The sequence below is a fragment of the Nelumbo nucifera genome, chromosome 1 (genome assembly GCF_055504915.1).
Source record: "Nelumbo nucifera cultivar China Antique chromosome 1, China Antique-T2T, whole genome shotgun sequence".
NCBI classification, from domain to species: Eukaryota; Viridiplantae; Streptophyta; class Magnoliopsida; order Proteales; family Nelumbonaceae; genus Nelumbo; species Nelumbo nucifera.
Genome location: NC_142649.1, coordinates 132,906,252 through 132,978,340, shown reverse-complemented (window position 1 = coordinate 132,978,340; position 72,089 = coordinate 132,906,252). Strand labels below are relative to the sequence as shown.

The following is a 72,089-nucleotide window of genomic DNA, read 5'->3' as shown; positions in this document are numbered from 1 at the left end:
CATCGATCATAGATGACATTGGCGGTTTAATAAAAAAGAGCCTTGTTTTGACATTTGTTTTCACATTCTACAGGTCCATATCCTAGATAAATTTGTTTAACTGGGCCTCTACTTTTTTATTCATTAGTCAAAAAATGGGAAAATGTTATCATTTGAAATGTTTTTTTTTTTTTGCCTCAGACAATAAATTTATATTAGATAGGATGTTAGTTGATAAAAGTTCTTCTTAATGTTCCAGAAAATAGGTCAGTGCCACATGGTTATTTGTGCTTTTCCATTCTTCATTTACTCTTAAGTGGTTTGGAGTAATAGCTGTCTAATTTCTCGCTCAGAAGTAGAAAACATGAATCTATCCCAATATGGCACTGAATAGAATGGAATTGTGTAACAGAATTCATGTACCAACCCAATATAGTTGGGATGAGGCATAGAGGATGATGATGATGATGATGCATCTAGTTCTTGCTATCTGCTACTTCTGTGGCAATAGATATGGTTGACAAAGCATTTTCATTTATTCTTTTTCTTTTTAATCAGTGTTTTTTTAACTTATTCTGCCTTGGCATTTTTATCCCGAATTTAGATGGACCACTTTGGGTAGGTTTTCATTCTTGTCATAGTGGCTTCTTATTATTTATTTATTTACGTTGCAGATTGGCCAAGGAACTTACAGTAATGTTTACAGAGCCCGGGATCTTGATCAAGGGAAAATTGTTGCATTAAAGAAAGTACGGTTTGATAACCTGGAACCTGAAAGTGTTCGCTTTATGGCTAGGGAAATCCACATTTTGCGTAGGCTTGATCACCCAAACATAATAAAATTGGAAGGCTTGGTAACTTCACGGATGTCTTGCAGCTTATACCTTGTCTTTGAGTATATGGAGCATGATCTTGCTGGCCTTGCTTCATTTCCTGGTCTCAAGTTCACAGAACCACAGGTATTTAGTTGTTAGAAGTTTCATGTTTATCAGTGGTGCTGCAGCTAAGCATTCCTCCCCCCCTCTCCCTCCCCTTCCTCTATGAAAATAGCTTTTTAAAGTTTATTGGATCAATACAAGATCAATTAGTACATTAATTATCTCTATCTCAATAGCTTTTTAAGGTTGTTATTAGTTTGTCTTTTTTGTCCTCTTTATCTTCAACTACCCTTACACTCCTACAGACTAAAGTCCTAAACCTATACATCATGGAGCACAATTTCTGAGGTTTTTATTTCTCCACGGCAGGTTAAGTGTTACATGCAACAACTCCTACTTGGACTTGATCATTGTCATAGTCGTAGCATTTTGCATCGGGACATAAAGGGTTCAAATCTTCTGATTGACAATAATGGCACCCTGAAGATTGCAGACTTTGGCTTGGCAAGTTTTTTTGATCCTCATCAAAATCATCCATTGACCAGCCGAGTTGTCACTCTTTGGTATCGACCACCAGAGCTTTTGCTTGGAGCTACTCATTATGGAATTGCAGTGGACTTGTGGAGTACTGGATGCATACTTGCAGAATTATATGCAGGCAAGCCTATCATGCCCGGAAGAACAGAGGTACCTTCTTTCCAAATACCTAGAATTTGATGTGTCTTAATACATGTTATTCTATATGGAACTTCTCCCTCTAGATTTCTGGTGTACTGGACACTTAACGCAAAATTGTGTCAAGACAACTTTTGGTTGGGCACATGTGGGCTCGTGTAACGTGTATCTTTGTTTATTCTAAAATAAAATGTTGATAAGGGTGTGGCATTTGCAGTTTAATCACAACCTTCTAAATTTATTTTCTTAAAATTGATCAAATATGGTGTGCAAAATATACTCCTATTTGAGCTGTTTATTCACTTAGGTTTCTTGGTTTGCCAGTAGCAGTGCGGATTCTCTTGCTAGGGCATGAGTACACAGGTGATTTAGTTTGGGGAATGCCAGATCCTGGTTGGAAGATAATGAATGCAATATCTGTTCATTGTATTTGAATTTAGCTTACTCGATCAGCTTCTGCTGTTGTATTAGCCTTCATTCTAGCTTATGGATGGAATATTTTTTCTCTCTTCATTTAATGAAAGTTCTTGATTGCTGATAGAAAATAACAGAAATAAGATAAAATTGGAGGTATAGGAATTATGCCAACAGCTGAGTCTAGCATACATAAATCACGAAGCAAAAACAGAATAAGAGGCTTAAACCCAACCCTGGCATCTCTCGCACCTACTCATTCCTACCTACCCTAGTTGGCCAGACCATTGATTGGTCTAGGATTTCTTCTGAATGAACAGTTAAGGCCGGATGTAAATGTATTTGATTTCCTTTGTCAAGTATCATAGTATTCATTCATTCATTGGTATTCTGTTTCAGCAAGTAACCAGGTGACTGCTGCTTGACAGACTCTTTCAACTCTGAGACCAGACTAACATGCTAATTTTACCAATAAGTAGTGCAAGGAGTTCAGCCTTCAATTAGGTCCCTACTCCAGCTGGACCTGAGTCTCTTTCTTGCTCTCTCTCTCTCTCTCTCTCACACACACACACACACACACCCCTCTCCTTTTCTTTTCATTTTATATTTTACATTGTGATCGGCCCTTTGTTTGAAAGCATTGTACTTATGATTGCAGATATATAATCCCAGTTAGCTATAATTGAAAGTGCTATATTATCTATAAAAAAAATTGAAAGAGATATAATTTTTAGCAACATATGGGCAAACATAGAAGTTGAAAAAATACTTCCATTGAGTGAGTTAACTAATGCTATGGAAAATATAGAATCACATTTAAATTCATGAAAAAAAAAGAATTGCATTTAACTCTTATGTGGTGTCTTTATTGTGAAGAAATACTACTTGTGGTAACTTCCATCCTTTTACTAACTTATAGAGTGACTTGGTTTTGGAGCCTTCTAATAATTATACGGCATTTTGAATCATGGCTTGGGTACTTGCAGTCATTGAAAGACAAATCTGTGCCATTATTGTTCAGAAACATTTTTTTTCTTTTCACTCTCGACAGGTCCTATTTAGATATTATCTCACAAATTGAATACATTGCACCTCTTCCCCTTGTTTTTTTTTTATCATCACTCCTTTGCTTGTATTTGTGTACTGGTTATCTTTTTTCCACTTCTATTAGCTGTTGACTTAACAAAACAAGAAAATAGTGTTGTAATGATTTTTTTCCTATTTCTTCAATTTTAGATTTCATGATACTGGTGTGTTATAACTTTGTTATTTAATTTTTGTTTGAAAAAATTGTGTGATTTAAAGTTTGTTGTTTTCCATTATAGGTCGAGCAGTTGCACAAAATTTTCAAGCTTTGTGGTTCACCATCTGAGGAATATTGGAGGAAGTCAAAATTGCCACATGCAACCATTTTCAAACCACAACAACCTTATAGACGATGTGTCGCAGAAGTATTTAAAGACTTCCCTCCTGCAGCTTTAGAGCTTATGGAAATGTTACTTTCTATAGATCCTGCAGATCGTGGAACTGCAGCTTCTGCTCTTAAGAGTGAGGTATGAAGTTCTATAAAATCTGGACCTATGAAATGGAAGTCTGTAAATGTGAATAATAAGTTATGTTTCTTCATTTTTTTTTCTGTTTTTGATTGGAATGCTTTGTTTTATCCACCATGTTTATGCATAACATTCTTTTTTAACTTATGCAACTATCAGATCATTTTTTTATCAATACCAAATTACCAACTAGTATTATCATTCAATTTATTGAGATGATCATGACAACAGTTAGAAGTCCCGTGCCATTTGTTTACATTTTACTGTTGTTCTTTTGAGTATCTGACTTTTCATATTTTTTTTTTCTTTCTTTCCTCTTTGCTTATTTTATTTTCTTGTATGATGATATGGAGGACATGAAATTGTAACATATTAATTTATTGATCCGTTCTGCATGTCTGTGACTTTGTGGGTTTTCCATTCACTTCATATTTTTCCCTTGATCTATTCTTTTCTTTGTTTAGAACAAGACTGTAACTGGGGTAACTGTTAACCTTCAAGGAGTAGGGTAGTTTTTGTTTGTTAATATTAAAGGTTTTTGTTTTTTTTTTTTTTTGGGAGGGTGGGGGGACGTAATTGTACTCTTAATAAAAGGAAGGAGAGGGGATTTAATTTTTTGGGAATGGATAGTGTGGTGAGTAATTCTTACACCCTTTAGTGGTTATAAGCATCATTTTGAGTGGTTCTGGTTTTTTTTATGATAAACGAAAATTTATTAAAACTAATAAAGGAGAGTACAAATCAAGGTGATAAGGAACCACCATAGGAAGAAGGTAGCAAAAGCAAACTCCCAACCTTCTTTCTCTCTCTCTCTCTGTAAAAGAAAAATTTTATTAAAGAAAAAAACTGACCTGATTACATCCACTTAAAACTTAAAAGGTGCCAAGGTAACATTTTCCATCCAATCTGGCAACAAGATTCAAACAAAACAAAGCCAAAACACTACATTCACTTCTAGGGATACAAACCACACTCCTAATGCGCCCAGGCTCAAACAGAGCTAATCAAACTAACAAGAGACCCCTCCTTCAAAACACCAAACGCCAAACCCCAACAAACTCCATCAAAAGTCCAAATTTAGTCCTCCTGATAAAAAAATTCTTCTTGTCCACCACCTTCTTTTTTCCATGACTCTCCCCCCTTCTTTTGATAAATATCTATGACTCTCCCCCTTCCTCTATTATATTCTTCTTCAGATTCTCTTCCTTCTTTGAAATTCTTCAAAGTCTCTCCTAATGAAAGCTTCTCTGCCCAAGAACAACAAACCCAAAGCCTTGCCAACCTCCACTTCCCTATCAACGATTTCCTTAAATCCAAACTTCCTTTCTTCACTTCCACCCTTCCTTTCCTTCTCTTCTGGCAAAACTTGATTGCCAAGCATGAACATCAAGAGTTGGCACTCTAAATTTAACCCCCTTTTCTTGAACAACCTCTTGCATTTGTTTGTAGGACCTACCTCAACCAAATCCTCCTTCAACCACGAAAAAACCTTTGTAAGATGCACAATATGGATTCTGTTTGAACCTCTGTCTTTCTTTAAGGGTGCTGCAATATTAGTAGAATCAACCTTGTCAATCTCCTTCCTCCTTTGGCCCAAGTCAACACCCAACTACCACTTCGGTCATCTAATGGTGGTTACAGGTTTCAAAGCACGTAACACTTTCCTTCTTAGAATCAACATAATCAAAAACTCGGTTGCAATTAATTATAGGCTTTACATCAACACCCCCTTCTGTAACACCTCCCAACTTCTAACGTCCTCTCAGAAACACACCTCCAACAACACCCAATACAAAAGCAAAACAACATGGGTTCTCTACTATCAAGGCCATTCTATTTCTTTTGAAAGGGAAAAAAACCCTTGCCACCTCACTTTCTGAAAAAACCCACCCATCATGTGATTCTGGCCTCTCTCTCTCTAGCTATATAGCCATTTATAGCCATTGTAGCTGTTTACCATTAACAGCCATAAGTTCTTTATTAAATCTATTCATTCAATATTTCCAATTTTCTTTATTGATTTATCAAAGTCCAAAAACTATCTATTTCAGTTGTTTTCATCCTTTTGTATGAAACCACCTCTGATTTTTGGTTCTTTTGGTGCAAGATGTACTCTAAACCCCTACCAAAGTTGATTGCTTTCTACGTCCATTCAAGCCCTACATAAAATTTGACTGAAGCATTCCAATCTTAGACTTGTTTTCTTTATTTTGAAGATTTTCATCATTTTTAGACAAATATGCAATTCTTGCAGTTAAGCTCTGTCACCTTTCCTAACTCAATTGATCTCCTTTTTAGTCCTAACATTCTTAAATCCTTTATAGCCTATCCTTATCGTCCATACTCATGCTTCAATCATATTGGACCAGGAGGGTTTGTTTGAACTTTGAAGCACTTTAAAACTCCATTTTGATTGGGAGTTCTCAAGTCAGCTCTCATGATGCTACTGGAGCAGCTGTTGTGTATTTTTTTTTTTTTGATCCTAGAGGCAACTCATAGGTGTATAGTTGATCCATTAGAGATGCTGAATTATAAAAGGCAGAGGTTATGACATTACTTGGGGGATTTAGGGTATCCACGTAGCAGTGGTTCTACTTCATTGCAATAGAAGATCATGCATCAAGCAGAATCAAATAGAGCACGGTAGATGGCATCTGACCTTAGAGACTTGCTCATTTTCTTATCAGTTGCAATATTTTATGGACTTGCTAAACTAGAGATTCAGTGGGCTTTTTTATATGCTGACAGCCCACTCCTTACTCCCTACTTAAAAGTTGAGGATTTCATAGTTTCAAGGTGCCAAGGTGAGGCTAGGCGACAGGGGGGCACCTTGTTGCTTGCCTAGTCACCTAGGTGATGGATTTTTTTTTTTTTAAGTAAAAATCACATATCCTAGGGTAGTTCCCTAGGTTCCATAACCAACTTTCTTTAATACCTATCCATAGTTTTCTTATAACTTCATGTTTAAGTCTAGAAAATCAACATATTTATGAAAAGAAAAAGAAGAAAGGAAAGAAAATTCAAAAAATATAGGGGATGAACCCCTATTTTTGTTATAGGAAAAGAATAAAAGAAAAGGTGGGAGAAGAAGAAGAAGAAGATGTGGAAGAAGAAATATGTTGATACTTATCAAACAAAAGAAGAAAAATGTTGATTAGACAAAATTTTAAGTTCTTCCCTTACTTGCTGGTTCAGATTTTGAAGTCATTGAGGGTTCAATACAGCAGTTAGCAATGTTTGTGTTGATTAAACCCTAACAAATAAGAAAATGATAAAAAGAAATTAGTTTATAAACACAAAAAATGAATATTTTTCTTTAATAATGTCTATTTTATAATTATTATATAAAAAAATAACAATATAAAAGTATTTTATTACACAGTATGAAAAACTGCTTGGTGACTGGGCAAGGCGAGCCTCCAAGGGTGCCTTGTTGTCTAGGCATCATCTTGACAGCTATGGAGGATTGCTGTCTTCCGTAGGCAAGGCTTCTACTGGCTGCAATGTAAATTGATGTTGGGTTGAGAAATGGGTTCAGTCATGATCATGTAAAAAATTTAGTTAGCACTAACATTTGATGGTCTTCTACTTTATGTTCTCATTCTTAGCTTTTAATGTCTAAAAAAGTGTTTTTTCCCACTAACAATCATAAAAAATGTAAATTGATGTGACTAGTGGTTAATTTTATTTTCTCATTCTTAGCCTTTTTGGTAATAAATAAAGAAGAAAAATTTTATTAATGCTAAAAAGAATGTACAAGAAGAAATACAGAGAAGAGGTGATGAGGAATCACACAAGAAAGGAAAAAAAAACAAAAAAAACACTATTACATCATTACTCCCCCCTTCTTCCAATGTGAAAAACAGACCAAAACCCAGTACCGAAGGATTCCTTGCTGTCATCTAAAAAGTCTGGAAGAATTAGGTGGCGTTTGATAAATCTGAAAATCTGAAAAGTTGAAAAGATATTATTCGGGTCTGAAATCTGAAAAGAAGTAGAAATGATTTTCTACTTTTTATAGGTTCTGAAAAGATAAGATCATTTGAGTTGAAGCAATTATCCAACATCTGAAATTGTGAAGTTTACTATTTCACCCTTAGAAATAGACTGTTTGAGAATATTATAAATAATAAAAAGAATATTAAATATAAATAGTATTCTATTAATAAACAAATATTATATTTTTGAAATAAATGATTATTTATTATTTAATTAAAGATAATATTTATTTATTATTATTAACTAATAATAAGTAAAAATATTTTAATTTTTACTAGTAAATATATTACAAAATATTCTTATTACTATAAATAATATTATTAAATAAATATTATTACTATTATTATTATTTATTAATAGAGAAATAATATTTATTAATAATAAATATTTATAACAATATTGATTTATTATTATTAGTAAATAATATTAAATAAATTATTATATTCATTATTAATAAACATGTTATTATTTATTAATATTATTTAAATAATAATTATAATAATTATATTTTAATAATTATTAATATTTATTAAGTAATAATAAATTATTGATAAATATATTATTATTTAATAGTATTATTTAAATAAATAATATTAATTATTGTTGTTGTAGTAATAGTTATTATTAAATAGATGACAATAATGGGGGCATTAATGTCATTTTATCACGTCTGAAATGTGGCTGATTTGTAAGACATGAAATCAGGTCTTACCAATTCAGATCTGAATTTGTGTTTCAGATCCTCTAATCAGATCTAAACCCAAACGCCAGTGGCATCTGAAAAGCAAAGTTTTCAGACATTAGATGTCTGAAAAGTATTATATCAAACGCCACCTTAGAAGGAATGGGATCTGGTCCTCACATGGGGGCGCCTCACATGCACATCCACTGTGCATTGGGAACATCTCCCATGAATAATAACTTATAAATACGGGAGATATTCCCAATGCATGGTACGATGTGCATGTGAGGCGCGAGTGAGGCGCCCTGTGTGAGGAGCAGATCCGGTCTCACCTTAGAACCCATTCTATGATCCTTTTACCAATAGCTGAGGTCAGATGATCATAACCTCTGAATGTATCTTCAAATATTCTTTTGTTTCTTTTTTTTGATAGGTAAAAACAAAAATTTCATTAAAATAAAAGACAAATTACAAGATGGTGGTGATAAGACATCATCCAATACAACCAATAATAAAAGGATCCAGACTTGGAAAAAAGTTTCGCATATTACATATCTTAATTCCCAACACTTACCCTGAAAATTCCCCCACCTTCTCTTATCAAGATGTCTGAAATCTGGATGAACCATAACCCAAACAGCAACCGGCCTGCCTACTATCCTGTCCATGTTGTAGTATTTGGCACCAAAACTCTTCTGTTCCTCTCCTTCCAGAAGATCATGTCAACGACTTGCAGTTTAGATTCTTGTAACAGCACTGCATCACGACTTTTGAATTCTCAAAAGGTTTTACGACCTTCTTTCTCTCAGCCCTCTCACATTCCACGTGATCAGCTTCATTTTCTAACACAGCCTCCATCCCTTCACACTCTGTCGTCTGTTATTCTTCATCAACCATGCCCCCCTCCTTTCCTTCCTCTTCCTCCTCTTATCCCGTTTCTTCATTAACAGATTTTTTGAGATGTTCTCTTCTCTTCCTCTCAAATTGTTTTATGGCTTTTCTAACTACCCCTTCTCCTCCAAGAAAAAAGCAAACCCAACGCTCTACCCACCTCAACCTGTCTCTCTGTTTCTTTCCTTCCACAGCTCCCAACAGATTGCAAATGGCATACAACTCCAGATTATCTTTGCTTTTCTGCTTCCTCTTGAGGCTGGATAGTGAGCAAAAATTTCACTTGAAAAGCTTGGGTTCTAGATTATTTTTGCGAATGGCAGACAACACTTTTAATGTCTAAGAGTTCTTTTTTGTTTTTTCCATTAGCAATCATAAAAAATGTAAATTGATATTTGAGGCATAAGCATCACGAGATATTTGAGCAACTTAAAGGATTTGTTGGGGTATTGTCTTAGACATTTGAAGAACATCTACATAATGGTCCTTTATTCAAATCTCAACAATTTCATTTTTCATCTTTTTATTAAAATGATCATGATTATCATCTATTTTCATTTGTTACCATGATGAAACTTTTTGACTATTCTATGTTGAGGCTGTGATTTTCTTTTATTCTTCTAATATATTTGTATATTTATTTTTATCCAGTTCTTTACAATGAAGCCACTTCCATGTGATCCTTCAAGCTTGCCCAAGTATCCTCCCAGCAAGGAGTTTGATGCAAAAGTACGGGATGAAGAAGCTAGAAGGTCCATATCACAACTTCTTTGCTCACATTATCTATAAAAGAACTCAAAAATATCTTGTTTTTTTTTTTATTTTTTGTTTCAATGAATAATAAAACAAATTATTAGAAACCCCAAAAAACTTTACAGTGTATGACCCTCTCTCTATACCCAAATTCCAAAACAGTTGGCTAGTCTAAAATAAAATTCTTTTTTTTGGAGGATTTGAAATATGTAATAGTCTTTGCTGAGCCAATTAAGAGGTTGCAAGCATTTGCACAAATACAACTAATGTGCCTCTCAAATCTGAAGAATGGATTGTAAGGAACTTTGGTGAATCCAACCCACACCAAATGTGAAAGAGGAAAAGTCCCACAAAACTGAAGTAATTGGTCAGTCAATAGAATGGTGATTGACTTCCCTGCACTTATTGGTGATGGGGATATTTATATTATTTAAATGATTAGTATGAGGAGGGCTTTGTGATGAATCAAGATAAATAACCCACATAAAACCCTCCACCGTTCAAGCTTGCCCAAGTATCCTCCCAGCAAGGAGTTTGATGCAAAAGTACGGGATGAAGAAGCTAGAAGGTCCATATCACAACTTCTTTGCTCACATTATCTATAAAAGAACTCAAAAATATCTTGTTTTTTTTTTTTATTTTTTGTTTCAATGAATAATAAAACAAATTATTAGAAACCCCAAAAAACTTTACAGTGTATGACCCTCTCTCTATACCCAAATTCCAAAACAGTTGGCTAGTCTAAAATAAAATTCTTTTTTTTGGAGGATTTGAAATATGTAATAGTCTTTGCTGAGCCAATTAAGAGGTTGCAAGCATTTGCACAAATACAACTAATGTGCCTCTCAAATCTGAAGAATGGATTGTAAGGAACTTTGGTGAATCCAACCCACACCAAATGTGAAAGAGGAAAAGTCCCACAAAACTGAAGTAATTGGTCAGTCAATAGAATGGTGATTGACTTCCCTGCACTTATTGGTGATGGGGATATTTATATTATTTAAATGATTAGTATGAGGAGGGCTTTGTGATGAATCAAGATAAATAACCCACATAAAACCCTCCACCGTTGGAGGCATGGTACAACCCCATGCAAGAGAAGCCTCAACCACTGTTGAAGCTTCTTTGACATAGGAGACTGTTAGACAGTTATATCTTGGATGGAAGATAGGGAGAATATGGAGATTTAGGCCTTTAATCTGACAGGCTCAATGGCTCATATCATCCATTACCTTTTTTTTTTTTTTTGATCATATCATCCATTGCCTTATCGGCTTATCCCAAACTATATGGGGTCGGGCTACATGAATCCTGTTTCGCCAATCCATTCTATTTAAAGCCATATCCGCTGTTAATTAATTAGTGCTTAAATCATTTCTTACTACTTCTATCCATGTCCTTTTTGGTCTACCCCTAGCTCTTCTAGCCCCTTCAACTTGTAACAAATCACTTATTTTTTATTCCTAGGTCTTTTTTGTTTTCTCTAATTTTTTTCTTATCCTATTTATCATTTCCCATTTTCAGTTCTATTTTATCCAATCCTCTAAATTATCTTTTATTTTCTTTCTAATATGGGCCGAAGCTACAGACTTATATAATTCTCCATAGATTTTTTCTGTGTTATCCTCAAAACTAGAATGAAATGTTGGATGAAATTTTAGCTGTTGTTAGTGCATAATAGCTTTCCTTTCATATGGGAGTGCCAACTGGTGGTTTCATTTTCTCTGAGAGTTACATGCTGATGTTTTTCTATTCTTGATACTTGCAGGCAAGGAGCAACAGGTGGTAAGGGACAAAGGTCTGACCTTGAAAGGAAAGGGCCAAGAGAATCTAGGGCGATTCCAGCACCTGATGCCAATGCTGAGTTGGTTTTGTCAATGCAGGTAAAGCTATAATGTCAAAATTTATTTGTAGGAAAAGTTTCATGTGTAAAGGTTTCTTTATTTTTGTTTTTTTCAAGCATATTTGTGGGGATTAATAGCTGCATTTTTGTCCTTGGGGTTGGCTTAGCTTCATTCTTGCTTCTCTGTTGGAGTTAGACAAAATTTGTCAATAAACTGATTTTTTGTTTCCTAGTCTCTTCCTAATCGGGAGTTCAAAACTTGTTCAATTTGGTCTAAAGATTGTTGAGATTTCTTCGAAGGATCATGATCCACATTGTTGATTCAATTGATCCATTACCTGGAAGGAAGAATACTGATATTTTTTCCAGTTATATGTATGCATGAATAGATCTGTATGGTTACTTGTATGTGGCATGACATATAAGAAGAGGCATGGACTATATTGATTTGCTTAATGGCTTTCTCATGTGACTATTCTTTTTATTCAAGATTGTTTCATATTAGTTAACAATGTTTGTTTTAATTTTTTTGTTGTCTCTCTATTTGTATTATATACTCTTTATTTTTTCAGAAACGGGGCCAGTCCAATTCCAAGAGTCGGAGTGAGATGTTCAATCCTCATCAAGAAGAAGTTGCGTCTGGTTTTCCAATTGACCCACCTAGACGATCACAGGACATAGAAGAAGTGAGCAAAGATACCCAGGGGCATTTTCATAAAAGAGCTTCACATTCAGGGCCATTGGTTCACAGGTCTGCTTGGTCCAAGACTGGGAAGAACCTGGATGATGCTCCAAAGGTTTCAAATGGGTCTGACCTATCAGCACTGTCTAGATTAGTAGCGGCAAGAAATTTGTTGTCTGATGATCGCAGGGAAAAATCTGGTCCTTCACAACTGGATGTAACAAACCTAATTAGCAAGCTTCCTGGATCGTTTAATGAAGCCTCTGAATCTAGCGCAAAGGAGGATCGGAAGCTTCATACCCAAGTTTTTGTGGGTTCTCATCAGAAAGAAGATGGAAGGGCCAGCAACAAGGAGCAACTTCTGGTTAGTAGAACTACATTTAATTGTTATTGAGGGTTTTTTCTATAATTTTTTTGGAAATCACAAGTATCTAATATTTGGTCATGGAAAAGTTAGCCAAGAAATAAATGTGATGCACAACGAAACATGTTGGTTCTGGGCCCTGGGGATGTTGGAATTTTAAACCAATAGGGACCCTTCATACAACAGACCATTTTCAGAGTACTGTTCAATCTAAGAGATTAACTGGACAATACTTCTTGTAACTTTTTGTTCTCACTGTGTCTTCAACAGTGTTGTGAAGAATCAGAAGGTCCATGTATTCCAACTGTACGGTTGGCTGTCTAAACCCTTTACCCATTTCAGAGGCTATATTACAGGTTTGAGTAGGGGCTTGGCCAGGCTCGTGCCTAGGATAATACATGGATTAGTCATTCTTATTTTTGGACTCATGTAGTGGTGGGTGCTTGACGGTGTTTGGACTCGTGTGTAGTTTGGGGTGCTTGATGGTGGGAGAGGAAGTGAATTAGATCTGTCAGATCTGGGTTCTGTAATCCCTGTCCGACTTGGTATGAATATCATAAAGCAAAGAAATACTTTTGCAGCATCTTGAATCAAAGTTATATAATGGTAGATGACTTGAAATTCATAATTTGCTTTATATTAGCAAACTCTTTTTTCCTTGTTTCCATGATCTGATCAACCTTTGCTTTGCTTTGAAGTCTTGTGTCTTGTGTATTTGTGGTAGAGTTTATAATCATCAGGTACTGATCAATTTTCTTTTTCTTCATCAGGGTTATGGATCTAAGGGCAACAAGATTCACTATTCTGGCCCACTACTAGTTCCTTCAGGCAATGTAGACCAGATGCTCAAGGATCATGATCGCCAGATACAAGAAGCCGTTCGACGAGCACGGCTCGACAAGGCAAAATATAGGAAACTTCGGGCCGAGGGTAACCCAATATTTGCCTCTGGCCGTGGAGCTGTATAAGATGATAATGTACCAAATAGAAGATTTTTCCTGTCGAGGGAGAGAGGGAGAGAGATCACATAGAAAAGTAAGAGTGGTGGTCAGCTCCCTTGGTCGGGTAATATAATCAGGTGTAGCCGTGTGGGGGGATTTATGTATAGGGGGGTGTTGTAAGGAAGCCAAGCCTGGAGTGGAAATGATGAATCAATACTGGCCTTTGGTGCCAAGTTCATATCCCGTCAACGTAATCACTTCTGTACCCATCCTGATCTGCAGCCCTGTTTAAAGCATTTCTTTCTCAGTTAGCCACACGCTCAGCTCAGTTAACAACAGTGGAGTGTTCCTTTTTTACTGGTTCCTATAGCAAGACTGGGTAAATTTCTCAATGATCAACCAGAGTAAGGGTGTCAATGGACCGGTTTTGGGTTGGACCCTGGCCAAATTGAAATCAATTTAGACGGATTGGATGGGCCAATAACTATAAGACACCGAATTGGACCAGTCCAGACTCCAGACTTAATGGTCAAAGTATTTATTGAATTGGATTGGACCTGGTCTATCCGTAATGGATTTATATTAATCAGGTCGGATTGAACCAATATTTGGTCTATTGATAGAAGATAAGAATAGAAGTGTCGATGGATTAGGTTTGAGTTGGAACCAATTTAAATTAAAACCAATTTGAACAGATTGGATGGTCCAGACATTGAATTGAATTGATTCAAAATAGTTCAAAGTATTCATTGAATTTGATTGTCCATCTATAATTGATTCATACTGGACCGAATTGGATTGGACCAAATCCAGTTCAATTAACACCCCCTAAATCAGAGCGGTAGTGAACTAATTTTAGTTGGTTAACGGGTTTCATATTAAAAGAATTTTGGTAGGCGACATCTTACGCTAGAGCCGTTGCAGATAATACGCAACCAGTTCAGAATTTAGATAGGTGTTGCATGAATCGCTGACTAGGATAGGTGTTGACCCAGTAGTTCCACTTTCACACGAGGGGGACGAAAAAACATCATGGAAATGATAATTCCACAAGCGCCTCCCATACGTTACTTTTCATTGGTAATACAAGATTTCCATAAATCACCAAAAGAAATTAAAAAGCATACAGGATTAATATAACAAGCAAGAATCAACAAAAAAACTACACAGAAAAACTTAGCCAAATAGTCGTATTAAAGTCGGAATCCAGCACGTTTGCTAGCCAAGGAGGGACCATTTTGAGTTAGCTGCTCGATTTGCTCGTCTTGACAAATGAGCAAAAAAAGAAAAAAAAAAAAACGTGTACAATCAGTTTTAAAATATCTTGCAGAATAAATTGGACATCGAGGTCACAATCAAATCTCTTGACCGCGAATGCAATGCCTTCATAATCACCTTCGATTTAAAAAGTTTGGATGCAATTCAAAGAATTACTTCAGCTACCAACGATGATGGAGCTTTTAAGCTACCTGCTTTGGTTCATCTAAGTGCTTGTTTTGGGGGACTGAAGGGCAGCTGGCTTTCTGAGGTGAGCCTCACTAAGCTTATAAGCTATGTTTGGCGAAAAAATCTGAAATCAGCTCTCAGTCATTTGAAGGGTTGTTCACTTCAGACTTTTTGTCTTTTTGAATAAAGGCCCGTTTTGGAGGGTTGAGCTGAGGATTCAGCTAAAGCAGACATCCCTTCAATTAACTGATTGACTGACAGCGGTTTGTAAGGGCTGAAGTGCAATGGCTTCTGGGTTTCGGAAGTAACATCTACATGGACAGCCTATAAGATATGTTTGGTGAAAAATCCCATAAGCCCAATTCATTTGAAGGGCTGTCTGCTTCAAAAGCCTTTTTGAGTGGTTTATCTGGAGCACTTCTGAACTAGTTTAACTTAGCTCTCCAAAATGTGCCATAGCTTATCTGGAGAGCTTCAAAGCGGTTGAACCGAATCTTCAGTTCAGCCCTCTCAAACAGTTTCAGCTTTTTGATTCACTTGAGCTTAGTGCATGCCATGGTCAGAAATCCCAAAAATTCCGGTCATTTTATCCTTGGTCCACAATGGTATATTTTGGAAATTTCAGAATTCAGCTGTATTTTCAATAAGTTTATTAATAATTTTTAATATTGTATATACTATTTTATATTTGCATTATTAATTTGTAATCATACCACTAATAGTAACAACAATTTATCAATCTTTTTCCCCCATTGCATAAAAAAGCAATTTATCAATCTTCTGCGTTAAATTATCATACCCCTCAAAGAAACCAAAGAAGAAGACAAATTGTCAAACTCTTCTATTCAAATTTCCTACTTTGAAAATAGAACAGAAGTTCCTTTCATGCATTGTCATCACAAGATTTTTCTTTGGTAGATAGCATGGCCTTGTAGCATTGTCGTCACAAGGTAGTAGTCAGTACTCAGTACATTAATTAATTAGTTGAAACTTGAAATAAAGCACGCAGGACTCAAGATCAAAGCCTTAACTCTTCAACTCCAAGCTCAGATTGCTCTTCATTAGATGCCCAGGACAATGTTAACGGTAGGTGATGAAAGATGGCAAACTATAATCTTCTCCATCTTCTACTTCTACTGCTAGCGAATGGTTTGCTCTTCCGATCGACGACATACGCTGTTGATTTCGTCTTCAACGGCTTCAACTCCTCCAATCTCTTACTCTACGGCAACGCAACGCTCGTATCCGGTGTTCTCACCCTCACCAATGTCTCTCATTTCCACACTGGCCGGGCCCTTTACACCTCGAAGATCCCCACAAGAATTCCCAACTCTTCTATAGTCCTTCCCTTCTATACCTCTTTCATCTTCTCGATTGAACCCAACAAGGACCAACTCTCCGGCCACGGCTTTGTGTTCATCTTTGCTCCCCACATCGGCATCGATGGCACCAGTTCGTCTCAAAATCTTGGCCTCTTTAACCAGACGGACAACGGCGACCCCAACAACCACGTGCTCGGTGTTGAATTCGACGTGTTCAGAAATCAAGAGTTCAGTGACGTCGATGACAACCACGTTGGTATTGACGTGAATTCCCTCACGTCGGTAACAGCCGCAACGGCAGGTTACTGGGGTGACAAGAAGAGCAGTCAAGAGGAGACCTTTCATGAATTGAAGCTAAAGAGTGGCGTCAATTATCAAGTCTGGATTGATTACTCGAATTCTCTGCTAAATGTTACCATGGTGCGGGCTGGACTGAGAAGGCCTCAGCGACCTTTAATTAGTATTCCTCTCAATCTCTCTGATGTTCTTCTGGATGAAATGTATGTTGGTTTCACTGCGGCGACAGGACAGTTAGTTGAGTATCATAGAATTCTTTCTTGGAGCTTTAGTAATTCAAAGTTTTCCATTGGAGATTCGTTGGTTACTTCAAACTTACCGTCCTTTGTTCATTCTACGGATTCTATTCTTCAGTCCAACAAATTCATTGCTGGAATAATAATAGTCACAATTGTGTTGGCCAGCGCCTGTTGCGCCGTGACATCTCTGTTAATAATTAAAAGGAGGAGGAGGAAGATGAAGCAAAGAAGGGAGGTGGAAGAATGGGAGTTGGAGTATTGGCCCCATCGAGTTGATTATCAGGAGATTCATGCAGCAACCAAGGGGTTCTCTGAAGAAAATGTAATTGGGTTTTCAGGGAACGGAAAAGTCTATAAAGGGGTTTTGACAGGCGGAGAGGAGGTAGCTGTGAAGCGAATTTTGAACCAGACTGGTGAAGGAATGAAGGAATTCTTGGCGGAGCTGTCGAGCCTCGGCCGCTTGAGGCATAGAAACTTGGTAAGGTTAAGAGGCTGGTGCAAAAGAGAGAATGAAAGCTTGATCTTGCTTTATGATTATATGGAGAATGGTAGCTTGGATAAGAGGGTGTTTGACGAATGTGATGAGAGTTTGATGTTGGGTTGGGAAGAAAGGCTGAGAGTGTTGAAGGATGTGGCTGCTGGGGTCTTGTATTTGCATGAAGGCTGGGAAGCCAGAGTCCTGCACAGAGACATCAAGGCTAGTAATGTGTTGCTGGACAGAGAAATGAACGGGAGGTTGGGAGATTTTGGGCTGGCTTACATTCATGGGCGCAACCAGGTAGCCGCCACAACACGCGTGGTTGGAACTGTGGGCTATATGGCGCCCGAGTTGGTGCGGAGTGGGCGGGCATCCACGCAGACTGATGTGTTCTGCTTCGGTGTCTTGATTCTTGAAGTTGTGTGTGGACGGAGGCCTATACAGGAGGGGAAACCACCTTTGGTTGATTGGGTGGAGGGACTAGTGGAGCGAGGTGAGTTGCCGTTGGCACTAGACAAGCGGTTGATGGCTAAGGAAAGGCACGACGTTGAGGAGATAGAGAGGGTGCTTCGTTTGGGGTTGTTGTGTGCAAGCCCTGACCCACATGCTCGGCCGAAGATGAGACAGGTTGTGAAGGTGTTGGAGGGAAGAGATGAGGCGGAGGAGTCTGATCAAGGACAAGGAATGGAGATACATCTGCTTGGCAACATGAATTCAACCCCAGAATTGCCAGAGTTTCGTAGCTTGGATCAAAGAATGCACTACCCTTTTCGACAGTCGCTCTCATCGTCAATCTCTGTCACAACTATCTCAGGATCCATTCTGGAGGGTCGATGAGCGTGTGCCAGAGGGAACTACGTAGTACGTACAACCAAAGCTACAGTTTTCTTCTGAGCCCCATTTAGGTGTTCATGCTTGCTGGGTGAATGGGTAAGAGTCAATTAGTTTCCATTGAGGCGGCTTCCATTTAGTCTCTTTTAATTTCTCCAATTTGAAGCAGTGATTAAGAAAGAAGAAAGGAATGTAATTTGTCAAACTTGAGCATCGATTCAAACCCATTAAAAAAAGAGAAAATCAAAGTCAAAGAAAAGGAATTAAATCTGTCGCGATTCATGCTCTGAATGAAAGAATGTACTTGCATGGGAGTAGCACCAAATTGTCCTTGTTGTTGTCGTCATATGGAGTCATGACCAGATCATCAAAAGGCATTAAAAAATACGTGAAAATTTCCTATCATCCATCAAATAGTTCTAAAACAAATGATTTTATCCGAAAACAAAGAGTTCTTTAGCTTCTTTTTGTGCACTAGCAAAGATATCACTATGGCAATACTTTGAAAGTTTCTGCTTTGTTAATAATAGCTAATCGATCGGTTCAAAACAATGGTGCCAGACTCAGACGGACATGGTTGAACCTGTCATATGGTGATGACCCGAAGATAGGAAAAGTGATCTGTTATAAGTTGAATAGAGACCAGAAAAGGTAGGGGCAGGCCTAAACGTACTTGGGTGAAAATAATAATTTTAAGTACCGATAATAATGTGAATATGGCATTAAAGCGAAAGAGATATTGAAACAGGACTCGATAGCCAACCCTAGGGTGCAACTTAGGCAGGCTTGGGTTAGAATTTTGTTAAAATTTGAATGAGGGTCCCATAAAGTGTAAAATTTTCAAATTGGGTACCCAACTTATGCCTGTAGCCTAGGGGTGCTCATGGTCTGGTTAACTGAACCGTGGGCTTATTTCGAAACAGAACATGTATTATCAGTTTCTGGAAAACCGGTAATCAAAATTAAACTGAAGTTGATCGGTTAACCAGTTGACTATTTCAGTTAATCATTGGTTCGGTTTATTGGGTTTTCAGTTTTTTATATTTATAATATATATTATAAAAAATATATAAATATATAATAAAAACTAGAAATATATATAATATAATATTTTAAATAATAAATAGTATATTATATATTATAAATATATATTAATATATAATGCATATTTATTAATTTATAATATATAGGAAATATAAAATACATAAATACACATAAATATATAGAAATATATGTTTACAAGTTAGTTTGGCTAACTGCTGGTTTTCCATATTGGTTAACCGAAATTGAACTAGTACCTTCGATTTTTTAAAAATACTGAACTGACTGGTTTGGTTAACCAGATTTTTGGTTTGGTTTTTTGGTTTTTCTTGCTCACCCCTACCATAGCCAACTCCATATACCTGGGACAAGGCCTAGATGATGATGATGATTCAGATTCAATTTGTTCATATTTGAATTTGAATATCCAAGATTTAACAACATTAATAAATTAAACTAGAAGTGAAGAAAATATTATAGTATTATTAATAAATGAAACTTCGAAATTGCATATTATGAACTGAAATACCAAATGAATTTAAAATAACTTGTACAAGACTTGAATTCATGACTATTTAGTAAAAACACAACATTGTACAAAGGATGGAATGTTGTTTATTTACCCCCATATGTGTCTTTCTTTTCTTCTCTATTTTTGTATTTATAGCAAGGTTTTATAAACTGACCTGGAAATTTAAATGAAACTCCTTTAATCATTGATTTTTGGGTGAGCGGTTCAACCATTTGGGTTGAAAGGTTCCATCCATTGCACTAATTAAGTATAATATGTATATTATATCATGGCCTTTAGATTAGAGTATTAGGGTTAGATGGGGTGATTATATATGTATATTATTAGAGGAGACAAGAGAGTGAGATTGTGGCCTTCTTCCTCCTCTCTCTCTCTCTCTCACCACCACCAACAACAAATCAATTCTTTTTTCTTTTCCCTAGTAACCAGTCAACCCTCCTATTGGGTCAACAGTTCATTTATAGTTGTTATATAGCCATTTGAGGGGGTTTAAATGTTGAAAATACCAAAAAAACCCCTAATAGCTATAAATAGCTACATTGGGGGGATTTATGTATTTTTTCTGAATGAGGGTACACAAAATGACTTAAATGCCCCCAACAACTATAAACAACTAAGGGAGCATCTTAAGTAAAGTGGTAAATAAATTTTACAAATGAACAAAATACTCCTCTACCAACATCTATAAACAACTAGTTTAGTTTAGGGGGCATTTTGATTAATTCAATTATTTTCAACCCTTATAAATACCTTAACCCTTACCTATTTTCATTACAACAATAATCAACCTCTTTTGTACTCTCATATTCGATTTTTTTTTTGTATATTTTTTAATTTTAACAAGAGGGGGGCTTGTAACTTGCTCAAGTGTTCACTTTAGGAGGTTTAAAGGCTTGCATTCAAGTTGAAATACCGAATCAACAAACCCGAGGCATGCTATTACCAGGTTAGTTGGATTTTTATAAGGCATTAAAGAAAAAAACAACAGCAATTGCTAGGAATATTTTACACTTAAAGAATTACCAGGAAAAGGATTGAAAGCAGTTTGCATTAAATGTAAAGCTGATTTTAGTTATCAAAGTAGTAGTAACAGTGACATATGGAAAAACATATTTAACAAGATCAACATGATTCAACCCAAACCTAAATTGGTTTTGGGCCTGAATCATTTTCTAATTTTCATTATTCCCAAGATAAAATGAGACAAACATTAACTAGATATATAGTTCATGCTGAACAACCATTTATATTTATAAAAGATCCTAGATTTGAAAAATTTGTACAAACATCAATTAACCCTGCATATAGAAAAGTTTCAAGGAACATAACTACATTAGATGCTATCAAAATTTTTGTATATATATATATATATATAAACAAAATTTGATTTCTACTTTGACAGTTTTTCATTCTAAAATTGCTCTTAGTTTAGATGTTTAGTTTTCTTAGTATAATATTAGTTATATTTGTGCAAGTGATCATTCTATTGATGACACATTGGTTTTACATAAAAGAAGTTTATGTTTTACAAGATTACAATGGCTATATACAGACCTAGCTACTGTAGCTAGTATTTTAAATACTATATATAATTATGGTATAGAAGATATTTCAATTACTTTTGGTAATACTAGTAATAATGGTGTAGCTATAAGTATTTTAAAAAATCTCAAATAAGACCTATTTCACAACATGTTCAAAAAATTAGAAGTTGTATTTTATATATTAAATCTTCAAGTAAGAAAAAAAAGATTTTAAAAATTTATGTTATCAATATCGAAAATGTTATAAAAATTTTCTGTTAGGTGTCCAACATAGGTGGAATTCCACCTATGCTATGTTAGAAAGTAGTATATCATATAAAGATGTATTAAAAATTTTTTTATATAGAAAGGATACCAAATAATGTAATAATTGATTTTGATTGGGACATGGGAATTTGCATAAAAGAATTTTACATATATTTGATGATTGTATAGAAAATATTTTGGTATTTATTATCCATTTTCCTTTATTTTAATTAATAACTTGTATTTAATTAGGGAGTGTTTTGCAAACCCTAGAAGTGAAGAATATTTTGAAAATATTTTTGAACAAATGGAAATTAAATTTAAAAAATATTAGGAATATATTTCTCCTTATTATTGCTTAATTAGCTACAATATTAGATGTTAGGATCAAACTAGGAGGTGTAGAAATAATACTTAATTCATACAATGAAAATATGTAAACAAATATTAACATAGGTAAACAAAATAAAGAAATTAAAAATATTAATTGATATGTAAACAATATATGAATGTAAAATTAGAAAAGCTAGTCCAATGCCACGTATTGAACCTAATAGTAGTGGTAATTCCATATCAGGAAGAGCTAAGACGTAATCTTTAATAAACAGAGACATTGTTAATTTCTTCATCTTATTCTTCTTCAAGTTTGTCTTTGAATGAAATTGATTTTATTTACAATATATATATATATATATATATATATATATATGTATAAGTTTCTTTACATATAAGGAAATACATAACTTTGATATTTTAGCCTGTTGTTTTAGTGCAAAAAATAGAGTGTTGAATGAGAAAAGAAACCAGATGATAGATGAAATATTGGAGATGCATGTCTAAAAAATTGTTTAGATGGAGAAGATAGACTGCAAGGTAAATGAGGATATTACACATCATCCAGTGTATCACTAGATGAAGAAGAAAGTATATTTTGTAATTTTGTAAGTTGTGAGTTATTTGAAAATTTTCTGATCAATTTTCTTATGACATTTTGGTGCATATGGTTTAATTTTAGGATCATGTAAGAATTGCTTGGTTTCAAAGGAAAAGTAAATAAGTTATGACTTACGAGTGACGTACCCTCCCAATCCCAAACGAGCTATTGATACACGCAGCTATGAACCTGTAAAAACTTCATTCCATTTCCAACGTAAGAAGATTGAAGAAATCCTCCAGGCACCGCTGTTTCTTCTCGAAAGTCGAAAGCCGTCAGCCCACCAAACAAACTGGTGTCAACCCCACATCGAACCGCATAACTTTTGGGCCATCCATTCATAATTAATTTGATTATATTAAAGGGAATCCACCTGGGCTCTATAGATTTGAACGTCCAACCTTGTCTTTATACCCGGCTTTCATTCCCAACAGCCTGAACTCTATATAAGCACCAATTCCATGTTCGATCATAATTCCCTTCAAAACTCGAAACTGCTAGGAAATGGCAAATCATCTTCTCCATCTATCTCTATCTCTGCTACTGACCAGAATCCTTCTTCTCCGATCAACTTCAGCTGTTGATTTTGTCTTCAACGGCTTCGATTCCTCTGATATCCTACTATTTGGTAATGCATCACTTGAATCTCGGATTCTCGTTCTCACAGATACCTCGGCTTTCTCCATTGGCCGTGCCCTTTACAGTACGCGTATCCCCACGAGATCTCCCAACTCCTCTGCACTCCTCCCCTTCTACACCTCCTTCATCCTCTCCATCGCTCCAGATGACAACCAGCTCTCCGGCCACGGACTCGTCTTCATCTTTGCTCCCACCACTGACATCAACGGAACAAACTCGGCTCAGCATCTCGGTCTCTTTAACCGCACCAATGACAACAACCCCAGCAACCATGTCCTCGGTATAGAATTCGATGTGTTCAGCAATCAAGAATTCAACGATATCAATGACAACCACGTTGGCGTTGACGTGAATTCTCTCGCGTCGGTGACTGCCGAACCTGCCGGTTATTGGGGTGATAAGACGGCGATGAACAATAATCAAGATGACACCTTTCATGAATTGAAGCTCAACAGTGGCGTCAATTATCAAGTCTGGGTTGATTACTCGAGTTCTCTGCTCAATGTCACCATGGTGCCTGCTGGATCGAGAAAGCCTCAACGACCTTTGATTAGCTTTCCCGTCAATCTCTCCGAGGTTTTTCTGGATGAAATGTATGTTGGGTTCACTGCGGCTACGGGACAATTAGTGCAATATCATAGAATTCTGGCATGGAGTTTTAGTAATTCAAATATTTCCTTTGGAGATACGTTGGCTACTTTCAACTTGCCGTCCTTTGTTCCTTCTGAGGTCTCCGCTTTTCCATCCAAAGGATTTATTGCAGGAATTACGGTGGCTGTAGTCTTGTTTATCGGTGCCTGTTGTGCTATGGTTTTCCTATTTCTAGTTAAGAGGAGGAAGAAGAAGAAGGTGGGGGAGGGAGAGGAGGTAGAAGAATGGGAGTTGGAGTATTGGCCTCACCGAATTGATTATCAAGAGATCAGCGCAGCAACCAGAGGATTCTCTGAAGAAAATGTAATTGGGTTTGGAGGAAATGGGAAGGTCTATAAAGGGGTTTTGGCAGGAGGAGTAGAAGTTGCTGTAAAGCTCATTTCACACGAAACGGATGAAGGAATGAAAGAATTCGTGGCCGAGGTGTCGAGCCTCGGGCGACTGAAGCACAGGAACCTGGTAGGATTAAGAGGTTGGTGCAAAAGGGAGAAGAGGAACTTAGCTTTGGTTTATGATTATATGGAGAATGGAAGCTTGGATAAGAGGGTGTTTGAATGTGAGGAGAGTGTAATGTTGGGGTTGGAGGACAGGATGAGAGTTCTGAAGGATGTGGCTTCTGGGGTGTTATACTTGCATGAGGGTTGGGAAGCCAGAGTCCTGCACAGGGACATAAAGGCTAGTAATGTGTTGCTTGACAGCGATATGAATGCGAGGTTAGGAGATTTTGGGCTGTCTCGCATCCATGGCCGTGGCCAGGTGGCTACCATCACGACACAGGTAGTTGGAACTGTGGGATATATGGCGCCTGAAGTGGTGCTGAGCGGCCGGGTGTCAGCACAAACCGATGTGTTCAGTTTTGGGGTATTGATTCTTGAAGTTCTGTGCGGGCGGAGACCCATAGAGGATGGGAAGGCGGCTCTGGTTGATTGGGCATGGAGCCTAATGGAGCGTGGGGAGTTGTTGTTAGCTCTGGACGAGCGTTTGATCAGGGCTGCTGATGAGGGCGGTTTTGAGGCTGAGGAGGTAGAGAAGGTGCTTAACTTGGGCTTGCTGTGTACAAACCCTGATCCGCATGCTCGGCCGACGATGAGACAAGTGATGAACATGTTTGAGGGAACAAGCGAGGTCGAGTTTAAATGTTTAGACATGGAGAAGCTTCAGCAAGCAGTTGGGGAGCTCAGCCTCAGCTTCCGAGGTCTATTGGACGATTCTTTCTCCCTTACCAATAATGGCTCCATGACTTCTTCAAGTGACCTCTACCCCTAAGGCTCACTCACCAGAAGAGGTCCATCCCAAGATGCATGCAACAAGATTACGTACTACCACAAGCAGTTTGTTCAGGTGATGTTTGTGGGGGCTCAAATTGATTCAGTTCCACCTCCAAATAGGCCAATAATCTAGCTAGCCCAAGCAAAATTTGACCAAGAGCAACCAAATTAAATCAAAGCCAGCCTATATGCAGTAGTGGGATGCAGTTGAAATTGTGACTAGGAAGGAGTCTGTGATTTTAAATTGTTCGACGGCTGGCTGCAGGCTACTTGATAATTAATTAAACCTCCAATTTGGACCATATATAATTAAAGAACTTGGTGTGATTTTATGTACGTACGGAGATTTAACAATTTCTTTTATTAATTTGTTGTGTGTAATCTAAGGAGACAAAAATAGTCAAATTAAGAAGATGAATGGGGACGGGGAGATGCCTCTAGATCTGTACGAACAAAATCAATATTTGTTTGTTTCTGCACGAAAATTCTAAGAATTGCTCTATAATTTTTCTTTCAGTAGTGAAATGATTTTTCCAAGCTAGCTAGCTTAATTGAAAGCAATCATTTTCAACGATAAAAAGAGCAGGGATAACATTTTGGTACGTGGATGTGTAAGCATCGCTCAGGCCGAGACAAACCATTTCAAACTCGCCTACGCCTACAGCTAGCATTCATTCATTCAACTAAAAAGAAATGTTATTCATGCTGAGGTGAGAATGAAGTATATATATATATATATATATTTGTTGGTTCGGTCTACCTGGTCCAAAGAATATTTTGGATCATTTTCGATCAGTTCAGAAACTGTTCAATCTGTTCAAATTTCTATTAATTTAAATTGATTTCAACTCAAACCTGGTCCATTAACGTTTATGTTCTTATTCTTTATCAATGAATCAGATATTGGTTCAATTCAATCCAATATGTCATATTGGTCTATCCAATTCGTCCAAATTCAACATATCTTATTGGTCCATTTAATCCGTCCAAATGGATTTTGAGTTGAACTCCGTCCAACCCAAAACTGGTCCATTGACACCCCTACTTCCAAAGAAAAAAAATGGGTCGTGTTTTGCTTCTTTGAAAGCATCAGATCGAAACACAATTAATTGTGAGAAATTAATTAAGCTGTAATGATCCATATGAAAACAAAGAAAAGAAATAATCTAACATTTTTCAACATGTTGCATGTAGATCAAAAGAAAATTTTGTCATGTTAAATGGAGCCCTTCAAATGAAAGAAAATTAAAAAATATATATATAAACTTTGATGCATCAATCCATCGGGACGGGACGACCACAATTGCATGGATAGCAAGAGACCACTTTGGCAGAATTTAGGGCTTAGGAACCGACAAACCAAGGTTTTCGAAACTCCATTGATATTAATGGTTTGACCGTTTGGCTTGGGAATCATTCAAGTAATCGGTTTTATTTTATCTCAAACCCGGTTTTTGGTCAAAAACATTGAAAAAGTCAATAACCCGTTGATCTAGGTAGTTGAACCGTTAACTTGTTCAACAGTTTTGACCGTTTTCTATTTTTAATTCTTTTTTATTTTTTTAATTTATTTGTCAGAATGGTCCGTCTATTCAAAACGGATGATCGGACTCTTGACCTAGAAACCGATGACCAGAATGATTCCGTTTAACGTTGTGACAAACTATTAGCAGCTAAAAAATCTATTGGAATGGCTTTGACTTCGAACACATGAAGTACTAAGATGATTGTCCTAACGCAAGAAAGCTATTTGAAAGCATTAGAATTAATCATGCTAATTGTTTGATTGATTCCATTGTTAGTGGAAGTCCATTAGTTGCCATGGTCAAGTGGTGATTGAGAGGTCAGACTTTCGCTTTTGTAGGCAGTTCTATCCCTGCTTTTGTTAGAGGTCAGATTTTCAGACTTTCGGATTTGTTACATTACTCTAGCCGGTGGAATTGTCTGTCCTTAAGACTTATCTACTATTAATTTGTTAGAATCGAGAAAAAGATAATAACAACAAGCACCAGTGGTCTAGTGGTAGAATAGTACCCTGCCACGGTACAGACCCGTGTTCGATTCCCGGCTGGTGCATCCCATATGATAATAAGCGGGGATAGCTCAGTTGGGAGAGCGTCAGACTGAAGATCTGAAGGTCGCGTGTTCGATCCACGCTCACCGCAATCTCTTTTCTTCTTTTCTAATTTTTTTTTTCTCTTGAGTGCTTGTTCTTGTGTATATTTTATTTGGGGAAATAAGTTGTAAATGAAGTGCTATTGACACTGATTTTATTTGTTGAAATTGCAATATTGGGCATGTACTGTTGTTTTCGAGGCTACTCCAAACAAATTGCAATATTGGGCATCACTGCTGATCTGAATAATGGTTTTTAGCTGTTTTTTTTTATTTTAATTAATTTTTATTATTTTTATCTTTTTAAAATTAGAATGAGCCATCTATTCAAACTGTGATTGATTTGTCAATCCAGAAACTGGTGGCTAAAGTGATTTTGGCTCCGGATTAGTTTTTAAAACAATGTTCCCAAACTTAACTTATTCGATCATCAATGGAGGGGATGTGCATTTACGGATAACAGATGGCAGTGGACTAATGTGATTGGTACCTTCAATTTCTAATTGCAAATTCACTCCATGTCTAGACCCAATTTAAGTCGAAGAAGGGTCTGTTTGGTTTTGTATAATAGGTGCCTGGAAAAGGAATGATAATGGGGTGGGGGTCATATTCCCCGTTCCTATGCCCAATTCTGAAATTAACCCCCACCCCCGTCTCCGATCCCCATACAAATGGGTTCTCTATTAAAATTTTACATTATAAATAATGTTTTAAACATGTTTTGATATATATAAATAATATATATAATTGAGGTTAGGGTGGGGCAGAGACCTCAATCCCCACCCTTGACTCCATCTGGTCGGGGAAGTCGGGTCCCCGTCGGGGATGGGGAAAATTGCCACCCCTAGCCTGGAATTGGAATTTGAATGATCCATTCCGTTTCTAACTGTTTGGTTGGAATGGGATTCTTGTTCTCATTAATGTGATTCTCTCATATAAGGGGGGGGGAATGCCCATTTTAGTCTCCCCCTTGAGAACAGAATTTCCATTCAAGAGTCTATCAAGAAGTAAAGAACTCATGACAAATTCCAAAATCCTAATATTAATAAATTAATAATATATTATTAAAATAATAATAAAATATTAATATATTAATAATAACAAACAAGGATATTAATTATTAAATATAATAATAATACATATAAGTAAAATATTAATACACTATAATTAATGTAATAAAATAATAATATATTAATAATTAAAAACTATTAATAATCTAACTCCATCAATCAACATGACATCCAAAGTGATCTTGAGGATATATTCAATGAATACGTAAAGAACAATTTTAGAGAGACAGATTTTTCTTAAGCATTTAACTTGCCAGAATAATGAAAATGTCATCCAAATACACCCAAACAACGGCAAAGCCAAAATCCATGGTGCTTGCTTATATTTTGGTGATGAGATTCACCTTGATGTAAATATGTCTTTTTCTTGTTGGCCCATTTTACATTTTGTACTAAGCTCTTATTTTTTGGGTTAAATTTGCGTATTGAATGAGTTAGGGGTGCTTTCCAAACCGAACCGGTATTATTGGTTTTTGGAAAACCAGTAATCAAAACCAAATTGAAGCCAATCGGTTAACTTGTTGGTCAGTTTGGTTTATTGGTTTTTTGATATTTAAAATATATATCATAAATAAATATTAAATATATAATATAAATAGTAGAAATACATATAAAAAATTATATTATAAATAATAAATAATATATTATATTATAAATATATATTATAATGTATAGATAATATAAAATATATATGAAAAATATGTAATATACATAAATATATTATAAACTATATTACCTATAAAAGTGTGAATAAGGTATTGGTTTCTAGAGATTTTCTTTACTAAAATACCCCTTCTCTTGAATTTAGTTCACCTTCATTGTAAGGGTAGAAAATGTAATTAAAATAATACTATTAAATGCATTCAATTACCTTTCATTAAGTTTCACATTTAAGTCATTAAATAAATCACATCTGAGGAATGGTGATTTGGTGCGACCTAGCAAGAAGGGGACACGTGGACACGACCTGACTAAGGGATGACAGCTCAGCCTAGCAAGACTAGTTCACAATGTTTGAGCTCGTGTGTTCGGTCACCTCGGCACAGAGTCACCTCGGACAGGGTCACCTCGGTATCGAGGCACTTCGGCGTTCAATCCAGCTCGGAGCTAAAAGAACCGAAGTATCAGCTCGGGGCTACCGACCCGAACCGCCACGTACCGACTCCGGAAGTTCCTCCAATAGATCCTAAACCTCACGGGATCATGCCATGTAACGGCGGGCCTAGTCTTCTCCCCGCCCGGATCGGGTGAAATTGATAATCTTTATTAATTGATACGTTACTCCCCAATTAAAGCGGAAATGGATCCTCTCAGGACGAAGATCCCGGAACCGATCTGCAAAACCCGCGAGAGCTCGACTTATAAAGGCACCAACCCTAATGACATAAGGTATGCGTGATTTTTCTACTCTCTAACTCTCTATCTCTCAAAGTTTTCAGCTCGCACCACAGTATACTAACTTAAGCATCGGAGTGACCTCGCCGGGTTAGCCACCCCGAGTTCTCTGATCCGCTGTCTTGCAGATTCACCTAGTTCGCTGCTCGATTGGAAGCCAGATCATCCTCCAGTAGGGAGTAGTCAGATCGCGCTACATCAACATCCTTCTCATTGAATCCAATATTAATACTTTTGTTTCTCACTATTAAATTCTACTAATAAATCTATACTCAATAATTATTAATACAATGAAGTTTGATATTTTTAAAATAAAGCTAGAAATGAAATCATATTTTTCCATCTAAGTGGTGGGTAAGTAGTTCAACCATTTGGTCAAATGGATAATTCCATGATGTCATAAGTAAATAATAAAAATTTAGAAATGCAAAAAATAAAAAATATAGAAAATTGGACACAATTTTATTATTATATATTTGTCATATTAAAAAAAAGTATGATAGGATAAACATAATTTTATTAATGATTGACACTAAATATACAACTTAAAACCGATGGAAAATGAAACAATTTTCCCATCTAGGGGGTGGGTTAGTGGTTCAACAGGTCAAATGGGATAACTCATGATGTATAATTAAAAATAAAAATTTTAAAATAGAATAATACAAAAAATACAAAACAATTTTGGGCACATCTATTATAGGGGTGAGCATAATTTGGTTAGAACCCAATTGAAAATTTTGACTTTTCTATATACATTATTAAAATTTGGTTTTAATCGAAATAACTAAAAGCCAAATAAAAAATGTTGGTTTTTCTATTATTCAGTTTCAATTTGATTTTTATTTTTAATTTGGTTTTAAAAATTTCCTATTTGTTCGGTTTGGTTCGGTTTTTAACCGAATAAACCGAATGTTCACCCCTACATCTATAATATTATATCTTAATCATATAAACAAAAAATAAGTATGATGAATAATAATTATTTTATTAGTGATATAAATTAAATGCAAATTTTAAAATCAGCATGAAGATGAAACCATTTTCATATCTAGATGGTAGGTCAATGATCTAATCTTCCAGGTAAAATGTATCAATCTATGATGTCATAACTAAGTAATAAATATTAAAAAATATATATAGAATCTCAAAGAAAAATATAAGCTTTGTATAAAGCATTTTGATACAATTCTAATGTTATGTATTCATGATATTAAATATGAAAGTAATAATTACTTTTATTAATGATGAAAATGGAATACAAGATTTAAGTAGAAAATGCAATTAAAATAATACTATTAAGTGCATTTAATTATTACCTCTGATCAAGTTTCACATTTAAGTCATTAAATAAATCACATTCTCTCTCTCTCTCTCTCTCTCTCTCTCTCATTCAATCCAACATTTATACTTTTGTTTCTCATCATTAAATTCCACTAATAAATCAATACATAATAGTTATTAATATAATGAACTTTTATATTTTTAAAATAAACCTAGAAATTAATGAAATCATATTTTTCCATCTAGGTGGTAAGTAGTTCAACCATTTGGGTCAAATGGATAATTCCATGATGTCATAAATAAATAATAAAAATTTAGAAATATAAAAAATAAGTATGATATTTGTCATATTAAAAAATAAGTATGATAAAATATACATTATTTTATTAATGATGGACATGGAATATAAAACTTAAAACCGATGGGAAATGAAACAATTTTCCTATCTAGGGGGCGGATTAGTGGTTCAACCTTTCAAATGAAATGGGTTAACTCATGATGTATAATTAAAAATAATTTTTTTATAATAGAATAATACAAAATAAGTATGATGAATAATAATTATTTTATTAGTGATACAAATTAAATGCAAAATTTAAAACCAATCTGAAAATGAAACCCATTTCATATCTAGATGGTAGGTTAACGATCTAATCTTCTAGGTCAAATGGGCCAATCTGTGATGTCATAACTAAGAAATAAATATTAAAAAAATATATATGGAAACTCAAAGAAAAATATAAGCTTTGTATAAAGCATTTTGATATAGTTCTAATGTTACATATTCATAATATTAAACAAAAATAAATCTGAAAATAAGAATTACTTTTATTAATAATGAAAATGGAATGCAATATTTAAAATCAACGAAAAAGCAAAATGGTTTTTTCCATCCAAGTGGTGGATTAGTGGTTCAATTGTCCATGCCAAATGGATCAACACATGATGTTATAATTAAATAATAAAATACACAAAATTATAGAAAAATGTAGATAAACTTGTGTACATTCTATGATATTATATATTCATCATATAAAAAAAGTGTGATAAATGAGAATTATTTTCATTAATGATGGAAATGAGATAAAAATTAGAAAAAAATAAAAACATTAATGTCTAACACATTACCCCACTAACCATGCCAAATGGTTACATAATTTAATTAGCTAAGCCACTAAGTGGTTTGGTGGTAAATGAACCTACAATCTTGAATTGGGTGGCTATGGCTAATCAATCTAATAAATTGATTTGACCCCAATATTAAAAACCAATATCAAACAATATATTGGAATTTTATGAAAAAATTCAAACATGTATTAATATTATATATTCTTCATATTAAACAAAAATATATTTAAAAAAATGAAAGTTATTGTTAGTAAAAATAGAAATAGCTAAAATACAAAAAAAAAATTAATGTATCAACCATAGCCCATGGTTCTACCGGTAAGGACTAATTTGGTTCTTGACCCAATCAATGTTTTTTTTTTTTGCAATAAATAGTGTATATATATATCAGTCAATTTGATTAACTGCCGGTTTTTTCATATTGGTTAACTGAAACCGAACCGATACTTTTGGTAATCGGTTCAATTAATCGGAAATTTTCATATGGTCTCATCGGTTCAGTTGGGTTTTTCAGTTTTTGATGATAACCCATTCTCCCCTGGTATGAGTTAATATGTAAATTTTCTGCTAATTTTAACTTTGTAAACTAAAAAATGCTAGAAGCAGATGCTTATAGAACTTAAAACATCTAAGAGAAATTAAAACACTAGCTTCACAGACCATTCACATCTTATTTGTTCTGGTACAAAGCAACCGATTGAGGCACTATTTCTTCAAAGTTTAGATATTTAAGCTTCATTTAACTGTGGGGGATTATATACAGAGCTTGCTGATGTTGTATGTTACTACATGGATGATCTGCAACAAAGAACACGTGTAGGGCTTTCATTGGTGGTTGACATGTCTGTCTGTCTGTCTGTCTGTGTCTCTAACTCCTAACTGCAACTACCATAATAAAAATGGATATAGTGCATATGTCTTGGTATCATGTCTGCCTCCTCTTATTGAATTCCATCTTTTCACTGCGTCCCTTGGTTGGAATCTCAATCTCTATTCCAGCTGAACATCCTTTCCCCTTCCAGGTTTGAGAATCTGAAAAGAGCAGAGTAGACTTGGATCCACATTCATTAGTGCACCTGCGTTGTTGAATTCTCCACAGTAGTTTGGAGCCGAGAATATGGTAACCAGCTGCCTGTCGGCAAAGAATTCATACCCATCTTCAACGACCTGCAGCTCATCATCGGTTTTGATCAGAAAACCCAGCTTGTTAATCGCGTATTTCAGGCAAAACGAAACGAAAAACTTGAGATATCGATTGATGCGTGTTTGGTTTAAGTACCTGGTGAGCGCGACATATGAGATCAAGATCATTCTTCTTCAAGAACTCAGCCACCTTGTCTGATCCAAATGTATATGAAACTCCCCTGTCGTTCTCTCCCCATCCTTTGATGTCTCTGTCGGGATCAGCCCAAAGAAGATCACACAAGAGACCTTGATCAGGCACATCAGTTGGCCTCTCTATCGCTCTTACTTGATCCATGCTCTCCATTTCTGGAGAAAGCCCACCATGCATGCATAAGATCTTGTCATCAACGACTGCCGCCACGGGCAAACAGTTGAAGCAATCGGTGAATATCTTCCAGAGTCGGACGCTGAACCTGCGCTTGCATTCATCGTAGAACCCATATATTCTGTTGATGGAGGCACACTCATGGTTTCCTCGGAGAAGGAAGAAGTTATCTGGGAACTTGATCTTATAAGCTAAGAGAAGGCATATGGTTTCAATGCTTTGCTTTCCTCTGTCTACGTAGTCTCCCAGGAATAAGTAGTTGGCTTCTGGCGGAAAACCACCGTACTCAAATAGTCGTAGGAGGTCGGAGAACTGACCATGTATGTCACCTGCTAACCAGCTGAACCATTAATTCTTTACTTCAACTTCCTCTTTTATTTTATACAGCAAGCTAGCTAGACTCGCCTATAGAGGAGGGGAGAAAGCATTTCAAAATTCAGATTTAACTTGCTATATATGACCCAATTACATTACATTACTTGTTATGAGCCAGGACTAGTTTTGAATTTTGATTGCTGAAGCTTCAGCAGATAGAATTAGAAAATCAACAATCCACCAATTGTCAAAAATTTGGTACATTGGGAGCTTGTAGTTGTGTTGTTGATACATCAAAGAGAAATCATGCAATCTTAGTTATGGAAAAATAAAAATAAATGAATACCTGTTCTGTTGCAGCACAGAGAATCAAAAGAACATTCATCAAGTTTAAAGGAGATATCAATATAGCCTTCTTCTTTTATCTTATTACCCAGAACCAGAATATATATAAGAGAGAGAGAGAGAGAGAGAGAGAGAGAGATCGGTGTCCATGCATGTTATATTCTCGCTCCTATCAGGATTAGGGACTAGCTTTGTTGGAAGGCTAACTTGCAACTGATTGTAATAACATGAAAATTAAGATGAATTACCATGGAAGCCAGCCAAATTCAAGGCGTTAATATGGATATTGATGAATGAATTTTCTTTGCGTATTTAATTAGAAAGCATTTTAGACGTCTGTGAAAAGAATGCAGTGGCACAGGAACATGCAGGATATATATAAAGAAGAAAAGAGAAGGAATATATATATATATATATATACATATGCTACGCAAAGCGTATTTACCACAAATGTTCATGGGGGCTTCTAATTCCAAGAGAATGGGTTGGCTGAGAAAGACACCCTTGGCCACAGTGCAGAGTTGACGGATCTCAGAGTCGGAGAGCTGAATACGTTTGCCTTTGCTCTTCCTACCTTCCAATAACCTCTCTATTAGATCATCTAATACCCCCACTTCCATGGCCTCGGCCTGATCGATCGATGTAAGCAGCTTTGTTTATGTTTGTAATTGTGTATTGTCAATGAACTTTAATTTTGTTTTGTTGTTGTTGTTTTTGTTTTTTTTTTTCACTTAACCAATGACAGGACAAAAGCAAACCAGAAGAATAAAACAGAATAGGAGACACAGAGCGCTAAAGATCCGTGGGTGAACAACTAAAGATATGATATGGGGAAATAATTGAATGGCTAGGTGTGGGTTTCGCTTGCCGATTAATGGGAAGGAACCAAGGGAGATTTGTATGCCCTTCGTTCCCTATTTATTCGGGTTTTCCATGTTTTGGTTTTGATTAAACATCCCTTCTCCAAAATTTGCGGTTGAGACTTGAAAGTCAGAGGAGAGGAGAGATGGCATATCATCATGGAAAATTGAAGAAGAGGAAGAGGGTATCTCTCCCTAGCTAGTAGCTACAATACAATATTTTGGGAGTTGAGAGTTGGAGACATATAAGTAACAAGCCCCCCTTCTTTTACAGAGTTCGTAGCATGGTTTAATTTGTACAGCTTGTTCTGTTGTTCCCCCGGCCCCCATGTCCATCATTAACAAAGTTTGGATAATTCGGAAACACTTCACAAATCAAAATTGGGCCATTGTTTTATATATGCTTGCACATTAAAGTTGGGGGAGAACCAAAGGACCAAGGAGTTCGTGGATGGTTGGGGAGAGAGGGTGAAGTAGGGTTAATCATGGGTTGGGTTGGGCTTAGCACTTGTGATAACAGCTATAGCCCTAGGTCCAATGCTCCATGGATGACCTGGGCCAATCTTGATTTTGGGCATATGACTTTTATGTATAAAGTATTAATATATATGCTATTTATATTATATACCATATAATATGTCTTTAAAATATATTTTATTAATTATATAAATACAAAAATATTATATACAATTTGTATCATAGGTTTCATATTAAAATATTTATATAAAATAAAAATAATATATATTTATGTATAAATAATAGGCCTTTTTTACAATCCACTCCACCTTAGAATTCATGAATTAATTCCCTAAGGCTATGTTTAGTTTGAAGGAAAGTGCATGAAAAAGAAGGTAGGAAGACCTTTGCAAATCTTGTATAGATTTTCCGGTCTTTCCCTTCTTTTCTCTACCTTTTCCTTCAAACTAAACATAGCCTAAATGTATTTATCCACGGATACCCCTCATCTTGACACTGACCCAAACTGTATAATCACATTAAGAATTCTAAGGTAGACTGAACGCAAAATACCCCTAAATAATATATACATGAATATGTATCTGTTAGGCCTAAAGTATTGGGCCCAAGCTTAACTTAGAAATTTGTAGGGCTATGCTTTTTCTAGGTTGGATTCAAAATTATCACCCATAAGATGAAGGAGATAAGCATTTTGTTAAAGCAAATAAGAGAACATGGAGCCTAAGAGAATGTTTCAAAATGGTCAGTTAATCGTGCCTCAATTTCTTCACTTTTTTTGCCAACTAAAATTATTATAGTTTTATAATTTATATTTTCTTGGTGGGTGATTGACCGTGGGAGAGAGTAGATTACACCCATGAGATCTGAGTCATGTACTAATTGACTAACTTGGTATATAAGAAATACTTTTTTTTGCAGCGTCTAGAACCAATGTTATATAATTGTAGATCACTTAATCACTTGTTAATTATTATTGTTATGCCCATGCTTTCTGCATGCCCACTGATAGTGTACGATTTAGATGCTCCTAGTTGTTGGGTAGTTCAGACACATGTCGCCAAGTAGGTCGTGCGAACTGTAAAGAAAATGAGGTATCAGAGAACCCGGAGTAGTTAATTTGGCGAGGTCACTCCAATGCTTAAGTTAGTAATAGTATATGCGAGCTAAGAGTTTGAGAACAAGGAGAGCTAGAATGCACTAAATCGCGTGTACCTGGGTCCTGGGGGTTGATGTCCTTATATAGTTGATCTGTCGTGGGTCTCATGAAACGACTTCGGGATCCTCGGCCCGTATAGATGAGATCCGTTTTTGCTTTAGAAAGAGAGTAATGTACCAGTCAACAAAGTCTATCATTACCATCCGAACACCCAGGAGATTCGGAATCCACTGAAAAACTTCTAGAATTGATTACGTGTCACTTTGATACTTGAGTATCGAACTGGCTTTAGTGTTGAGATGGCTCTGTGCCAAGGTGCCCAAACACCCAGGCTCCTGAACTGCTGATTGGGCTCCCGTTACCGAGTTGTCATAGATGCACATGGAAGTTAGTCAAAGAAAATCCTGTTTCAAGTGTAAGTTTGACGCATAACTAATCGTTTGCTGGAGTCCATGATCAAAGCTGATTCTTAAGCATCTTTTCTTGGGAAGTCTTTTTGTGTATTGTTTATTTCTGGTAGAGTTTATAATCATCAGGTACTGATCGTTTTTCTTTTTCTTCATCAGGGTTATGGATCCCAAGGCTACAAAGATTCACTGTTCTGGCCCACTACTTGTCCGTGCCTCACTTAATGTAGAACAGATGCTCAAGAATCAGCTTCCATTTCAAAAGAAGATTGATGAAGCAACTTTTCACAAAAAAAGTTTTCCTTCCAGAAGTGTGCTTCAGCTCCACTACCAACGAGGATGAAGCTATTAAGCTACTTGTTTTGGTTCATAACTCATAGGTGTCTGTTTGGAAGGGTTATTGAAAAACAGTAGCTTTTGGGAGTTCACATCTGCACCCCACTAGGGAACGCCCTACAACACATCCCCTGCCATGTATTGGGAATATCTCCTGGTGATAGTACCAGAAATGATGATGTTATCATCAGGAGATGTTCTTAATACATGGCGGGGATGTGCTGTGAGACGTTATGGGGCACATTTATGAAGTTCTGAACTCAGCTTTTGGCTTTCTGAGGGGCGGTCCTCACTCAGACAGCTTATAAGTTTTGTTTGGGCTCAGTTTGAAAAAGGAGTATAAATATAAATATGTAGAGTGTGAAACCTTATATTTTGTATTATTTGATATGTATTTACACTGTATATATTTGTATTTGTACTCTTTTCAAATTGAGTCTTGGGCTCAATTTGGAAGGAGTATAAATACAAATATGTAGAGTGTAAATACATACAGACTAATACAAAATATAAGGTTTTGCATTCTACATATTTGCATTTGTACTCCTTCCAAACTGAGCCTTGGTGAAAAATTTGGAGAGCCCAAATCAGCTGTCTGTTACTTTTCCAAACTATACTGCTTGTGGTTTCACCCCTGCACCCAAGCCCTTTGCTTCCACCACAGGCCACTATAAGGTGGAACGGGATCTGCTCCTCACAAATGGGCGCCTCACAGGCACATCAACCGTGCATTAAGAACATCTCCCATGAATAATAACTAATAAGTACGGGAGATGTTCCCATTATATGGTAGGATGTTCATGTGAGGTCGGTGTGAGACGCCCTATGTAAGGAGAAGATCAGGTCTCCTATAAGGCCCCATTTGGTTTACAGCAATAGGGGTTTAGATTCAAAATCGGAATGGGCTATTCCAATTCCAACTGTTTGGTTGGGTGGAATTGGAATGCCATTTCCATTCTTGCTTTCTTGGTGGAATGGCATTCCCCCATTTGAGGGAATGGTCATTCCCTTTCCTCTCTTGAGAATAAAATCTCATTCCTTTTGATTCTAATTGCCATTCCCATTCCCATCTGAATCAAACAGATTGTGGGAATAGACCACTCTAATTCTTATTCCAACTATGAACCAAACATACCCTAAAATTGTACTATCGGATTTTCTTTTCTCAACTTCTTCGGGATCGGGTCATGGAATAGATCACAACTAGAACTCAATGCACCTAACACTTATACAACAGATTCATTAAACTACAAATCTTGTTCATGTTTCTTGAGGTGAAATGATACATAAATAACTCATGTTGGTCCCACTTCCAAAGAAAGAAATGGATCGTGTTTTGCTTCTTCATAAGCATCTGAACTAGTGGGTTCCATAGTTCCAATCACAAGGATCATTAGGAACCTACAAAGCAATTAATCAAATGTGCACTAGTGGTCTAGTGGTAGAATAGTACCTTGCCACGGTACAGACCCGGGTTCGATTACCGGCTGGTGCAATAAGTATTTGTTTGCGGGTGTTCGATCCACGCTCACCGCGTTCTCTTTTCTTATTTTTTTTATTGATAAAAATATTTTCATAAATGTAATAAAAAGCAATAAGGTAAATTAAAAACTAATTTCCATTTAGAATTAATACAAAAATAAAAACTTAATATAGTTAATTAAATTTAATAAGGATTAATAAAAATAAAAATTTATTATTTTTTATATAGTTTAATTAATTTAAAATCAATTTAAGTTCCATTTAAATATAGTTTAAAATCAATTTAAACTTCCTTGTTTTTTGATTTTAATGAAATCCCTCCCTATTGTTTTGAAAAAACGAGCAAATACCATCCTTTCCTTAGCATTCCAAATAAGAAATGCTGCTATAATGCATTAATCTTTTTAAAATATCAAATCTTCCCTTAACCAACTTTCATTCAAATGTAAATTTACTAAAATACCTTAAAATATTTGCTTCCTTTTACTTCAACCATTTTACTTACTTTGTCTAAAAAGAATAGAGAGAATTATTCTTTGAACGCTGACAAGCAAAATAAATTAGTGGAGGGTAAAGTTGAAACTTTAAATTGTGTATGATAATGCCTTAATGATAAGGGTATTTTAGTAACTTCAATGACTTTGTTATGGAAAATCTAACAAAAAGGAGGTATTTGCAGTTTTTTTTTTCAAAACTATAGGGGAGGCTTTTGTTAGGGTCAAAACACAAGGGTAGTTTATAGAATTGTTATAAGAGAGGGTTTTTTTTATAATTTTACCTAAAAAACGTTATAAACATAACAACAAACCAATAAAACTTAAAAATTAATAACAAAAATAGCATTAAGATACAAAAGTGTAAAGCAAATTTACCTAGAGCATTAGGAAATTGGCCACTCTCACTAAAGTGCAACTTAGATTGTGATTGGATAAACTAGACATAACCCAAAAAATAATGCTTGAATTGGATTCAAGGTTTTAAAAGGCTGAAGGCAGGGGAGAGGTGATTGGGTCTCATACCGGTGAGGTGTAAGCCTTGAGCCAAAAAAAAATTGATATAATCCATAAACAAAAAAAGGCATGAAAAATATAAAATTATGATCTTATTTGGCTTGTTTGATATATTAGATATGGGTTCATTGTTCAAATTATCGATGACCCCAATATGATGTAAGGGTTGTATCGAGTATCACACTTTGAGCCATGCACATCTTTTCTTTTAGTTTTTTTTTTCAAAATTTCACAGCAAGGTTAGGTTTATGTTATTTAATTATTAAAAAAAGATTTTTTTTAAAACACCTTAAAAAGGGGTAGCAATACCCCAAAGATACGATACACTTGACATGAGGCCTATAGTATCAATATTTTGAACCTTGCATGAATTAGAATCATTTTCCCGAGCAGTGCATTCCTATTTCATTTCTTGCACTTGTATGCATTAGTGAGAGTGATTTGACCATCTATATGATGCATGTGCTTTAGAGGAAATAACTTTTCAAGTATGGGGTAAATGGGCAAATGGATGAGAATAAAGTATAAACAATAAAACAAGCTATTTTCTTACACATTTATATGCATTTATTAGTTATTTCTATGTTTATTGTTTGTTCAATATGCCAATATATACAAAGCAAGGCATTCATCTATTTTTTTTGTTTTAAATTTTTCTTTCACCCCTATTTAAGCATTCATATTCAAGATTAACATGCAAATAATTGAGGCCCAAGCCAAAGGCCCAAAGGCATAAGCCTCAAACAATTCAAGGCCTAAGCCTTGTTGATGAGGTCTGAGGCTATTGAGGCCAGGCATTTTTTCCTAGCCTTGCCTCAAAGTTTAGGCCTTTCGCCTTCTCTCATGAGCCTTTTAAAACAATGGTTGAACTTGAACATGGACATTGCTTAATTGGAAATACCATAAAGCTCCTTTCTCAATTTTACTTGATAAAGACCACACCGTATGAGTCTCAACTAGTTATGAAACTAGTACAATTGTAGAATCGACACAAGAAAAAAAAAATTATACTTTTTTTTTTTTATTTCTTTTTTTGTGAGCTTCGGCTGGGGGAGAATTTTGGTGGTTTTGTACTACATCTATTTAGAGAGAAAGGGCCGTGTTTTGCTTCTCCAAAAGCATTTGATATAGAATCAGTTGGTGCAGTGCTCCATTCAATGCTACGGTTGTGTTCAATTCCCAGCTGGTGCAATCGATTTGATGAAAAGTGGGGATAGCTTAGTCTTAATTTTTAAATGGAAAAATCTATGGTACGGAAAAGATATTATGGAAAGAGTTTTGACGAATCAAAATCCACCTATGTATTTTGATAAATAACTGGCTACCACATTTATGATTCTAATTGACTGGTAAGATGTTTTTCAGATATCAAATAAAAAATTTGAACCATTTTTAAATATCAAATAAAAAATATTTTTATATATAATTTTTCATTTTTATAAAACATTTTTTCTCAAAATCGAGCTTCATAAGTGCAGAAAATGTAAAAAATTGTAGATAAGTGCTGAAAATGCAAAAAAAAAGTAGAAAAATACAAAAAAAAGACAAAAATTATAAAAAAAAAACTAAAAAATTATAGAAAATTCAGAACTTTTGTAAAACAAATCAAAAAAATATGCAAAAAATACCAGAAAATTGTAGGAAATGCATGAAAAACACAGAAAAAAAATGCAAAAATTATGCAGAAAAGCACCAAAAATTGTAAAAAAATGCAAAACTTTTATAAAAGTGCTTTGATAAAAGTGTACTTTTGTAAAAGTACTTTTACAAAAGTGATTTTATGCTTTTATAAAAGTGTTTTTGTAAATATACTTTAATAAAAGTGCTTTCGTGTAAAAGTGCTTTCGTAAAAGTACTTTTATAAAAATGCATTTATGCTTTCATAAAAGTGTTTTTGGAAAAGTACTTTCATAAAGTGTTTTTCGTGTAAAAGTGCTTTCATAAAAGTAATTTTATAAAAGTGCTTTTATGCTTTCATAAAAGTGTTTTCAGAAAAGTACTTTAATAAAGTGTTTTTCGTGTAAAAGTGCTTTTGTAAAAATACTTTTATAAAAGTGCTTTTGTGTAAAAGTATTGTTATAAAAGTGCTTTTGCATAAAAGTACTTTTGTAAAAGTGCTTTGGTAAAAGTCATTTTCATAAAATTGCTTTTGTGAAAGTGCTTTTGTATAAAATTGCATGTGAATACGACAGTTAATAAAATCTATTTTATTTCACTTTTTATCCCAAAATGAAAATATGGCATATGGTGGTTTGGAATTCTAATGAGATGTGGCTATAATAGGAGGCATGAGTTTGAATCACTTAACTTCTAATTTTTGAGATTTGACGAGTATTGATAGAATTGACTTTTACCCAACTCAACTTGACCTGTGCGATCCAACCCATCCTAACCCTAATTGGTACCATGGACCCAACCCACCTTTTTCCACTAACCCTAATGGGTTATTCCACCCATATTGACCCCCTAATAGATTGGGTTGATTTTGTCTCAACAACGCCATGAAGTAGTCGGGAAGGGTAAGCCCACTAATAGATTGGGTGGGTTTTGTCTCAACAACGCCATGGGGTAAGCCCGATGTTGAGCTCACTCATGTAGAGGACCCCCTGTCCTTCCTCATCAAGACATAGTCGTGGGTAAGCGCGAGCATGAACCCAGCAGCAGCGGCGTGCCCCGACACCGCTGCCATAGTGGGCATAGGGAGGGAGAGCAGGTCAACCATGATGGCCTTTAAGCCGTCGCCCATGTGCTGAAGCCGGTGGAGGAAGCCACTGGACCCGGCGGACTCGGCCCAAGCGAGTCCGAAGCGATTGGAGAAGAACTTACCCTGTTCAGTGGTGACCAGGACTAAACCGTGCTTGGCCTGGGCACGGACTTGGCTTAGAGATGACCGGATCTCGCCAATGAGGCTGGGGTTCAACCGGTGTTCATCGTCGCCGACTAGAGTTAGAAGGAAAATGTTACCGCACTTCTCTAACGTGCACATGGCCGTCGTCTTCCCTCCAGGCCTACGACGTTTCCCACTCTCTCCGCCAAACTATTTATGGATGGAAATCGGAAAAGCTATGTTTTTTTTCCTGTGGATTTCTTTTTTAATGGTTGTAATTTAGATTTTGCGTTTTGAACATAGAGAAAAACGACTCCGGCCAACATAGTGAGGGAGTCCAGAAAGCCTACGATCAAATGATCAATCCCACGGCCACGAGAGTTTACTTTCGTGATGACATTTCCAATTGTCAAGACTAATAAATTTTTTCTTTATGTTTCGTTGAGTTTTTTTTTTTGTTATGATCTGGCTTAATCTTAAACTGCGCATAGGTCCTCTGGTTCATCATCATGATGATGGAACAACATTTACATTTGCATCAGCAAGAATAGTAGCTTCAACGCACTATAAAAGCTTGACCTACCCATCTCTACACACCCCTAATTACAGCTTTACTCCTTGAATATGCATCTGTCACCAAACAATACGCCATAAATACTTTTGAAACAACACACTCTTTCTCTGCTCACTGCTGAACTCTCCTCTGTGGGTTTCTTTTATTTATTCCTTAACTTCTTTCTGAAATTTCTATTTGGTACTTCAAGCATGGTGAAGCATGTTTCCCCACCCATTAGGACTTGCTTCAACTATCAGGACACTCAGACCCAGTCATGGCCCACCACCAATCCATCCATATCAGGGCCTCTCAGTTCACTCCCAGAGAACATCAGATGGGTTGCACAGGTCTTTGCCAGAATGGGACTGTCGAAGACTGTTATGTTCTTTGGGAGTGAACTGAGAGGCCCGGAATGGCACAGGTCTTGCCACCACTGGCAGGCGATGGTTGGGTTTGGGACGGTGTGAGAGTGCTTGGGGTTAGTTTTGAGGTTTAATGGAGAAGACAATGAACAGTATAAAAGGGTAATTTGGACATTTAAAAAGCTTAAAACAGTCGGATGAAATTTTTTTCGAAGTTAACTCACAGAACGTTAAAGTAGGGGGGTTTTTGTTGCAAAAAAAAAGTATAGGGAGGACTTTGTTACCAACCCTATAGTACAAGCGGGGTCTTTGTAATTAACCCTTTTTTTTCAAATCAAGTATGAGGTTCCGCTGCACCGAGGTGTATCGATACTTTAAATCTTGTTTAAAACCCGATTCAGAGGCTAAACCACTTTTCCCTTAAGAGTGAATGGTCATTGATTCAACTGTCGAGGATAAGTGTTCGGCTTCGATCAGTGCAAAGCCCATTCGAGCAGCCTTTACCACTTTGCATTAAGAATATCTCCACATAGTATTCCCAATGCAAGGTTGCAAAAGGCTGTTGGAATGGTGTGGGCATGGGTTTGCCTTGATGGAAACCGCTCTCCCAGTATAATGGGTCAATAAGAAAATATTATGATAAAACAAATTTTCAAAAAAAATATATAAAACCTGATAATTCAGTCTATGAATTGAATGGATAATCGGTTCAACCATACAATTATCTACATGTCCAATATTCTACAATGATTTAGGATGTGTTTGGCTTATTAGAAAATAATAGAAAAACAGAAAATTGAGGGAAAAAGTTCTTTAAAGAATTTTGTAAAAGTTATTTTCACCAGAGAAAAAAAAATTGTAACCAATCAACTGGGATCATATAAAAGTGGCACCCAATCTGGTGGTCAAAGCTCTTTCGGTCTTTCGGGCAGCATAGACTTCTCCATTTTGAAATATACCTCAAAGAATTTTCTTTTTTTTTTTTATAATGAAATTTATCAGCGAAATTTATCTTTGTAAAACTCTTTTGTTTTGTTTTGTTTTTTTTTTCTTACGAATAGAGCTGCAACTTGGCCAGGCTCAAATTGAAATATATTTTTATATTCTATAATATATATGTATGTATGTATATATATTAACTAAATCAAGTTCACAAGCTTTCGAACCAAACTTTTTATTAGTCTAACTCAAACTTGAATAACTATTCGAACTTACCCTAAGGTTTGAACTTCAATCAAAACTAATCGAAACCCAAACTATTTAATTAGAGCTCAATTCAATTACAACCTTAATAATACTGTGTAAATTCTTTGAATTGGATACGTTGCAAGCATAAATACCAGCATAAGGTTGACTACTTGATGAGTCAGGTAAAGAATTTTCCCACACAAACCCATCTATTTCTGTCACATGGAAGGATCTTGTGGTTGATTATCCAATCAAACAGGGAACCTACAATATTGACCACATATTCAATCTGACAATCCATGTTATCATCTATATTTCTTCTACGATGTTAAACACAATATTAGAATATCCTATTTACCCTTTTATGTCAACGAGGAAAACTCTCTTTCATGTTGATTTTATTAATTGAACCTCTCAATCTAAATTTGACAGTGGTAAATTAAATTTTCTCTAGTAAGCATTTTATTATTCTACAAGCAATTTCTCATGTTTCCCCATATCTACACAAAATATGCAAATATTGTTTTTTTGTTGAAGTCCTTTGATCTTAGTTAAGGACCATTACAGAGTGATAATAAAATCTCAGGCTGACATGCATGAGAAAACGGATTCAAGTTAAATTCTGTGATCACATTAAGGTGGTTTCTATTCATGGTTATGAAAAAAGGGTGGTATGGTTTCAAAATCATACCAATCTTTTTTTTTTTTTTTGAGCTACGACATTTGATTGTATGATTCAAGCATATATGTACTTTTACAATCTACTTTTGATTGTACAGATATCTTCAGATTGAGACATTATAACGGCACACTCTAGATTTTCTGCCCACAACTCTACCCACATACTTCGAATTGCACTCACAAATCGTCATCTTGTATTGTGAGATGTGCGGTGTATTGTACATGTAAACAAGGCATGGACAAAAAAAACATATTTTTTGCTGACATGGCAGTTGTTTTTGTTAAATTAACCATATCGTCCTGCACTACCGAATATAGGATCATAGGGGCCACCAATTTGTAATGTTGCTGAGGTGACAGGAAAGGTGTTAGTCAATGTTTTCGAATCACCATTGATTCAGACGGTCGGACTGTTTTTCGAATCACCATTGATTCAGACGGTCGGACTGTTTGGCTCGGGAACCGTTCAGGTAATTAGTTCCGTTTTACCCTAAACCTGATTCTTGGCCAAAAACTATTGAATTGGTCAATGACTCATTGACTCGGGCAATTAAACCATCGACCCATTCAATAGTTTTTGACATTTTTTATTTTAATTATTATTATTTTTTAATTTTTCTTTGAAGTGGGCCGTTCATTTGTACCGTCAACCAATAACCGATGGTTAGAACGGTTTTGATTATGGACCGTTTTTTAAAACATTGGTGTTAACATTAGATATAATATGTGTTATAGGTGAATAAGCCTTGTATAATTGGGTCATGTAATCAGCTGCTTTCCTTGCCACCTCTGCTAGCTGAGGAGAGATGTTGTCAAAAATTAATGTTTCCTGACTGAGGACTAGAGCTGCACTAATAGTTTGTTGGTTTGTTGTGGTTGACACTTTATGTTCCAATTTGGAACTACTTGGTTGGTTTAGTTTGGTTTTTGAAAACAAAAGCAATTGTCATGTAAGTAAAATTAACATAACTTTGCTAATGTAGCAGTTGCTTTTGTTTTCAAAAATTAAAACTGTTCAACTATTCTTATTTAATAAGGTCCACCCATTGATAGCATCAATAAATAAATGAAGGGAAATTGTCTAAAGCTCACCATGAGTTTTCATCATTTCTCTTAAGTTTATCACAACTTTTTAAAATGTCTAAAACTCACCATGTTACTAATTTGACGTTAAACAAACTAACGGGTGTTAATATATTACCATTTTAACCTTCATAGAAAAAAATAAAATATATACAAAATAAATTAATGGGTGTTAATATAACACCATTTTAATATTTAAACATGAAAAAGGTAAAGGTTCAAAAAAATATTTTCAAATATAAAATATATAAAGACATAGAAATTACAAAAAACATAAAAAATCATAAAAATTGCAAACAAAATAAAAAAAATTATTTTCAAATTATAGAAACTATAGAAAATGAAAAACAAAATCAGAAAATAAAAAATTGTAGAAAAAACACCAAAAATTATAGAAAAACACAGAAATTGCAAATAAATAACAAAAAATACAGGAAAATTTATAGATTATAGAAAATAGAAAAATTAAAAAAACAGAAATTATAAAAAAACATTGGAAATTATAACAAAACACTAAAAAAAGCAAAAAAAAAACAAGAAAATTAAAAACTGAAACAGACCATTTTTCCTCTAACTCACCATTCAAGGGTAATTTGGTCATGAAAATTGTTATTTATGCTGACATGGACACCTCTGTTAAGAAGCATTAATGATGCAATAATGGAAGGTGAGTTTTGGAAAATAAAAACTTACTGACATGGTGAGTTTTAGACATTTTGAAAAGTTGTGGTGAGTTTAAGAGAAACGCTGAAAACTCATGGTAAGTTTTAGACAATTTCCCATAAATGAAAGGAAAAAAAATCTTTTGCAATAAAACAAATTACATATGTGACAGAAGAGTTTAAACATGTTAGTAATTCTGTTCTAAATCCTTTTATTTTGCGTACCAATGATACATAGTGATATCTTGAAGTTCACTCTAACCTTAAGAAGGCCATTACAAGGGGCCTAACAAAGCACCTTATACCTAAAACAAGTCTCTATAAACCTCCATGCCAATATCGCCTTTAGTTTCTTGATTGGATTCAAATTTCACCATTGAGACAAATATATACTATTGGGCCCGTCATTAAGGTTTGGTTTGGAAGGAGTACAAATACAAATTTGTAGAGTGCAAAACCTTGTATTTTGTATTATTTTATATGTATTTGCACTGTACATATTTATATTTGTGCTCCTTCTAAATTGATTACATTTTGGTTTTTAAACAAAATGTATTATATGAGAATTGACAATCAAGGGTGAGTTTTTGGAAATAGTCAAACTATGAATCCAAAGCTCACTGGTTCACAGTTTTATGGATTAATCGGCCAATTAGATCATTTAGGTCATATTCGGAAGGGATTATGTTAAAAACAAGTGCCTATTAAATAAGTGATTAAAAACAAGTGCTTATTCAAATAAGCACTTGATTGCATTTGGCACCCAACTTTTTCAAGTGCTTAGTTTAAAAAATCAGGTGTTTGATAGTCTTTTTCTCTGATAAGCACTTAAAATAAGTATTCGTGATTATTTTGTCCTTCATTTTCTTTCAAATCTTATGAAAGCACTTTTACGAAAATACTTTTATGAAAGCACGTTTATAAAAACAGTTTTATAAAAGCACTTTTACAAAAGCATTTTTATAAAAGCATTTTTTGCAAGTATTTTTATGAAAGCATTTTTACGAAAGTAGTTCTATAAAAGCACTTTTACGAAAGTACTTTTATAAAAAATATTCTTATAAAAATACTTTAATAAAAGCACTTTTATGAAATTACTTTTGTAAAAGCACTTTTAAGAAAACACTTTATAAAAGTACTTTTATGAAAGCACTTTAATAAAAACATTTTTACAAATGCACTTTTGTAAAAGCACTTTTATGGAAGTATTTTTATAAAAGCACTTTTACAAAAGCACTTTAATGAAAGTACTTTTATAAAAGCACTTTTACGAAAGTACTTTTATAAAAGCATTTTTATGAAAGTAGTTTTATAAAATTCAACTAGGGATAGTTTTATAAGTGGTATTTAAAATTTAACTATGGATATTTTTGAAATAAAAAAATTGAATAAGTGTTTATTATATAAGCACTTGAAAAAAACTTTTTGAGATGCATTGAAGGAGATGGGGCCTAGGGGTGCAAGTCGGGTGGGTTGAGTTGGGATTATGGTCAACCCAGGCCCGACCCTAAAATTTGGGCTTAAGGCCCGAGCCTGAGGTCAAGCCCAATTTTTCCATCCTGAGCCGAGCCTGCCCTGTAATTTAATGCACTCGGATTGGGCTTGGGCCCGGTTCGGGCTCGGGTTGGTCAATGAATCCACTCTAAAATTATACATATATAAATGTATTTATGCATATATGTAAATATGTATGCAAAATATGTATACAAATGTTTATATATATAATTGGACCGGGCTCAGGCCAGGTTCAGGTTACCTAAGGGTAAGGCCCGAGCCCGGCCCAAAAAAATAAAAAAGCCCAACTTCTTGGGCCTGAGCTCAGCCTGAGGACTGAAAATCCAAGCATAATCTGTGTAAAATTCTGGATTGGACTGGTTCAGGCTCGGGTTGGGCCCACCCAAATTACAACCCTAGTGGGGCCTACATGGCTACATGTATTGTTGGGTGTTCGAAGAAACAAAAATGAAAATTATATCCGTCTTCTTGCACCCTCCATCAACCTTGGGTTGTTTCCTATTGGCATTATGGTACGTATTGCAATGTTTTAAAAGCTGACCCATAACCAGAATCGATTTGGTCATTGGTTCAACCATCAGTTCTAAATAGATCTAACTTGTGATGTTTTAAAAATTAAAATGAAAAAAGCAATTATATAAAAATTTGGCCTAGAAACCATTATCTCCCTCAAATAGGCTAATATTTTGACCACTTGGCTCAACAGGTTGCTTACCAATTCAATTATTTTTGGGAAAATAGCAGTTTGGGGTTGAAACAAAACCGATACTCTAACTAATCTCCAGGCCGAGTTCAAATCAGTCCCCCACAAGATTATCCCTCAAAATGTCCCACCACAGCACATCCCTACTGTGTATTGGAAACATCTCTTGTTGATAATACAAAAAATGATGATATCATTATCCGGAGATATTTGACGTGCTATAGGATGTTGTGGGGGCCAGTCTTGTTGGGGGCTGATTCAGTCTCCTCCCGGCCAAGCGGTACGACTGTTCAAGTCAACAATGGTTTGAAAATCTTGATTTGTTTAATTCAGAAATTAACTTACATGGAGATGGTATTGTGCTTTTTAGTTCAGTTTTCCAGTGGCATTTTGACATACCGTTTGTCCAATGTATATTTGGGTAAAGCTGGAGCTATGATCCAAGTTATTTATTCACAAAGGAAAAAAAAAAAAAAAAAAACCGGCCCAAGCCATTTAAAACATGTTAGAAATAGAGCAAAGCCGACTTAGACCTCTTGATGGTGTTTTACCCTAATTCAATGGTTATGAGAGCCATTGTATGCCATTCCGTGTTGGTCAGTTTAATTTAAACCTGTTTGGGAATTAAAATCAAATAATATTAATTATTGATTAATAATAATAATAATATGATTAGACATAAAATTAAATTAAAATATTTAGTTAATGTAAAAAACAAAATAGGTTATTACTTAATTAATTTAAACTTAGGAAAATTACAAGTATAATTAATTAATATAAATATATTAATATATCTACATATAAGTTAGTTAGCATTTAAGTTAAGTGTTAATATTAAAATGTTGGTAGTTCAAAATTAATTATTATTGATCTAAAATCTATTTAAATGCCATTTATAATAATTACATTCAATTTAAATTTTAAAGTTAAAAATACTTTAAATTGATCACATATAAATAAGTCACTTAAAAATAATATTTGGGATAGGAACCAACTCTAGCCAAATGAGAATGCGATAAGACTTATGCTTCAATTTCGTTTAATAAAATTCGTACATCGTACAGGTCCCAACTAGTTTTTAAAATAAACATTTATTTTGAATTTATTTTTCAAACACCAATAAGTGCTTAATGGTGTGGTCCTGGCTCAAATAAACAATTATTTTACATAAACACTTATTTTAAGCAAGGTCCAAAATATCGATATGCCCGATATGTCGGTAGAGGCGTATCGGGCAAATCAATACTTTTTTTTTTACTTTTTTTAATTATTTTTTCTAAAACCAGTTTACGGGGCCGGTTTAGGGCTCCTCCACCCCCTGAACTGGTCAAACCCCCGATACACCCACTATAAGGGCTATCAGAGGGGTCCCGAAACGATACATATCGGCTGATACGAGCTGATATGTATCGATACTTTAAACCTTAATTTTAAGCACTCCCAAATATGGTCTTAGCCCATAACAGCTATAAAATAATTGATGATGCGCAATCCGGCCGGTCTTAGCTGTCAACGACCTTGCCTCTGAACTGAGTAGCAGGGAACCTGAAACGGAGGAGATGAGGAAGCTCCGGGGGGTACTCGGTGTAAAGGCTCCAAAGCTCAAGTTAGAATCCTTCAAAGGCAAGATAAAACTAGATAGCGCAAAGTTTGCATACCTCTTCATTGGGGGGGTGGAGAGCCTTTTATAACCACCTCACGCACTCACTCTTAGACTTCTATTAGGTCGGGTATGATTACTTCCGTGCTTCTACCAGTTCGGGTGTCATCGCCTCTGCTGGGGCAGAACCGTCACTGCTCTTTTTGTCGGAGCCATCTCTGTAACTGGAGATGGCAGTGGCAGGTGACGGTGGCAGGTGGCCGTTGATGTGCGGCCGTCAAGCGTCAGATCCCAAGTCAGTCAGGTGCGCCGCCCCTGGATACGGACTCCTTCGGTATCAGGTACGGTGTGGTTTGTCCAGTTCAATGCCTTGGAGGCGAAGTGCTTGGAGCGGTGTGTGAGACGAAGTCTTGAGTTCGGATAGGGGAGTGTCCTGAACTGCCATGAGATGGGCCAGTTCGGGTCACTGCTTTGTGTGGCTCGGGGCCAAAGGGAGAGTTTGGGCTCCTCGCAGGGAGTTCGAGCTCTTAGTAGGGAGGTCGGGCTCCTTTTAGGGAGTTCGGGCTCCTTGTAGGGAGTTCGAGCTCCTCGTAGGGAGTTCGGGCTCCTCGTAGGGAGTTCGGGCTCCTCGAAGGGAGTTCGGTCTCCTCGAAGGGAGTTCGGTCTCCTCGAGGGGAGTTCGGACTACTGGTCTCTTCCCTTTGGTGTTTGCACCCTGGGTACGCTACTTCAAGTGTCGAACTACTTGTTTTTTGCCACGTGGCGTAATTGCAAGGTCGGGCCAAATCTTCCTTCATCAATTGCCCCCCACTCCTCGTGCTAAGGGTCTTGCCCTAGCGCGGGGAGTTCGCAAGGTGTCAGGTAGATTTGCCATGCACTTTGAATCTCGGTTCTGACGGCGCGAGGTGCGTTGTCAGGGTTCCTTGGGTTTCTTCGAGCGTCCAAAAGGCGGGAAGCGCGCCGGCCTGCCTAAACGCTGATGGATGTGGCGGCGCGCGCTTTACTTCAAAATTTCAAAAAAGCGCGCCACTCGGGAGGCGCGATAGTGGGCGTCTTTTCAAATTTGAAAAGGACGTGCTGCTGCCGCTTTTATTGAGGAGACGTGCGCTGGCGTTCCGTCAGTTTCGAAAAGATGTGTGTCGGCGCTCTGTCAGTTTCAGAAAGACGTGCGCCAATCACGTCTCGGTCTCAGGGGACGTGCGGTCAGTGCGGCTGTAGGCTGTCGGATTGGCTTTGATCTAAGCCGTCGCTTTTCGGTCACTGTGAGTGTAAATAGCAGGGGGACCCCAGTTGCTGTCACTTCTGTATTTCTCTCGAGCTCGCGTCCGAGTTTCAGCTCGCATCCAGTTCGCGTCCAGGTCTTTTCAGTTCGCGTTCAAGGTCTTCCGCTCGTCCGAGCTCCTGTGGTCTACAGCCTTTTTCCGGGTGAGTACTTTCTTGGATCCCATCTCACTCCCCGATGTCTAGCTTGGATGGCTCAGATAGTCCTTTCAGCGGGTCTGATGCAGGTTCTACGAACCGAGTTGCATCCCCCGATAGCCCTAGCGAGCCGGAGGTAGAGCTCGAGGAAGAGTTTGAACTCGTAGGCCGAGGCACTTCGGGTCGTTTGGCGTCCACCTCTCGTCGGGGTCAGATGTTATACAAGTTTGGTCCTTCGACCATGACGCCCGAAGGGCTCCAATCCCTCATTACCTACTATCACTTGCCCGGGGAGTACGCTTATTTTATACCTTCGGGTAGCTTTTCTTGGGAACACGATCCTGATGAGATCGTGATATTCCGGGAGCAGCTCACCGCGAGGCTGCGATTGCCTTTCCATCCCCTCCTTGTCGAAGTCTTGAACCACTTTGGTGTGACGGTCGGCCAGCTTCACCCGAACTCCATTCAAAATTTAGTGGGGACAATCTCCTTATTTTGTGAAGAGAGCTTTCCGTTGGACTTGGAGATTTTTTCTTCAATCTTGATGCTTAAGAAGCAAGCGGGTCCCCTCCCCAGGCGTAGGCGGGCATACTACCTATCTCCTCGCCCGGGCTTCAAGCTTTTACATGAGCTCCCCAACAAGGACCCAGCATGGAAGCGGGACTATTTCGGGGTGCGAAGTGTGCTGGGGTGGCCATTTCAGACCGGGTGGGGGATGGCCGCTCCTAACTCCGGGGTCACGCTTGACAAAGAGACGGCGAAGGGCCTCCGACAATGGGCGCGGCTTGGGCTGAAGTGTCAACAGTATCTAGCGGAAGCCAAGCTCATTGCGGCCGGCCTGAGTTCGGGTAGGTTCTTCACTTAGAGATTCTGTCTTGCTGTCTTTCTTGCTTTTTATTGATGGCGAACTTCTTTTCGCAGGTGTGATGGATTCTCGAGGGACCCGGGGTGGGCACTTGTTCCAGGGCATGAAGAGGAGAAAGCGGGTTGCCAAGCAAACTCGCACCGAGATGCCCCAGGATGCGGAGCCTGAGGTGCCGGACTATCAACCAGAGGATCTGCCTAGGGAGCCCGAGATGGTTCCTCCAATGCAGGAGCCGGCAGGGGGCCCTTGTGCTGAGACTACCTACATAGGGGCTCCTACATACTCCGGTGCTCCTGCTTACTCCGGGTCTGCTCATACGCGAGCTGGGCCCTCGGGCTCGGGGGCCCCAGGGGATTTCAGGAGTGTGTTGTCGCCGACCCATGCTCTTCAAAAGAGTAAGGAGGCTATTTTCCTTGAGGAGGTCGCGGCATGGACTGATCTCCCTCTGCTTCAAGTGGCCTGTCGTGCCGTTACCCATGCCATGGTGGTAAGTGTTCTCCTTTTTTTAGAGCTCTTTGGCTTTCGTTTTGTTGGTTCTTTTGATCACTCGATTCCTTTTGGTAGGTGAAATTTTCTATTCATGCCTTGGCGGCTCAGGTGGAGAGGAGCTCGAGGCAGGCGCGAGCTGCCGAAGAGGCTCGTTGTGTTGTCGAGGAGGCTACTCGTTCTGCCGAAGAGACTACTTGTTTTTCACGGATCAGGCATGCGAGGTCTTAGAGAGATGCCGAGGCCATGGGAGTGGTGGTGAAGCACATGGCGAAGTTGAGGCTGGATCTGCAGCATCAGGTCGAGTACCTTCAGGAGGACATCAGGGAGAGGACGCAGATCTTTTCTCAAGGTATCGAAGATGCCAAGAAGAAGGTTGTCGATGAGTACATTGCTTCACCGGGCTTTGATGATCTGATGGTGGATTCATATAGGAGGGGTTTTAAACTAAGCCGGTGGATGATCCGGAATACGTACCCCGAGCTCGATATTAGCGCCATATCCACTTCGCGCATAACTCAGGAGATGGCCAATGCTGCTGACGGTGAGCCAGACTCCGAGGGCGAGGCGGGGCCTTCGGGTATTGTTGAAGTGCCTTCTGATAATGAAGAAATAGCTCCGGGCTTGTAAATTTTTTTTTATGTACTACCTTACTTTAGAAATGGAATGACTTTTGGTTAAGTGTTGGTTGTTCTTTCTCCCGAACTGAGCATATTTGCCAAACTAATCATTCGTCCGATCTGTTTCCTGTCCGGGCTACCGCACTCGCACGGCCTATTTTGGTGGTGATTTTATCCATTTTGCTTGGCAGTCTATAGGTAGTATCGCCTTAGGTTGACGATGTTCCATGCTCGGGGTACTTGCTTTCCCTCTAAGGTTTCGAGCTTGTATGCCCCCCCGAGTGCTTTCTTTACTCTGTAGGGTCCTTCCCAATTTGGTTCGAGTTTTACCACACCGGGTTCGGGTACCATGATCTTACGGAGAGCCAGGTCGCCGACGCGGAAGCTCCTCTTCTTTACTCTAGCGTTATAGTATCGAGCTAACTTTTGCTGGTAGGCCGCAGTTCGGATGTGCGCAAGGTCTCTTACTTCGTCCAGTAGGTCGAGGTTGGTGCGTAACTCGTTTCCGTTTGTCTGCTCGTCGTATGCTTCTAGTCGCAGCGTAGGTACTTCGATTTCCGCCGGGATTATCGCTTCGGTGCCATAGGTGAGGTTAAAGGGGGTCTCTTTTGTGGCAGTTTTTTCCGTGGTTCGGTGAGCCCATAGAACACTTGGTAGCTCGTCCGCCCACAACCCTTTAGCTTGGTCTAGTCGGGCTTTCAGTCCGTGGAGGATGACTCTGTTCATTATTTCTGTTTGACCGTTTGCCTGCGGGTGTGCAACCGATGTGAAGTTCTGACGAATTCCCATACTTTGGCACCATTCTTGGAACTTGGTATCCACGAACTGTTTGCCGTTGTCGGAGATCAGTACCCGAGGTAGCCCGAAGTGACATACTAAGTTCTTCCAAAAGAAGTTTTGTATGTTTCGGGCTGTAACTGTTGCCAGAGGTTCAACTTCTATCCACTTTGTGAAGTAATCTACTGCCACCAGTAGGAACTTTCTCTCACCTGTTGCTGGCAGGAATGGCCCCAAAAGGTCGATGCCCCATTGTGCAAAGGACCATGGACTGGTGAGGTACTTGTGGTCGACAGCAGGCTGATGGTGGATATTGGCATGCTTCTGACACTTGTCGCATTTTCTGACGAGCTCGACGGCCTCTGCCTTCATCGTTGGCCAGTAGTATCCTTGTCGAAGTGCCTTTTGAGCAAGGGCTCTGCCCCCCAGGTGTCCACCGCACAAGCCTTCATGAGTGTCACGGAGTACGAGCTCGGCTTCGGCAGGTCGCAAGCAATGCAGGTAGGGGAGCGTGTAGGATCGTCGGTACAACCGTTCGTCTATTATAACGTATTTGGCTGCCTGGCGCTGCACCCTCTTGGCTGCATAGCGGTCTGCAGGGAGGGTTCCATCTAGCAGGAAGCTCGCGAGTGGGTCGATCCAACTCGGCTCTGCTTCAAAGACGGGAGCGACCTCTTCTGCCCCATTGAGAATGCTGGGCCGAGGTAAGTCCTCTATGTACACGGTTCTCATGGCGTTGTGACTCGTGCTGGCTAGCCGGGACAGGGCATCGGCTTCAGTGTTCTCTGACCTCGGGATTTGCCTGATGAAGTGTGACTGGAAGTTGAGCAGAACCTCCTTTACTTTTCCCAAGTATGCAATCATAGTGAGCTCGCGTGCTTCGTACTCGCCTGTAACTTGGTTGACCACGAGCTGGGAATCACTACAGATAACTACGTGCTTTGCTCCGACCTTGTGTGCTAGGTTCAGCCCGGCTATCAGTGCCTCGTACTCCGCCTCGTTGTTGGATGTTGCGAACTCAAAGCGTAGTGCATATTCCAATTTTGTTCCGCTCGGGCCGCATAGCACTATTCCAGCCCCGCTACCCTGCTGGTTCGAGGAGCCATCTACGTGAAGGATCCAGGGCTCCTCATCCCAGTTCGCGTTTGGTCTAACCAGGAGAGATGCTACACTGGCTGCTACTTCACGAGGTTCAGACTCTATTGGCTTGGGAGCTCCGAGCTCGCCCGAACTGGGGATCTCGGGCTCGACCAGCTTAGGGGCTTCAAGGCTAAACGTGCACTCGGCGATAAAATCTACCAAGGCTTGGGCCTTAATAGCAGTTCTTGGCTTGTACTGGAGGTCGTACTCCCTGAGTTCGATGGCCCATTTCGTCAGTCGACCGGAAACCTTGGGTTTGAGTAAAACTTACCTCAGAGGTTTGTCAGTCAGGACGATGACGGTGTGAGCTTGGAAGTACGGGCGGAGTTTCCGAGCTGCTATCACTAGTGCGTATGCTAGCTTTTCTATCTACGGGTACCTTGTCTTTGCTCCCTGCAAAATTTTACTAACATAATAGATGGGTCGCTGGACCCGGTCTGCTTCTTTTATTAGTACCGAACTGACCACTTCGTCGCTTGTTGAGAGGTACAGTTCTAAGACTTCGCCCTCCTCGGTCCAGGCTAAGGTTGGCACGCTAGCGAGGTAGCTTTTTAGCTCGTCAAACGCGAGCTGGCAGTCTCGGGTCCATTTGAACCCTTTGCCTTTGATTGTTTTGAAGATGGGTAGGCAGCGGTCGGCTGATTTGGACATGAAGCGACTTAGAGCGGCTATGCGGCCGTTTAGCCTCTGAACTTCTTTTACTTTCCGGGGTGGTCTCATATCTAGGATGGCTTTTATCTTGTCTGGGTTGGCCTCAATACCGCGCCGGTTGACAATGTACCCTAGGAATTTGCCCGAGGTGACACCGAAGACGCATTTGTTAGGGTTCAACTTCACGCTAAATTGACGCAGGATTTGGAAGATAGAATCTAAGTCTTGTATTAATTCCTGTGAAAACTGTGTCTTGACGATCATGTCGTCTACATAACATTCTATCTTTGTGCCAATCAAGGGCCGAAATAGCCTATTTACAAGTCTTTGGAAGGTTGCCCCGGCATTTTTTAATCCGAAGGGCATGACCTTGTAGCAGTACAGGCCGAACTTGGTTATGAAGCTGGTTTTTTCCTCATCGGACTGGTTCATCCTGATTTGGTTGTAGCCCGAGTAGGCGTCCAGGAAGCTTAGCAACTCATGTCCCAAGGTCGCGTCCACTAGGCGGTCAATTCTAGGGAGGGGGAAGCAATCTTTCGGGCAAGCTCGGTTCAGGTCGATGTAGTCGACGCACATGTGCCACTTGCCGTTCGCCTTTTTTACCAGCACTGGGTTGGTCACCCAGCTCGGGTAATGGATTTCCCTTATGAAGTCTGCTGCGAGGAGTTTCTCGACCTCCTCGTCGACCGCCCTCCAACGCTCTGGGGCTAAGTTGCGTTTCTTCTGTCTAACGGGTCTGACTACAGGGTCAGTATTAAGTTTGTGAGTTATCAGGCCGAGGCTAATACCAGGCATGTCGGTCGCGGACCAGGCAAAAATATCTAAATTTTGAAGTAAAAAACACACCAGTTCGGTTCGTAGGGGTTCCTCGACGGAAGCACCGATCTGTAGTGTGCGAGCTGGGTCCATAGCCAAAGTCGGGACTGCGGCCGTTTCCTCTGTGGGCGAAGTTCGTTCATCGCCTTGCTCCGCAGGCCTCTCCAGTTCAAAGTCGTCGGCCACCTTGGTTTTTCCCTTCAGGGCGACAACATAACATTTGCGGGACTCGAACTGGTTGCCCCGCGCTACCCCCACACCGAAGTCTGTAGGGAACTTCATGGCCAAATAGTAGGTGGAGACCACCGCCCGTAGGATATGCGTGATTGGCCGCCCTATTATGGCATTGTATGGGGAGGGGGTCACGACCACCAGGAAATCATGGTCGAGTGTGACCACACAAGGCCATGTGCCGACTTCCACAGGTACTATTATTTTTCCGAGGGGCCTGACTTCCTCTCTGTTGAAACCCACCAGAGGAATGTTCGCGGGCTTCAGCTCGCTCCTCTGTAACTGTAGCTGGTCAAATGCTGATTTGAAGAGGATGTCCGTTGAGCTGCCCGAATCTACGAGTACGCGTCTGACCTCGAAGTCGTTGATCCTTAGTTTAATGGCAAGCGCGTCATCGTGGGGGTAGTGGACCCCTCGCGCGTCGTCTTCCGTGAAGAAGATTGGTTCTTCTGTCTTTGGTCTTTTTGGGGGGTTCCGTTCCTTGAGGGCCGCTTCGCGAACTGAAGCCCGGGCTGCTGCCGAGGTACATCCTGCTACCACCGAACCTCCCACAATTACATGGATGGTTCCCCGAACTGGCCTCTCTTCCGGAGGCTGTCGCTGCAACGGTTCGGTAGGTTTGCTGCTAGATTCGGGGGCATCCTTTTCGTGCTCCCCTTGCCGACCTGCCTTATTGTTATTATTGTTATGCTGTACAAAATTTCTTAAGTATCCGCGACGGATGAGTCCCTCTATCTCGTCCCGGAGATTATTACACTGCTCGGTACTATGACCGTGGTCTTTATGGAAACTACAATACAAATTCTTATTTCTCTCGTTCGGATTTCCCTTTAGGCGAGGTGGCCACTTTACGTATGGGGTGTCCTTGATCGTCATTAAGATCTCGGTCCGCCTCGTGTTTAACGGCGTGTAATCCGTCCGAACTGCTAGGGGAGCTCAGAACGACTGGTTCGGCTTCGGCTCCCGGGCCGGGTTTTTTCTATCGACCGGGTTGGAGGGCTCACCTTCCCTCTTTCTTTTCTCGTTCCCGCTTTCGGTTTGTTGGTTGATTTCTTCCTCTGTCCTCATGAACTTGTCCGTGAGCTTGAGGAATTCGGCCATGGTTGCGGGCTGGTTAGCTACCATGTGCCATTTGAACTCTTTGTGCGTTACTCCTCTCTTGGCCGCCGCGAGCTGCACCGCGGGGTCTAACTGCGGTATTTGCAAGCGTGCTTCATTGAATCGCTTGATGTAGCCCCGGATGGATTCTCCTTCCCTCTGGAGTACTCCGAAGAAGCTTTCCTCTGTTCTGGGGCACCGTTTGCTGGTGACAAAGTGTGGGGTGAAGACCTGCACGAACTGAGCCCAGCACTTTATCGACCCGGGGGCCAGGTTCCTGTACCAAGTGCGGGCTACCCCCCTGAAGGTGGTGGTGAAGGCCACGCACATGCACGATTCACTGGCCCTGGCGAGTAGACCTGTTCATGGGTTGGGTAGCCCGACGGCCCGGCCCGGCCCGCACCTCGGCCGGGCTTGGTCATAAAATTAGGCCCGCGGGCCTGACCTCGGGCTTAACACAGTAAGCCCGATTGTGTTTTGGGCCGGGCTCGGGATTTGTCAAAAAAGCCCGGCCCGAGCCCGGCCCGGCTCGACTCAGTATTATATATTTTATAAAATATATAATATGTATTTTATATATTATATAAAATATATAAATAATATAATATTTATTAAAATATATATTTATAATTTAATATATATATATTTTATTCTTTTCTTTATAATTTCAATATATCTCTCTCTTTATTCAGTTGCTTCAACATTAATAATAATAATAATATAGGGTAAATTTCGGGCCTGGGCCCAGGCTCGGGTTTCGGGCTTTTTATGAGGGCCGAGCTCGGGCGCAAATTGTCGGCCCGATGGTCGGGCCGGGCTTGGGCTCGGGCCTTAAAAAAATTTGTTAATACACAGTAAAAGCCTGGCCCGAGCCCGGCCCGGCCCGACCCATCAACAGGTCTACTGGCGAGGTGCATTTGGGACTGGAAAGCGTCAACATGGTCGTTGGGGTCGAAAGACCCGTCATACTTGTCCAAAGGTGGGAGCTTGAAATCTCTGGGCAAGGGGACCGCCAGGAGTTCTGATGCGAGGGGGAAGGAACTGAGAGAATCGGGGCAGCTCCTACCTCGTCCGAGCTCGTCTCTTCCTTGCCTCTGAGCTCTGACAAGACACAGGTGGTAGTTCGGCGACTTCGCCGGCGTCTTCGTTGTTGAGTGGGCCTGATACTGGCGCTGCTGGCCTCCGTGTTGTCAAGCTCGATGGGCCCAAAATGCTGGTAATCTGCTGCTAGGGCGCCGAATCGGTTTTCCGTGAGCGGGAACTCGAGCTTGGAGCGCCGAGGTGCCGATCTTGTGGGCGAGGTTCTCGACCCGCCTGCGAGCTGCGAGGCGGGGATGCTTTTTCTCTCTCTTCGGCCTGGGGACGAGTCCTGGCTGTTAGGGGGGTTCTGGGGCCGGGAGGCCTTTCCTTGGTGGGGGCGTCCATCCTGTGGGGAGGCCTTAACCGGCCTCGAAGCAGGGTGCCGAGGTGGAAGTTGTGGTTGGTTCAGCGGCACTTGGGGGAACTACTGTTGATAGTGATACTGGGAGATGTTGTGCAGTATGGTGCTGATGAAGCTGGTGTTGCTGGAACTGTTGCATTTGGGCTTGCATTGCCCGCATGCACTGCATCAGGTCGTCCAACCGGTTTTGGCTGGCTACCAGGGGGACGGCAGTTGGTTCAGTAAAGGTTGTCTCAATAGGGGGAGGAAAGGGGATGCTCGTGGCAGGAAGGTTTACGGGCGCCACTGCTTGTGGCGCATTCAAGCTAGGGATCCCATCCACCGAAAGGTGGATGGTGAACTGTCCAACGCACACCATGGAGACTTGAAGTTGTTCCCCGGTGGTGTTTGTCTCCGTGCCACGTCCGGCATTGCTGGAAGAAGCCATGAGTGTTGGGTTTTTTGAAGAAAAGAGGTTATGAGAGTTTGGAGGGAGGCTTTTTGAAGCTTTTCCCACAGACGGTGCCAATTGATGATGCGCAATCCGGCCGGTCTTAGCTGTCAACGACCTTGCCTCTGAACTGAGTAGCAGGGAACCTGAAATGGAGGAGATGAGGAAGCTCCGGGGGGAACCCGGTGTAAAGGCTCCGAAGCTCAAGTTAGAATCCTTCAAAGGCAAGATGAAACCAGATAGCGCAAAGTTTGCATACCTCTTCTTTGGGGGGGTGGAGAGCCTTTTATAACCACCTTGCGCACTCACTCTTAGACTTCTGTCAGGTCGGGTATGATTACTTCCGTGCTTCTGCCAGTTCGGGTGTCATCACCTCTGCTGGGGCAGAACCGTCATTGCTCTTTTTTTCGGAGCCGTCTCTGTAACTGGAGATGGCGGTGGCAGGTGACGGTGGTAGGTGGCCGTTGAAGTGCGGCCGTCAAACGTCAGATCCCAAGTCAGTCAGGTGCGCCGCCCCTGGATACGGACTCCTTCGGTGTCAGATACGGTGTGGTTTGTCCAGTTCAATGCTCTGGAGGCGAAGTGCTTGGAGCGGTGTGTGAGGCGAAGTCTTGAGTTCGGATAAGGGAGTGTCCTGAACTGCCATGAGACGGGCCAGTTCGGGTCACTACTTTGTGTGGCTCAGGGCCAAAGGGAGAGTCCGGGCTCCTCGTAGGGAGTTCGAGCTCTTAGTAGGGAGGTCGGGCTCCTTTTAGGGAGTTCGGGCTCCTCTTAGGGAGTTCGGGCTCCTCGAAGGGAGTTCGGACTACTGGTCTCTTCCCTTTGGTGTTTGCACCTTGGGTACGCTGCTTCAAGTGCCGAGCTACTTATTTTTTGCCACATAACATAATTGCAAAGTCGGGCCAAATCTTCCTTCATCACTAATGAAGATCAAATTAGCTAAATTTGATAGTTGTTTTATTAGTTGTGGCACCTGTCATTTTAGTCCATACCATACATATTTACCCACAAGACCACAACCACAAAAATCTTTCACTTGCATTTATGACTGATGTGGAACAAAATCATTGATACCATAAAGCTCATGTTAAAGAATATATTTAGTTTTCTTGTATGCATTGGCAAAACATAAAGAATGCGGTGAGCGTGGATCGAACACGCGACCTTCAGATCTTCAGTCTGACGCTCTCCCAACTGAGCTATCCCCGCATATTTATCACATCGATTGCACCAGCCGGGAATCGAACCCGGGTCTGTACCGTGGCAGGGTACTATTCTACCACTAGACCACTGGTGCCTTTTTTATATGATCAATTTTTGCGATATTATATTAATTTGTTTACCGATTGATTGAATTAAACCGCCGACCACCGGCTCTTTATCAAATGCTTTCGGAGAACTAAAGCAAAACCCGGCCGAAACTCACGGAATCGAAATAGACAAAAACAGTTATAGTTTTCTTCTTATAAGTTATTACACTTCAAATCTAATTAATCAATGTTGTAGCGGTCTAAAATATAGGTATCATGTGGGCTGTGCAAGGCCAGCATGACACGGTTTTGTTATGCCACATTGCCACCCGCACTGTAATGGGCCTTCTACGACCTTGGCTGTTTTAGAGTGAATCAATAGAGATGCTTTGGATCATGTGATTAGGGGTGGATTCGAGCCAATGCTGAATATTTGGCTCGTTGAAATAGTATTAGGTTTGAGTTCGATTCGAATTAGAGATTTAAGCTTGAGCTTGGTTCGGTTTAAAAGCTCACAAGTTTGAGTTCAACTTGGCTCAAAATTGACTACAAGTCAAATTTTTCCTAAAAAGTAAAAATTATACATATAATTTTTTTTTTTATTTTGCACACACAAAATTAAGAGTTATTAAGATTATTTATTATTATTATTATATATATATATAAAAAATAAAAAATATACATATAAAAATTAATTTTTATTTTACATAAAAAATAAGAATTATAAAAATTATTTACTATTATACAAAAAAAATAAAAATAGTATATATAAAATATGATTATTATATATATATATATGTATATATATAATTAAATTTATTTATTTACTATAATAGGCTCGATTAAGCAACAAGCCTAATTAATCGAGCTGAGCTCGAATCGCTTGTGAAAAGCTCGATTGTGGCCACCCCTACATATAACCTATCTCTATACGATGATTTCATATATGATTTTGCTTATTATGGTGGAGAGAATGGAGTGGTTGCAAAGTAAAACATATTATTAGTTATCTATTTTTGTTTTGTTTTTTATTTTATTATATAGTATTTGGATTTAACTTTCATAGTTTGTATGGAACCCAAGGGAAGTATCCGTTTTATATAAGATAGATAGATGACTGTTTAAAGTTTATTTTGTTTTGGGCTTGGATTGGGGTTTTGATTTGTGGACAAAGTATAAAAACAAAAGTTATTGAGCTTCTTTGATATGGATGTGTCTCAACTCTCAAATAAAACTTGCAAGTATGTCTAATATAAACAAGGGCAAGTTTCTTAAACTACCATTATGGTTTAGCTAATTGACTAACTCTATTCTTACCGTTTAACTATAGTCTTGCACCACCCCTACTATTTCTGACAATTATCTAAAACCTTCCTTATCGTTGACGCTCCATCATAAACCGTTTACACTTTACACGTGACATCACATTACTATTAATATTTTTCAAAAATCCCTAACTTAACACTTGGTTCCAAACGGCTTCTCCCATCGCCAAGGGTTCGTTTCTTCATTTCAAACATATTGCTGGGAAGAAAGATAGACCCATGTAACACTAGCACTTTCAATGAAGGTGGAAAACAGGACGGTTGAAGGAAAATAGTAACCAGATGTGTTGACATTGCAGATGATCACAGACCTGGAACTGAGCATTCCGGGTTTGATTCCAAGCTGTAGAAGTCACCATTGGGTTTGATTCCGGTATCCTCAAGGACTTGAGCATTCCGGTCTCGCTGTGATTTTAATGTTGCGGGAATCAATCTGTCCAGCTTTCTCAACACACTTACAACTGCATTCTCAAACCTGCAAGACAACGATCATCCATTCTCACTCACCTCAAGACCTTAAGCTATATCTCTCGTGGAACTTTATATATCTGAGTTTGATCACCTTCCCAATGCCATATCAACGACATAAGATTCTGCAAGCATCCCAAAGAATTTGGCCTGTGAACAAGAGGGTGTAGACACTTCAAAATTTAGGTTTTTAGATAGTTTAGAGTCTGCATCCTCAAGTTGCTGGAGTTTCAAAAGGCCTCTCCTCTACATGCAAAAAGCTGTAAAATCCATTTGAAATCAATTTCAGACCATATAAATTTTCTTATTTGCAACAATAGTTTCTATTGAGATCACTACAACAGAGACAATGATTGAGGAGTGTGGGAAAGAAGGGATTCTGCTTCGAGGTGGAAAATAAAGACGAAGACAGAGGCAGAGATGGAGATGGAAATAGAGACAGAAAAACGTTGCCTGAGACGGAAATGGAGACGGAGACGGGGTAGTGATATGCTTATCATCTTCCTGATTTTTTTTTTATTAATTGGGTTTTCTTTTGAAAATTTGATGAATAATAAAGGTAAAATTAGACTGACCTATTCCTCCTCTTATCAATCTATCTAGTGGAGGCCACTTTATTAGTAGATTCGATCATTTTGTCATGATCAATGTATAAGTGTTGCAAGACTTAGATCCGATTTGATGGTCAGACCTTCAAAATTAGAACTGATGATCTTTCAGCATCCTAATTATGTATTCGTTTAATGACTGCCTTTTGTGAGTCAAATGGGCCAACAACCTAATCTATATATATAACATAAAAGCAAAAGGTTGTATGGTCGATTGTTGTGCATTGACCAAATGGAATCTTTTTTATATACCTAAATGAAATTTTATAATCTTTCCCTTTTAATGTTTTTAATCATTACCATTAAAATTTAATTAATTAGAATGATGCCACTAAATTTATATATTTTTCATATTTGTTAAAAATTGTCTTTATCTCTCATTTTATTTACAATTGGGCTATATTGGGTCGTGTCATGCTTCCCTCCTCTGGGATACTTTAAGGGGTCAGCCTAACACAGCCCTTAGCCCGAGCCCGTACAGGCTTGTGTCATGCCACAAGCAATGGGCCAAGTCTTAGGCTAGGTCAAGCTATGGATCGAGCTAATCCATGTTTTTTAAAAATTTTGAAAAAAAAACAATGAAAAAGACATAAGTTAAAAAATGTATAAAAATTAAAATGATCTTAAAATTTTATGTTATATGAATTTTGATGTACACAATAGAAAATAAAATTATATATATTATATAATTATTATCGGGCCACAAACTAGGCTAAGCCATGTTTTTATAAATTAAAAAATAGATAAAAAATAAAAAAAAAGATCTTAAAATTTTATTTTATATGAATTTTGATGTGTACAATTGTTTATATATGCAATAATAAAATGAAATAATATAATAAAATTGAAAATAAGATTATATATATTAATATATTATATAATTATTGTATATAATATGTGGCCCATGCCCGCACGGGGCGGTCTGGTCCGCGGGCCAAGTCTTAGGCTAGGCCAGGCCATGAATCGGGCTAAGCCATGTTTTTTAAAAATTAAAAAACATAATGAATTAAAACAAGAGAAAAAAAATTAAAAAAAATCTTAAAATTTTATTTTAGCCCAAGACCTCACGGGTCCATGCACTGTCATGGGCCGGGCTGGTCTATAGACTAGGCTAGGCCACAAACCAAGCTAAGCCTATTCATAGGCTCAATAGCCCAGTAGTTCAGCCCAACCCATTAATAGCGCTAAATTAATTAATTAAATGATTTGAGATAACATTTACTAATCTTGTGTTTATAATACATAAAAATTTATTTATTTACTTATTTTACTAAATTATTTAATTAGTTAGTTATTTAATAATGTAACAAATTATTGCTAACAAATTAAATTTTATTTATTATTTAATTAAATTAGTTAATTAGTCTATTTATCTCAATTATTTTATAAATTTATTTATTAAATTAAATTAATTATTATTCAACTAGTTACAATTCTTCCACTATATAAAATAAAAATACAATGACAAAAGTCATATCTCCCTCTTTCACTCTTTCCCGATGTCGTGATTTTTATTTATTTTTTATTTTATTTTATTGAACTAAATATATTATTATTCATATATTTTATTTTATTTAAATAGATATTTTTTCCTGCAAATATTTGGGTAGCTTTCCGTACAATTGATATTTCAACCAAGGCTGATCAATACAAATTAGTCAGCGATGCCAAACATGGTTTTTTAGGTATGTCAGCTTATAATAACAATTGTATACATGTCAATTTCTATAGATAAATCTAAAACATTTGGCTGGACAATAGTGGTAATAGTGCGATTTGGAGAAACAAATCCCAAACAATTGGCTGGACAACCTAGAGTGAGGACAAACCTAATTGAAAAATAATAAAAAGAAGAGTGCGGTGAGCGTGGATAGAACACGCGACCTTCAGATCTTCAGTCTGACGCTCTCCCAACTGAGCTATCCCCGCTTATTATCATATGGATTGCACCAGCCGGGAATCGAACCCGGGTCTGTACCGTGGCAGGGTACTATTATACCACTAGACCACTGGTGCCAGTTGAAACATTCTTTTATTTAGCTTTACATAATCTAAGTCAGTCTACAGATCGTACGTATTTAACGGAACACTGCAACAACTGAACTTTCTTTATCAAAAATGCTTTCGGAGAAGCAAAACACGGCCCTTTCTTCTTCTCTGATATAGGGCAAAATCACTAAAATTTTACCCCAGCCGAAGGTCACAAAAAAGAAATTAAAAATAAAAACCGTTTTATTGCTTTCATTCTCATTTAAGCGTTAACTAGCGACAAGGGATGTGAAATTAAATTGTGCAAAAATTATATGGCATTGGGTTCCAACTTTAATATATTTCTCTCTTTCATTCAAATAATAACTCAAAATTTAAATTTTGATAATATAATTTTAATAATAATAATAATAATAATAATAATAATAATAATAATAGAAAATAGTAAATTATTTATATGTTAATAAGGCAAACATTTCCAACTAATAATACTATCTTACTTATTATCCATCAAATAAGAAAAAACAAAAATAGAATCATCAAATGAATAGAGTAACTAGAGGTTTGTTGGTGGTTTGTCTTCCAAACCATCAAATTAGTACAAGGGCATGATGGACAAAAAACACCTTCGACTATGGCCACCGCATCTGAACCCAACTTCCAAAAAAGGCAGAGATCAAACCATCGCACACCTGGTAATATCCGTTGGACTACAACTGATCCATCACAGAAGACAGTGAAGGAGAAATATGTTGTCACACCTGCGCAAGGGAAAGCACCACTTGCACCACTGCCACTATTATCAATAATCAAACACTGCAACACAAACGGGACTAAAGAAAAAAATCAACAAAAAAAAAAGAGAAAATGGTATATAGGTGGTAAATAAATAACTGAAGGAACACAATTAATTCAGCGCAGAAGAGAGAGTGAAGGAGAAATATATTATCACACTTGCGGAACGAAGAGCACCACTGCCCACCATTATCAATAATCAAACACTGCAACACAAATGGGACTACACAAAAAATTATCAGGAAAGAATCGAAAATGGCATAGGTGGCAAATAAAAAACTCACTTAAGATAAAACCAAATCTTAACAGGGTGTTATAAAAAAAACTAAAAGAAATAAACATCCAAACTCAAACAAAACATTCGAATAGCCAAATATTTTAATAAGAATATGAAGAAGAAGATGAAAGAAAGATATGAGAGGCAAATGAGGAAAATAGAATGAAAGAGCCAAAAGTCTGAAAAAAAAAAACCTTACAAGGAAACCGATTACGGGCCAAGATTAACTACCAAATACAAAAGACAAATAAAGTAAGTTCAAGTAGCAGATAAATGAGTAAAGATACATCAAATGAACTTAAAACCACAAGAAAAATATGAAAGGAAATGTATACATCATTGCTCCCACAAGGATAAAGCAAAGCATGCATATCAGGTTCCAAAGCCAACCCAAAAGTATAAGAGCATTAATGAAAAATTGAACAGGCCAACTAGTACGGATAATAAGAGAATAGAAAATTTAATATCCCTAATTCAACAAAAAAAATTTAAGGAAAGCAACAATCAATGATAACAGCAACCAAGCTTGATGAATAACCAGGGAAGGAAGTCCGGACAAAACCAAATTAATAGAACAGTGGAAAAGAAGCCCCTTCCTGAAATTATTTGGATAGTTGCACAATGCGTGTCCAACCCAACTATGCAAATATGTCCATGAGGTTTCCACAACAACAACCTATAAAATAGGAAGATAATAAATAGTAAGAATAGAATTCACCACACATTTGATCATGAAGTCAACATCTAGTTTACACTACTATCATCCCTAAATATCCCATGACGTAAGTCACGTATTATTTTTTTGTGATGTATTAATTTTTTGGCTAAGTACCTTATCAGTGAGGTCTGTTCCCAAGTGGCATGTGATTTAGAGACTGAAGTAGAGTTCCTTAGTGGCAAGCTGTCGAGTGGCGAGTTACCTAGTGGCAAACTGCCTGGTGGTGAGCTACCTGGTGGCGAATTGCCTTGTGGTGAGCTACTTTGACGAGCTGCTTGATGGTGAGCTACCTGGTGGCAAACTGCATTGCATTGTGGTGAACTACCTTGATGAGCTGCTTGGTGATAAGCTACCTGGTGGCGAGTTAGGCAGGTTTAGTGACAAGCTTCCTTGCTTTTAGAGTCCTGCAAGGAACTAAATGTGAGAGGACCCAGGCAAGTTCGCTCCGATGCTTAAGTCAATACTCTCATAATAGATTGCGAACTAAAAATCATAAAATATGAGAGCTAGAATATGCTTACTTGCTCTCTCTTCTTTCCTTGGGGTTGGTACCTTTATATAGGCATTGTTTGGCGTGAGCTTCACGCACCATATCCGAATCTGCGAGGTCATCTAAGTGGTTCGAGATTCCTGGAGGTAACCTAACCGCCACGTGGGCCAACTTTCAAGGATCGTGGGAGTGTTAGGATATGCATGCCGAATTTATCGGTGAGCACGTCTCGCAGGTCGCCAGGTCGGTACCTGAACCAAGCCGCTAGGTGGGACACCATCAACTTGACTAAAGCAAGTTGATGTTAAAATGATTTCGAGCGTCAACTAGTTCTTCTGAGATGCCATGTGTCACAATATCATTAGAATGCCAAATCCGCCCTCATCAACCCTAAAACCAAATAAATTAAAAGTTGTTCTTAAATAATTATAGAAAAACAGTAGGATAATTGCTGCCAACACTTGGCTCGGAATCCTTGTTTTGCTTCCTTTTCTTATAACCCAACTTCTCAAGCTTATCATATAACCAAAGAATTTCACCCTTAAGACGACTAATTTCGTTCTCCAACCGTTCACACCTTGTGTACTAATACCTGTACCTGAATACAATTCTAAGTGTGGAAATATCCTTCTTGCCAGCAGATTGAACGGTTTCTTCAACAGTCTGCCGAACGCCCCCATCAAAAGTAGTCTCTTCACCATATATGACTATAGTGACAGATGCCTTATAAAGAGCACCATCTCTTATGATGACCTATTGAGGAGAGCCAAGCTTCAAGTAATCAGCCATTTTGTCCACCAAATCTCGCAATAGAACAGAGAAAGCTACGCCATTATCATAATCCATGTCCTTGGGGAAAAAAACACAGTAAACTACATCACAATCATGTGTAAATCGAAATAACGTAAAAATACATACTAGAAGAAGCAAGTGCAACAACGGAAGTTACAAAAACGACAACAAAGAGGCAAAAGTAAGAAACCCCATAATAATCAATAAAAAATATAAGATAATAGTAAACAAAGCTGTTTTAGGAACCACGAAAGGAATCTGAAAGAAAATCCAAAACAAATACTTGGCATAAACAAGTTAACATTCACCAAATAATTTAATGACAAGAAGTAGATCAGAGAAAAACATTGAGAAGCAAATTAACGAATACGAAAATGGTATAAAAGATGGGAGAGCAAGAGTGTGGGCAAAAAACGTGCCAAGGAAACCGATTTAGGCTAAGAGAATAACTACTAAACAAGAAAGAGAGAAATGAACCGAACTTAAACAAAATAAAACTAACATAAAAATTGTAAGACAACTGTAACAAAATCAGTTTAAGAACCTGGAAACGAAACTGAAAGTTGAATCTAAATTTCAAAGGACAGGACAACAAAGGTTTATTAAGGCGTACCTTTCGTTCAGCAGAAGAAAATGGGAAAAGATTGTCTAGAGACTCAAATGTTTTCACAGGAATCAAAGAGTCTTGGGCCACCTCAAAATCTGCATTCCAGACTGATGAAAACCAATCGTCAGTCAATCAGGTGTCAATCAACAGTTGTACCGTGCAGTCTATAGTAGTATCAGCCAATCAGTCCCTAGGGAAAGATACAACTGGCAATCCTACTGTGTTTCTCGATTTGACTGAGTCTCGATAATTCAGGTATGCATCGGCCACCGTTAAAACTTACACGTGTTAAGCACTATGATAACATTTAATATGGATTAAATATAGACAGGGTTGGTGGGCCGGGACATGCCGCCCAGTTTGGCACACAAGCACAGGAAGGTAAGCCGGTTTTCCGTATATCGACCAAGTGGGGATTCACCTGGGGCCGGGCTCTGCCCAACGGGCTGCATCAGGGCTCGGGCTGAACTCTATCTGACTAATCGTTTTTGGTTACATACCAATTTTTGTGATGTATCAATTTTTTTTGGCTAAGTATTTCGTCATTTGACATGCTTCTAGGAGGCTTGTGACTCAGAAGATGATGGAGCTCCCTGGTGGCGAACTGCCTGGTGGTGAGCTACTTGGTGACGAGCTCCCTGGTGGTGAGCTACCTGGTGACGAGCTCCCTGGTGGTGAGCTCCCTGGTGACGAGCTACTTGGTGACGAGCTCCCTGGTGACGAGCTCCCTGGTGACGAGCTCCTTAGTGACGAGCTCCCTAATGGTGAGCTACCTGGGTGGACTTGTCATTTGACCTGCTCCTAGGCGGCCTGTAACTCAGGGGATGGTGGAGCTCCCTGGTGTAGCGCAACCCGACTGCCCTCGGCATGAGGTGGTCTCCTCTCCTTTGTAGGCGGCGGGAGGTGAGAAACCTGTGAGAACTGAATCAGAGGACCCGGGGGTATTTTCCCGACGGGGACTCTCCGATGCCTAAGTTAGCATTCTGATTGTAGGGAGCTTGGAGAGAAATGAGAGAGCTAGAGAGCAGGGATTACCTCCATTTTTTCATTCTCTCCCCCTTGTCTTTGGGGGTCGGAGTCCTTATATAGTGGTGTCCTGTCAAATCATGCGTAACAACCTCTGTCAAGTAAGGCGTAACCGCATCTGTCTCTCTGCCGCAACCGTTACTACCAGAGCTGAGGTGGCGGGTGTAGGCGGCTGCTGCAGAGTACGGCCCTACCAGTCAAGGGACAGCTCTCAGGACTGGCAGGCACGGCGCTGCCTAGCGAGAGACGTGGGCGCAGGTCTCCGGATCTGTCAGGTACGGTTGTCAGGCAGGAGATCTTCCTGCGATACGCCGAGCTGCCCCTAAGTGTCAAGCTAACTGTAAGTGCCGAGCTGCCCCTAAGTGGCGAGCTCTTCCTAAGACGCCAGGCTGCCTGCGTTGTGGCGAGCTGCCTATGCCGAGCTACCTATAAGTGTCAAGCTGCCCCTAAGTGGTGAGCTCTTCGTAAGACGCCAGGCTGCCTGCGGAGTGGCCATCTGCCTATGCCGAGCTGCCCCTAGCTATACCGAGCTCCCCGAGCTATGCCGAGCTGCTTGTGGCAAGCTCTACCGAGTTGCCTGT

The 72,089-nt window shown here is 38.3% G+C and overlaps 2 protein-coding genes, 6 non-coding genes and 2 pseudogenes across 10 annotated transcripts in view; 5 read left to right on the top strand and 5 right to left on the bottom strand.

Moving 5' to 3' along the window:
* The window catches only part of LOC104608220 (putative serine/threonine-protein kinase At1g54610), a 15,494-nt gene extending 1,502 nt beyond the window's left edge, over window positions 1-13,992 (top strand). For all 3 annotated transcript variants that reach the window (XM_010274143.3, XM_088894314.1, XM_010274142.3), the window contains 7 exons: window positions 654-938; window positions 1,227-1,544; window positions 3,272-3,499; window positions 9,723-9,823; window positions 11,593-11,707; window positions 12,240-12,713; window positions 13,484-13,992. In XM_010274143.3, the coding sequence (XP_010272445.1) occupies window positions 654-938; window positions 1,227-1,544; window positions 3,272-3,499; window positions 9,723-9,823; window positions 11,593-11,707; window positions 12,240-12,713; window positions 13,484-13,681 (1,719 nt within the window). In that variant the 3' untranslated portion in view covers window positions 13,682-13,992. The remainder of the gene's footprint in view (window positions 1-653; window positions 939-1,226; window positions 1,545-3,271; window positions 3,500-9,722; window positions 9,824-11,592; window positions 11,708-12,239; window positions 12,714-13,483) is intronic.
* A 2,055-nt stretch (window positions 13,993-16,047) lies between these two features.
* LOC104608263 (L-type lectin-domain containing receptor kinase VII.1 pseudogene) lies at window positions 16,048-18,580 on the top strand (annotated as a pseudogene).
* Window positions 18,581-23,062: 4,482 nt separating this feature from the next.
* Window positions 23,063-25,458, top strand: LOC104608261 (L-type lectin-domain containing receptor kinase VII.1 pseudogene; annotated as a pseudogene).
* Window positions 25,459-27,127: 1,669 nt separating this feature from the next.
* TRNAG-GCC (transfer RNA glycine (anticodon GCC)) lies at window positions 27,128-27,198 on the top strand. The gene has a single exon. It is a non-coding gene; the product is annotated as a tRNA-Gly (tRNA).
* A 16-nt stretch (window positions 27,199-27,214) lies between these two features.
* TRNAF-GAA (transfer RNA phenylalanine (anticodon GAA)) lies at window positions 27,215-27,287 on the top strand. Its single transcript has one exon. It is a non-coding gene; the product is annotated as a tRNA-Phe (tRNA).
* Window positions 27,288-32,828: 5,541 nt separating this feature from the next.
* LOC104608219 (serine/threonine-protein phosphatase PP1-like) lies at window positions 32,829-35,050 on the bottom strand. The gene is made up of 3 exons (XM_088896753.1): window positions 34,730-35,050; window positions 33,394-33,953; window positions 32,829-33,281 (listed from the first exon to the last, which is right to left on the bottom strand). The coding sequence occupies exons 1-3, from the start codon at window positions 34,902-34,904 to the stop codon at window positions 33,105-33,107; spliced, it is 912 nt and encodes a 303-aa protein (XP_088752879.1). The 5' UTR covers window positions 34,905-35,050; the 3' UTR covers window positions 32,829-33,104.
* Window positions 35,051-62,299: 27,249 nt separating this feature from the next.
* TRNAF-GAA (transfer RNA phenylalanine (anticodon GAA)) lies at window positions 62,300-62,372 on the bottom strand. Its single transcript has one exon. It is a non-coding gene; the product is annotated as a tRNA-Phe (tRNA).
* A 17-nt stretch (window positions 62,373-62,389) lies between these two features.
* TRNAG-GCC (transfer RNA glycine (anticodon GCC)) lies at window positions 62,390-62,460 on the bottom strand. The gene has a single exon. It is a non-coding gene; the product is annotated as a tRNA-Gly (tRNA).
* Window positions 62,461-66,670: 4,210 nt separating this feature from the next.
* TRNAF-GAA (transfer RNA phenylalanine (anticodon GAA)) lies at window positions 66,671-66,743 on the bottom strand. The gene has a single exon. It is a non-coding gene; the product is annotated as a tRNA-Phe (tRNA).
* Window positions 66,744-66,759: 16 nt separating this feature from the next.
* Window positions 66,760-66,830, bottom strand: TRNAG-GCC (transfer RNA glycine (anticodon GCC)). The gene has a single exon. It is a non-coding gene; the product is annotated as a tRNA-Gly (tRNA).
* Window positions 66,831-72,089: the final 5,259 nt, after the last annotated feature.

What these genes read in the sequence shown, in the direction of transcription:
- LOC104608219 (XM_088896753.1), bottom strand. Translation starts at nt 34,904, where the DNA reads ATGGAAGTGGGGGTATTAGATGATCTAATAGAGAGGTTATTGGAAGGT. An exon ending in AGCCCCCATGAACATTTGTG is followed by an intron (nt 33,954 to 34,729) that starts GTAAATACGCTT and finishes GCTGGTTAGCAG; the next exon opens with GTGACATACATGGTCAGTTC. An exon ending in TCATATGTCGCGCTCACCAG is followed by an intron (nt 33,282 to 33,393) that starts GTACTTAAACCA and finishes GATGAGCTGCAG; the next exon opens with GTCGTTGAAGATGGGTATGA.